General features: G+C 38.7%; 2 long non-coding RNA genes across 2 annotated transcripts; both read left to right on the forward strand.

Moving 5' to 3' along the window:
* Positions 1 to 30,573: 30,573 nt before the first annotated feature.
* Positions 30,574 to 35,804, forward strand: LOC144252076 (uncharacterized). Its single transcript, XR_013342908.1, has 4 exons — positions 30,574 to 30,636; positions 31,578 to 31,697; positions 32,000 to 32,070; positions 35,659 to 35,804. It is a non-coding gene; the product is annotated as an uncharacterized LOC144252076 (long non-coding RNA).
* A 3,386-nt stretch (positions 35,805 to 39,190) lies between these two features.
* LOC144252072 (uncharacterized) lies at positions 39,191 to 42,853 on the forward strand. The gene is made up of 4 exons (XR_013342904.1): positions 39,191 to 39,273; positions 41,311 to 41,361; positions 41,911 to 41,968; positions 42,720 to 42,853. It is a non-coding gene; the product is annotated as an uncharacterized LOC144252072 (long non-coding RNA).
* The last annotated feature ends 29,236 nt before the right edge of the window (positions 42,854 to 72,089 follow it).

A 72,089-nucleotide genomic window follows, 5' to 3' on the forward strand; every position in this document is an offset into this window, starting at 1 on the left:
TTCAGATATGTGCAAAGTCTATGGAAGGAGTCTATGGATGTCAATGGAAGCTGTGCGTGTGGAACTCTGGGCCAAATTTGGTTGTCATGGATGAATTAGTCAAAGAGGGTATTAGATCAATTTTTAAAAACATAAAGTACTCTCATTCTATAATCCTTTTCCATCTTTCCAAATTTATTGACCTAATCCAGTAATAACTATTGAATCTCCGTTATACACATCAAACCACAATTTCATGCATGCGTCACAGAGTCACTGGCCTTAAAACATTTACCTTTCCACATAAATGTTAATAATCTTGCAGCAATATTTCATCCTAGCAGGAAGAGAGTATTGTGAGATACTTTGCGACAAGGTCAATTTCACTTAGGGAAAATGCTAACATTTTAAAAGTCAGCCATCCAGTTGGGGTTATTATTGCATTTCCGTTATCTTGTTACAGGATAGTAATCTGATTTCACTATTGCCACAGTTATTTAGGTAGGCTTAAATATATTTATTCCGAGTCAAGATGTGTAAGTTAAAAAATCGGTATCATTCTCTAGGTTCTAAAGAAAGTAAGTTTAAGAAAATCTGCCTTAAAAATGTTAATCCAAATATTTTTAGCATGTCATTTTTTTTTCCCTTGTAAGATGAAAACTTCCTCAAATGGCATGCAACTTGTTAGAAAAAGACTGCTTTCTCCACTTGGGAGCTAACTCAACACTCAATGTTGAATTTCTTAAGTAACTTTAGCTACACATTGGTGTTGTAACAAGCATCTGCAAAGCCTGCCATTTACCCATCTGAAGAGAGACCTTTAGTGACTCATTCCCTTTGCCTGAAATCATTAAATGTTCTCTTCCTCACTGTGGTAGATGATTTTGAGCCATAAGGGTCTTTTGGTGAGTTCTAAAAATGAAGACTCTTGGGCCCTTCATCACTTTTAGACCTGCGGTCTGGCATGGACTGCGCTGTGAACAAGCCTTCCATGTAGCTGTGGTGGTCTTCATTCTCAGACCACTCTGATGGATGCTGGAATCCAGAAAGTAAAGGCTGAGCTAGCAATGGAGAGTGTGGAAGAATGACAAGATCAGGAATGCCATGGGCACATTGTTGGTAGTGTCACCTCGACAAATGCAGGGAAACTTTAGTGTTGAGGGGGCCCAGCAGAAGCATCTGGCTTATATAAGTGCTTGATAATTGGGAATTAAATAAAATGCTGTTCCTTGTTGGAGCTGCTGTATTGTACCAATGTTGCCACTCTGACAGTGTTGGATACAGCATTGCTATTCATGACGTTATGGACTGAATTATCCACCTCTGAATCCATAACCCTTAAACCCCAACACCTCAGAATGTAGGAAGATTTGGGTATAGGGTCTTTAAAGAGGTAATTAAGATGAGGTCAATTAGGGTCAATGGTAATCCAATATAACTCCTATTATAAAGTTTAAAAACTTAATAAACTATAAGATTTAGAAGGATATTCTTGAGAGTGAAGGGGAAACTATTAGTAATTCTACTGGGACAACAGGCATGAGTGGAGTCTGTCCTGAAACACTGGGAACTACAGTCACCCTACCTAAATAAAAGGCTCTTATATCATTGAATGTAAAGATACAACCAGTATTCTTTTTTTGCCATTTTGCCTTATAAAAGAGAAGCCACCTGAAGACCAAGTGAAACAGCTTCCTAGACTTTCTTGCTTTAAAAATATAGTGATTCATAACTATTAAACTGTATGTGGACTGTACCTTTTACACATATAATAACACATTTGGGGGGCTTCCAGTAATAGCGGCAGAGTGATGTGGTTATGCAGACATTTTTTTCCAGATAACATGAAATTTGGATGAAAATTTACTAAAGACCCCATGAAGCATGCAAGCGAGGAAGGATTCTTGAAAATCAGCAACTGGAAATGGTAAGAATTACAACTTTATATTGTTTTAATTCATGCAGGCTTTCCAGTCTTCAGGATTATTAAATATAAAAGCCCATAGAGTCTTACTGTCTTGGCTTGAGGTGGTGAAGAGTTTGAGCCTGAAAAAATGGCTGAAAAGTATCTAAAAACCAGACAGAAGTTAGTGAAGAGCGTACCTTTCTTTGAAAAGTGGCTGTGGAAAGGGCAAGTGTTATATGTTTCTAGTTTTCTTGCCAAGTGTGCTTTCCAAAACCTAAGTCCATGGCAGCAGAAAAAATGTCAGCTTCCTACATTGCTTAAGAGGATGAAGAGAACACAGCACTGGAAGAGATGCTGGAAATGTAAGAGGAAATTTCTGGAAGAGAGAAGAGAAAGAATAGACACCTATCACTGAATATAAAACTCTGATCAAACCCCCAGGCAAACCACTAACTGGATCTGCAGGGAAGACTCAGAGGGCTCAGAAGAGGGTGGGCAGAAGATGCCAAAGAGAAATTTATCTTGCAAGCACTTTGTTTCACCGAGAGAAATTGTGTGCATTTGCTGCTTTTTAAATGGAAGGCAGTTCCCTATCTATGCACAACTCAAGTGTCAGAAAATCGATGCTTTTTTGAATTGAGGTGTCACAAGACAGAAGTGGAAGTTGGAGAAGATGGAAATTTCAGAGATTTTGCAGAGGCAAGGAATCCGTAGAGAGGGTGAAGCACAAAATTTAAATGTAAACTTTGCCTAAATGCTTGAATGATCACCCGACTCCATAAGCACAGGGGAGATGCATAGAGGACCAGACTGAGAAAACAATCACGGTTTGAACTTTGAGTTCAGACAAGTTAACTGTGTAATTAGAAGTAAAAATGAAACGAGACTCCTCTGTTTGTATGAGAAATAAATATACAGCCAAGATTGAAAAAAAAAAAGGAAACAGGGCCCTATGAGGACACAGGGGATGAACTCACAAACCTGTCACCTGTCTTGGAACTACTTGTATGTCACAGAGATTAAGGGCTTTGACTCCAGAGTACACCTATAGGCTTCACCATCTATTAGCTGTTTAAATTTTAAGAAACTGCTTAAATTCTCTGGACATTGTTTTCTCCTCTCTAAAATGCCAATAACAATAGTGCTTTATGTTTCAGGTATTTGTGAGGATTAAATGAGTTTATATATGCAAGGCATTTATAAAAGGACAGCATCCTGTTGGCTAATAGGATAGTAATAATATTGTTGAGGGTGATAATATTGCAGTCGTCCTTCCAATACTTAAATGCAATTCCAAGGTGAAAGTAGATTGGCTTTCAGAGAGAGATCCTGAATTTATTAAAAACATTTTGAATTGGCCTCAATTGCCCTAAACTGCAAGGTAACAGAATAGAAATGCAAAAAGTAGCTATATAGAAAAATGTTGTATTTGTTTTTTTTGTACAATTGAAATAAATTGGTGCCCACTACTTAGGCACATGTACACATGCTTGCATGCATGCTTCACAGGCTATTGGCTCCTAACAGGTTTACTACTAGTCTTGCTTTAGTCAATCTATTTTGTAAGTAGATTCATTGTAAATCTGACTTTTCAAATATAAAAATTCTGAATGTTATTTTTAAGTCTCCATCTATTTAAAAGCTGTTTTGCTTTTAAATTGTTCCTACAATTATTGGTTTCTGATCAGGGAGTATAGTCTCTAAAACTTATGAAAATAGTTTCAATTTCATTTACATATTTTATAGTTAAATGTTTCACATCTTTAGTTTTTTTTTTCTTTTTTGATCATTTATACACTCAAACCCTTTCATCCTTGAAGGGGGATGTCTTGTCTGTGAAACATGGGGATACAAAAATGAATAAAATTTAAATTTTCTTCTTAAAAGTCTTATAAGGCAACAGAGATGCAGTCAGACAAATGACTTTTAAGTAAGTAGAAAGCAAGCAGCCTTAGATGTAGGTAGAAGGGTACTGTGATCACAAGTAATGCAGAGTGATCAATATAGCAAGAGTGTTTAAACAGCATCAGAAAGAATAGGAAGAAAGTTTCTAAACAGATGGTGAAAGGTGGTTTTAGGAGCAGGAAAGATTATATATAAACTCACAGTAGTATAAAATAATAAATTAACTTCAGGGAATTTGAATAATTTTTAATTGTTAAGTGCATTGGTGTGTAGGCTTCAGAAGATAAGTTGTGAGAAAAAGACAAAATGCACTCTGGATTTTATTTAATTCGTATGTGGTAAGAGTCTGAAAGGAGACCGTAGAATAGAAACTCAGAATAGATTTTAGGCAGACTTACACTAGGACTGGTAACTGGTAATGGGAGGGATGATGGCATGGGTGTGGACATACAGCTGTGGGAAAGGTGAGGTGTTAGGAACTGAAGGTTACTGATGTAGGGCTAAGGTTGATAATGACTATATTAATAGAGATGAAGTTTCTCTGATAAAGGACAGTTGAGGAGAGAGAAAATAAGCCTGCACACCTGTAAATGTAGACTTAGAATTTCTTTTGGGATATCTATATGCTGCAATTAGTTGGGAGGTTAGGAGACATGAATTTAGAATTCAAAATAGAATTATAGACTGGAAACTTGTGTTTGGAAAAGATAAAATTTGCCAATGCACTTATGTAGAGCAAGATAATCAGAGAGCAAGAGACAGAGGCCTAGGAGATTCAATTATTTAATAAATGAACCAAGAAGTGGAAACTGGTGAATCAAAGTATTTTATTCAAGATTCTCCTGATAAACAGGACCAATATGGTGTGTGATTTATTTCAGGGTATTTGCTCACATGATTTTAGAAGCTAGTAATTCCAAAATCATCAGGGTAGGTGTAAAGGCTGCAGACATAAAGAAGAGTCCCCTTGGGAGACATCAGCCCTTTTTCTATTAGGGATTTAAACTGATTGGATGAGGTCTACTCACATTGTGAATATAATTCTGCTTCAACCAAAGCCTACTGGTTAAAATTTTAATCTCATCTGAAAAACAGAAACTGAATGGGATTCAATGATGAGAAGAGAAAGAGTGAGAGATCAAGACAGGGAGCAAGCATGTAACAAAGAAAGAAGAAATTTTCATGAAACAATGAAAGAATATTAAGAAGGGGGGAAAAACAGGGGTGGGGTGGGGTTCAGAAGGTTTAAAGTAAAAATGTGAATTGAAAACATAATATACTGAGTGAAACAATAGGAAGTTATTCTGGTAAAATAACTGTCATTTGACTGAAGCTAAAAAGTAGAAGCTGAGAAGTCAAAAGAAAGTGAGAAATGTAGAGACATTGTGTGCTAATTACTCTCCATAGAAATTTAGCATGTGAATAGAGGAAAAGCTATGCAGAGTCATGGCCAAAGGGAGAATAGGGTGAAGGGGATCTGTTTTTTGCTATGAGATTTGAAGGGAAATAAACCTGCTAAGATTAACACCTTGGCTGATGTTAGTAAAAATGACTGTAGCACAACATGTTAACACTCTAGGTGTAATTGCAATTTAAAGAGATCCAAAGAAACAATACACTTACACTAAAGGGTGTTTATCTAATAGGGAAATCTTAATAGTGGAGATTAAGGAAGAGAGGAATATTTTGTATGCTTATTGGTCTCTCATTAATCAAAAAAACAACAAAAATAACAGAGTTATTTCCCTATCCTGCAAGGTAGATAGGGTAAAAGGTAGAGGACATAAGAGTGCAAGAAAAATTTTTAAAACTCATTTTCCCCAAATTATTTTTGTTGTTGTTCAATACTATGTTCTCTAACAAAAGATATTTTAATATTCATAAACAAATTATTTTTTTCTGTCAAAAGTAATATTTTCATTTATTTTGCATCTCCTTAAAAGAAAAAAAAACACCTTTTCAGAAGGTCAACAAAAAGTAGGGGAGGAAAATAGGAATGAAATGTATCAATGGCTCAGCAAACACATTGTTATTGATGAGATCAAGACAGTTTTTGATATCTAAGCAAATCAAAATTTTTCCCATTATTGAATCTATTCTAGTCTAAGGTAAAGAAAAAATATGTGCCATGGATGCACATGGATGCACAATGCATGCACAGATCTTTTTCTTATGGTGGCGAATTATTCTGATTTATATCCTGATAAATTATATGACTTCTGTATTATTTTGATTTCTTCACAAACCTTGTACTACAAGGGAAAGAAATATTTTGAGCCCTAGATATCCATTCCATAATTATATGCAAAATATAAAATCTTCTCTAGTATGATTTCTTAAAGAATATTATACATTTTTGGTCACTGCCACAAAATAAACTTAGAAAGGCTGGCAAAGCCCATCTAATTTGAAGCAGGGAGGTAATCTTACTTGTTCCACTTGAGTTGGACAACGGGTACTTTGCTGCATTTAATGAACCTCCATTCAGTGTAATGGGTTGGGGTCACTTTGTCTAATGTATCTCATTATTCTGAGGGTATATAGTCATTTCAGTGGCTTGTTTTCAATTTTAGAATGAGAAATTTCAATGTATTAGGGAACCTACTATCAATTGGGTTTTAATCTCTGACACAATACCAGATCGTGAGATTTTTGTTTTAAAAATTTGGACTTTGAAGAACTAAAAATAAGTTCTAATACTGATAAGCATATTAACAAAATCATTCTTTCACCTGATTTAAAGATTTAACAGGGAAAATGGGTTTTAGCATTGAAGATCTAGTCTCTCTCCTGATCTGAAACAATTAATAGCAGTTTAGTTTTGGTACAGTCAAAAGTCATAGGATACTGGCAATTTTGTGTGGTTCAAACTAAAAGTATTCTCACCTGAATGATAAAGAAATTGAGGATCATGGGGGTTAAATAATTCAGTCAAGGCCAAATAGTTAGTATGTTGAACAATTATATATCAAACATGCTTTGTTGACATTACCATTAATTTCCCAAGGAAAATTAAAATCCAAAACTCAAACTTTGAGAACATTTGAAGTTCCAAATGTCTCTGAATTCATTGGCTTGCATTACTTATATTCTTGCTTAAAAGTAGCCCCATCAGGTGTATCAAAGACAGTCAGCTGAAAGACCTCCTGAAGCCTAAATTAGAACAATTTGAGCAATAAAATAAAAAATAGCATTGTATTATATCCTGATGCATACAATAAATACCCATAAGTCTATGTAAACATAGTGACTGAATAACTAAATAGATGGGGAAAAATACATAAGTCTCCTATGTAGAATTTAAAATAATTTAAGCAGATATTCTGCTCTCAAGGAGGAATTTAACTATAAATTTCTTAAGGGAGGACAGTGCACGGTGATTTTCTTTCAATGAGAACAGAATAGAATGGGGGAAATAACTTTACAGTAAAACACCTGACAAATGCTACCTCAAGTCCCACGATCAAGGTTAACCTCAATGGTGATAAGTCATGCTGATAGTATATACCCTTGATATGATGTGATGAGAATGGCATTTTATCTCTGATCTTTCTCACAAGATCTCATAACCCCAGTCTAATCATGAGAAAGACATCAGACAAATCCCAACTGAAGGACATTCTACAAAATACCTGACTAAAGGGTACACTTCTACACTGCTGGTGGGACTGCAAAATGGTGAGGCCAATTTGGAAAGCAGTATGGAGATTCCTGGGAAAGCTGGGAATGGATCCACAATTTGACCCAGCTATCGCCCTTCTCGGACTCTTCCCTGAGGACCTTAAAAGAGCGCACTATAGGGATACGGCCACATCAATGATTATAGCGGCACAATTCACAATAGCTAGACTGTGGAACCAACCTAGATGCCCTTCAATAGATGAATGGATAAAAAAAATGTGGCATCTATACACAATGGAGTATTATGTAGCACTAAGAAATGACAAAATCATAGAATTTGCAGGGAAATGGATGGCATTAGAGCAGATTATGCTAAGTGAAGCTAGCCAAGCCCGAAAAAACAAATGCCAAATGTCTTCTCTGATATAAAGAGAGCAACTAAGAACAGAACAGGAAGGAAGAGCATGAGGAAAAGACTAACAGTAAACAAAGATGAATGGGGGGAGAGAAAGGGAGAGAGAAGGGAAAGGATGTGCAAATGGTAGGAGACCTTCAATGATACACAAAAGTATAAGAGGTTATGATGGGCAAGGGGGAGGGGAAAAAAGGGAGAGAATTGAACAACAGCAGAGGAGGCAGAGAGGGAAGGTGGGAGGGGTGGGGAGAGGGGATAGTAGGGGATAGGAAGGTTAGCAGATTTAAAAAGTCACTAATATGCCATTAGGTAAAAATGTGAGTATGTAACAGATGTGATTCTGCTATCTGTATTTGGGGTAGAAATGGGAGTTCAAAACCCAATGGAGTCAAATGTATGAAAGATGATTTATCAAGAGCTCTGTAATGTATGGAACAATCAATAAAAAAAACTGTGAAGGTCATCAAAAACAAGGTAAGTCTGAGAAACTGTCAGAGCCAAGAGGAGTCAAAGGGAACATGACAACTAGTTTAATGTGGTGCCCCGGTTGGGATCCTGAAACAGAAACAGAGCATGTTGCAGGAATCCAGAGAAATCTGTATGAAGTATGGAGTATAGTTAATAGTAATATGTATCCATAGCTAGGCTCAATGGGACACACCTGTAATCCTCACTGAGATAGAATGATCACAAGCTTGAGGCTAGCCTCAGCAATTTAGTGAAGTTCTAAGAAACTTATTGAGACTCTGTCTGAAAAAATAAATAAAATAAAAAGGGCTGGGGATGTGGCTCAGTAGTTAAGTAACCCTAAGTTTAATCCCTGGTACTATATCATCATGATAATTAAACATCCATTTTAAGCATTAGTTATGACTAATGTATCATATTAATAAAAATACTAATAACAGGGAAAACTGTGTATGAGATATATAGGAATTCTCTCACAATCTTTGTTACTTTTCTATAAATATTGTCTATTCAAAAATTTTTAAAAATTCTAAAAAAAGTTAAAAAACAGCCAATCATCAGAGCATATTAGCTCAGGGAAAAGCTTGAAATTTACCAGTCATAAAAAATACCATACAATTTTTTGAATAGGTTTCCTATTGTGGAAAGACAGTGTGCTTACACATTTTTAATAGTAATAGAAAACAATTATTTTAAGGACTCAGACAAAATGAGGAAAGGCCATTTTGAATATGACATATTTTAGCAACACATATTATTTTGTTATAGCATTTAGCTTTTGCTATACATAGTGATATAAAACTTTTTTAAAAAATCACTGACAAGATGGATAATATGTCCAGACATTAACAAAAAAGCATAAAGATTTAGTAAGCCATTGAGCCACTGAAAACATACAAGTGCTTTATCATGTCATAAAATACTGAGAATAAATAAAAACATGTGCATGGCAGGAATTCTTCAGTGAGTTGTCCCTGGTTCTACATCCACTCTACTGATGAGTCCACAGGTTGTTCACATGAGCTCTGAACACAATACTAGGACTTAAAAGAAGTTTATTTCATGCTAAAATTCCAAAGTATTGGACAACAAAAGGAGTTCAAATTGTTATCTATTAATTAAAGAATTGTAATATTTTCTTCTTAAATTCAAATTAACTATTTCCAAAGTTGAAATAATGCAAAACGTGAAATAATGCAACAGAGTTCTTGCTACAAGAATTTATAAAGATAATGATTTCTTTGCTTTCAAGTAAGGATATTCAACATTTATTTGCTCAGGGTGACCAACTTCATTGCTTTGAGTCCAGCACAGAATCAAAAGGTTTTTGTTCCAGAGTTATTTTTTCAGGACTATTGTTGAAATATTATTCAGATTTTTTAATGAATTCAGACTTAGTAAAGAAATGGAATATATTTAAAAACTGCACAAGGCACACTAAAGAACATGATATATCTTCAAAAAACTCCAAAATAATCAGAAAGGTTCATAAGATTTCCTGAAAACGCAGATGAAATCTGATTATATATAAAACTCTTTAATACATAAATGATTAATATTTATCAAATAATGCTGCTGAAGTATGCCCTGTTATTACATTGCTAATATTCTTCTGATTAGAGAAAAAAATCCAGGAGGCACTTATCTCAAATGCAATACATTCCCTTTTATATAACATCTTTAGAATGTAGTCATTTCATATCATCTATTACCTCTGTCACAATTTTCTTAAGATTTCTAACCTCTCAAACTTACTTCTCTTATTACAGACCACATGATTTATGAGTACGGATAGCTACAGAGACAGCTGTGAGATTAGCAATTGTAACCTATCCCGGATCACCTCAGAAACAGTTTCTCCTGAAATGTACTGTCACATTGAAATGGAATTACAGCACATTTTGGGGGCATTTCTGACATGTACTTTTAAACTTTCTTGCTAAGTTATAAAGAAAAAATAAAAAGAATAGAAATGGGGAAAATTGGGCTACATTTATTTGCTTTGACATTCTACAACAATAATATGGACCTCTAATCAAAGATTTACCATATAATTTCATTTTTCTAACATCTTACATACTTTATATATGTATGCATATAAGTGATTATACAAGCATTGAGAAATCAAACAAGTGAGTGACTTTAATATTCCAGTGGAAATATGTTAGAACCCATCTTTTTCTTAATGATTTTGTGTCACAAGGATGCTTTAAACCTCAGGAAAGGAAAATTTAAAGCATCACAGTACATTTTGATTTGATATTAAGTGATAAGTACCTGAGCAAGAAAATGTGAGAATGTGTTGCTTAAAAAAAATTATAGGGTGATATTCTGGGAACAGAAATGTAATAGATTTATGGCAACTTCTCATGACATTTTTCCCCAGAAGAGCTCATCACAACAGACACCAACAAAAGATGTGTAAGTTGCTTATTATTACTGGGCCTTTCTGGTGGAAAACCCAAAATAGCACAGCAAGCTCCATCAGGAATATGCTATTCTTTCTAGAAAAGAAAGAGTGATGTCCAGGTGAACAGTTCTTCACTGCAAATGGAGCATAGCTTGACTGAACAGGTTTTCCTATAAGCACTGACCACTCCCTAAGCCTTTTTCTATGTCCCACTCAAAATTTGGCCCTCAGAGACCAGTAGCAGCAGCATCACCTGGTATCTTGTTAAACACAGAAAATCTCTGGCTCAATCCCAAATAGGTTCCCTAGTTCTTCATATTCACACTGAAATCTGAGAAGGACTGACTTTTAACCAATCTTGGTTATTGTCATTGTCTGCATATTAGAATTAACTGAGGACAGTTTTAAAGTATTGATGTCCAGAACTCACACCAGGATAATTAAATCAGAAACTCTGAGTTTATAGCCAGACATCAGTACTTTTTAAAAGCATAACTATAAATTTAAGTTGTTGGAGAAACAAGATCAGGTTAATTTAATCCACTTATTCCATAATATCTAAAACACTTCTCCCTTAAGGTGGTACTCAAGAATATATATACATATTGACATATGTGTGTGTTTTTCTACTGTTTGTATTTTTAGATGAAATTATCTGGAGCAAGAGTTTTTAACCAGCCATAGGTTTCTTCATCTATTTAATACCAGTGAATTTTATTTTAATTTTTAGTTCAGAAGTTTCATGGAAACATTACTATGTGAGTATTATTTTAAATGAAACTTACAAGCAAACATATATTTGCATTATTTTCATTCTCTATATAACAAATAACAAATTCTTTCTCTGCATATAAACTATACATATGCATATATATGTATGTGTAATATATTACACACACATCTAAATATATATAGATGGTGTGTGTGTATGTTGTGTATGTGTATATACAGAAAAAGACATTAACTAAAAATTACAAGAGTACATTGACATGGATCTGCTGAAATAGTGATTATAGAGCAAATTAAAGTACAAGTAAAAGCATTTATCAAGAAAGGGGGCCAAGTTCACAGTGACAATGGATTGGGAGGTCTTAGCTGGACACCCAGCTCCTGTGAAGATCCTAGACCTGGAGGAGCCAGTCTGAACTCCTGGCAATCAGCTAGTGCATCTGTTGACACCCTATTAAAGTTTTAAAAGCCTGAACAATCACTAGAGTTGGCTGCTCTTGATGTTTCACAAAGGGTATTTAAACACTCTCCTTCTTCTCTAGTTCTACTTTTTGTTTGTGGTCTTATTGTTGATTTACTCTGGCAATTGCAGGTGAGATGTTAAGAACATTTTAGAGATGCTTCACTTATTCTTTTTGTTTTCATCCCTAAAAATTAAAGTTTGGGGTCAAGAGAATTTTCAAGAGTTGGAAGTAGGAATCTGGGAATTCAGACTCTAAATAAGACTTATTGAAAATCTTTTATTCAATTGTGATACTGCACATAAGAATCACATTTATCAAATCAAATAATGATGTTAGCTATATGTAGTATTATTCCTTTCCCCCTAGAAAAAAAATAAGCCATACTAAAATTCAGTCTGAGAAATCACTGGATAGAATTTCACTTTCTATAAATCTGCACTTTTTTAGATTTGCACTAGTTTTTAAAACACATAGTAGACCCTTTAAGATGGTAAACTATTTCACAGTTTTCTTATGATAATCAGCATGACCTCATACTCCATGAGTCAGTGGATGGCCTCCTAAAGACTGAATTTTCTAGGCTCCTCATCAGCTGGCTTATGGTTATAGTTTCAATAGATGAGAAGCATTAGCAGGAGATAGGAGGAGGCCCCTTCCTGCTCTTCGTGGGGTTTGTCTAAAGCAGTGATTACATCACCTCCCTGTATTGGTCCCAACTGCTGGGCTTAGGTGATACCCCATCCTCCCATTGTCCCTGTGTCTTAGGTATGGAGGCATCTTTCTGCCATTGCTTATCTCTGGCTTGCCTTATTGTCCCTGCTGGTTCCTTCAGCTCTTCTAACACCTATACCATTTCCTTATAAGGTGTTACATGGCATGTCCTGTGACTATCCTTCAGACACTGTGGTGTAGTGAGAAGGATTAAAGACACTGGGCTTTGAGACCTGTTTCACTCAGCCTCTAGATGCTGGAAAGAACATTACCTGTTTTTCTCACAATGTGTCTTCCAGATATTACACTTGTGTTTGTATTGTTTTTCCCTCCTTAGGTCCTCACTGTACTTATTAGACCTAAAATTATAAGTTTGTGGGCCTGGTTTCTCTCAATTTTCATTAGCATTAAAGATCATCTAGTGACAGTTGAATGAAAAGTTAATCTTGACGACTAAAAATATAATAGATCCTATGCTAAATATTTACATGTATTAACTCTTTAGACTTCACAAGAAAATATAAGACTGACACTAAATTATTCCAAATAAGCAGATGAAGAAACAGAGGTTCAGAGAGTTTGAATGAATTGCCCAATATCATATAGCCAAGCTCAGAACCTGCTGCACCAGAGCCCAAGCTTTCTACCTTATGTCTCACCTTTACCATTCCCCTCACTCAGTCTTGGGAAGGTGAGATTTCTCTGAAGTTTTCACAGTTTTCATCTTCGACTGCTCAAAAGCTTTGAGAGTACAACTGTATTAACTGCAAGATTAATTTTGAATAGCTTTCTAAGAGTCATATCATAGTTGTATCTATTGCAAACTGGATACATTTTCCTTTATTTTCCATTATAGATTGGGCTTTGAATAAACATTATCCACATGGCTATATTATGTGTTGTTTTTGCAACAAATATGTTAAAAATTAGAACACATTATGCAGAAAAACCACGATTAAATATAATAATACAGCAAAATAGCTATCAAAGTGATAATGGGAGAAAACAACTGTGATGATTAGTTTTAGGTGATAACTTGACTGAGTTAAGTGATACATCTAGAGTGCTGTTAAATATTGTTTCTGGAAGAAATGAGCATTTGAAAGGTTTGCCCTCACAAAAGTGGAAGGGCTTCATCCCATCCACTGAGGGTCTGAAAGGAAGGAGAATGCTGAGGAACAGCAAATTGTTTATCTCTCTTCTTGAACAGGGACACACATTTCTGCTGCCCTGAATCATCAGAGTTCTAGGTTCCTGGACCTTTAGATTTCTCCTTACAACAAACTGAATTATACCGCTGGTTTATTCTTATTCTCCAGCTTGTAGATGGCATCTTGTGGGTCTTTTTTTTTTCAATTGTCTTTAGTTGTAGATGGACACATATCATTATTTTATTCATTTATTTCTATGTGGTGCTGAGGATCAAACCCAGTGCTTTCCATGTGTGAGGCAAGTGCTCTCCCATGGAGGTACAACCCCAGCCTCATTCTGTGGATCTTGATCAGCTTCTATGACTACATGAATGAATTTCCATGAAAAGTCTCAATCTCTCCTACCATATGTGCATGTGTGTATGGATATGTATGTATATATGTATGCGTGTGTGTATGTATATACATATATGTGTATATAATGGGATATAAATCTATTTTTTCATTTTTGTTGGAGAACTCTAATAACCAAATCAACCCAAAATGATTAATGAGATTCAAATCTGCAGCTGATTTGTTTAATTTGGTGGTGATGGTATGAGAAGAGGACTAGATTTGCTGTAAAATCAACTATTTTCTGTTGGATCCCTGGGTCCACATTAAATGTCTATGTGTCTACTTCCAGAAACATGGTAGTGCAGACTCGTAGTTCCTATGTTGACATTTGCTTTAAACGTATCCAGCTCAATTGTAATTTTTCTGCACTCCTCCTTCCCACTTCCAGGACTGTTTCACAGTACAGTGTATCCTATCTTGAGTGACATTGGGGAGAGTAAACTATGTTAACTCTGCAGCTATTCATGTCTTGACCCCAAACATTCTCCATTGCTACCTATTTATTTTCCTTGAGAATGAATCTATTCAGAAAAAAACAAAGCTGGCTGGATTGAGGATTAGAACTGCTTCCTTACTCTTGCCACTCAGATCTGAACCAGCAGAGTGTCCCTTTGATATCACTGTAATCCATCTTATTTAAGGTGGAGCATTTGATTCCTTCAGCACCAGGCCTCCATTCCACTTTGGGAAATAATCCTCTTTCAATCTCTTACTCATTCAAATAAAAATACCATCTCATATTAATAACATCTTTCCTGAAGAAGCTCAAATCATTTTTCAGATATTTCTCTAAACCTCACAGCATTCCCATGAGGTAGGTAATGTCCATACAACAACGCTTCTCAACCAAGTCAGAATGATTATGCAAGGGTATTAGGTGCCCATGGGTATTATTGAACTGACTTTCATTTCCTCTAAAAATATATTTACTGGGGACTGGTGCAGTGAATATATTTGAAAAAAATATGTATTTGGGTTTAAGGATAAAAATTTGACTTGGAATAATGATGGTGTTGTCCATAGTATTTTAACATGGATACAGATAAATTGCTCCTGGCAAGATGCTGTATAACTCATTTAGATACTGCTAATATGAATTTCAAAGTTGGAAAGTATTTATCAGGTTGAAATATTAAAGATATAATTTATGAATTCCATGAAAAAATATCTTAATATAATCATTACATTAAAAATCATTTCTCTGAAAAATGTTGATTACTATAAGGAAAAGTAAAGAAGTTTAATTGTTTAGCTTCGAGATAAGATCCCTAAGTGATGGCCTTATGATTTGATATTTAGGCATAATACATAGTAAGCCTAAACAAAAAGATGGGATTAAAATAACATTACAAAGATTTGAGTTGGCTAAAGAAAAATTATCAATTAAATAGGACATTTTAGGACATTGTTATATAATACCCAAAAGTTAAACAAAAGTTAGCCTCCTTTCACTTGTATAGTAAAGATAATGGTAGATAATAGAAAAAAGTCTGTCTATGGATTAATGAGGTTCTTAGTACATTAACTCAATTTCCCCCATCTCCAAATAATTATTATGTTATGTCCAGATAAGGAAACCAAGGCACAGATTCCAGCACTTATCTTGGTGGTAGACTGAGATTTGAATCCATGCTGTCTAGCTATCAAATTATTCTTTAATCTTTAAACTATATAACTAAGGTGTACTATTTGTAGGAATTTTATGAAGGGTGAAGACATTATAATATTGCTGATTATTACAATAATTGTAGGAATTGCTGAGGTTCATCACAAAATCTTTCCTTCTTGGAGAAAATATGCTAGATATATATACGATGGTGTCATGTATATTATTGTTTAAAGTTGGTGATACTTTAGAAAACCTTTACAGTCCAATCACACCATCCTCACAGTTTCTACTGGTAGACAGCCATCAACCCTCTCTCAATTCCAGCAACTGATATAACTTAGAGGTATGATGGACGAATTAACATATAAAATCTCAATTGTTTTCTATACTGCAATAAAGGAGATGAAAATTTCTATGAATAGAAATTTGGAATAGAGTAGTAATACTCTAAATTTGGAATAAAAGTAGTAAAAATTTTAATTTAACAAATTTAAAATTAAAAATAGAAATATATATTGAATCACTTATTAATATTATTACCTCAATAAAATTAAAATAATAGAAATGACATTTGTTGAATATTAACTTTATACCAAATACTGTTTTAGCTCTTCAAATTTATTTATTTAATTTTTTTTTAAAGAGAGAGTGAGAGAGGAGAGAGAGAGATAGAGAGAGAGAATTTTTAATATTTATTTTTTAGTTCTCGGCGGACACAACATCTTTGTTGGTAATGTGGTGCTGCTGAGGATCGAACCCGGGCCGCACGCATGCCAGGCGAGCGCGCTACCGCTTGAGCCACATCCCCAGCCATCTTCAAATTTATTATATGATTCCAATAAAGTAGGGCCAATTATTAGGCCCATATTTCAGATAAAGTTACTGAGGCTAAAAGAAGGAATTAAAAATTTGAATTACATAGAATTAGTAAACAAGAGTCCCAGGATTCAAAATCAGTTTGCCTAATTCTTAACTTTTAACAACTATATTATTATATAAGTGCTTGTAAATTTCTGAAGTTAATGAATATTCAGTATAAAGATACTTAAAAATATCACTTCAAAAATAGGTACTTGTTTTCTAATCATAGTTAACATTTGCTTCATCCTGAAAAAACTTCCCCTCCTAACTACTCATTGATATAAAAAGACTTCAGAACTCAATTCAGGTTATCACCCTTTATAAGTGCTTCATTTAAATTTACAGCCTAATCTCACTCTTGAATGAAAATGTAAACATTTCCAACAACAGGCAAAACTATTACAATAATTTAAATATATATCATGCCCAGGGTGGTGTTCTGCCAGGAAGATATTAACATATAAACATACAGGAAATATGTTAATTATATTCAATATAAATACATTATAGAAAAACATATGCTTATGTCAATAAATGCATAAAATTATTCAATAGTATCCATACCTGTTCATGATTAAATTTGCTTTAAAAAATTTAAGTGGAAAAATACTCACTTAAGCTGATGAAGATATCTACAAAAACCCTATAGCAAACATTGTATTTAATTGCAAAATGTTTAATTGCATTCCAATTAAAGTCAGGACTAAGACAAAGTGACTTGCTCTGAATATCCTACCCAGATCAATAAGTGGTGTAACAAAAATAAGTATAAGGATTAGACAGAGAGAAAGAAAATTGTCAACAGGTAAAGTAACCATTAACCCTCAGATGCTTCTGGGCAAAGTATAAATACGGATGAGACAGTAAATCAAAATGACTAAGCATGAAAATAAATACAACTATTAAAAGTAAGTATAATTCTATGTATACACAATGAACAGATTGTACAATTTATAAAATAATATTTAAAATAGCAATAACATAAAGTATTTACAGATAAATTTGATTAAATGTTCCAAAAGACTTTTTTTGAAATCTATAAACTGCTTTTAAAATTGCTGGATGTGGTGGCACATGCCTATAATCCCAGCAGCTCTGGAGGGTGAGGCAGGAGGATTGCAAGTTCAAAGCCAGCCTCAGCAAAAGTGAGGTGCTAAGCAACTCAGTGATACCGAGTTCATAACCCACTTGAATCTAAAGTATGAAATATGATATGTCAAGAGCTATGTAATGTTTTGAACAACCTATAAAAAAAATAGGACTAGAGATGTGGCTCAGTGGGCAAGTGCCCTGAGTTCTGGTACCTAACCAACCCATTCTCTGGCCAAAAAATTTTTATATAGGTGTAGGGGTGAGAATTGGTTGGGGAAAAGGTGATCAATGGGTACTAAGTTATAGTTAAAAGAAATAAGTTCCAGTGTTCCATTGCACAGCAGTATTACTATAGATAGCTATTATGTACTTACTATACATTTCAAATGAGATAGAAGAAAGGATTTTCAATTATTTTACCAAAAAGAAATGATTAATGACAAATGAATGATAAATGTGGAAATCATTTGTTTACTCTGGATTAAACATCGTACAATGTTATGTGTATCAAAACATCATATGGTGCCCCATAAAATATATAATTTTTACATGTCCATTTAAAAAAGTAAAAGAAATAACCCCCTAAAATTTATATGGAAGAGAAAAGATCTAAATATTGCTGAGACATTGTTAAGACAAAAGCTGGGGAAGTTGTAGTAATTAACACAAAACGAATGAACTATAATCAAAAGTCCAAAAACATGGGGCTGGGGATGTGGCTCAAGCGGTAGCGCAATCGCCTGGCATGCGTGCGGCCCAGGTTCGATCCTCAGCACCACATACCAACAAATATGTTGTGTCCGCCGAGAACTAAAAAATAAATATTAAAAATTCTCTCTCTCTCTCTCTCTCCTCTCTCTCTCTCTCTTTAAAAAAAAAAGTCCAAAAACATTTTGACACATGTGGAATTAGGCTGCTGATCAGTGGGGATAGAATGAATTATTCCACAAATGATTCTTGAACAAAAGTCCACCATTATAAAAATTAAAATTGGATTTCTACCTCATACCAAACACCAAAATCAATTTCAGATTAAATGAAGACTTAAATCTGAATGGTAAAATTTAAGAAAAAGGAAGAAAACAAACAACAATAGCTTTATGACTTAAGGTAGGGCAAGAATTTTTCAATGTATACAAAATTCACAAACCAACAAAGGAAAACAGATCAGTTTAAGTACCTGAAAATTAATAACTCTGTTTATCAAAAGGTGACAGAGATGAAGTGAAAATTTATCCATAATTTGAGAAAATACATTTTAGTTTGGAAACAAAAAAACCCATAAAAGGGGCTGGGGATGTGGCTCAAGCAGTAGCGCGCTCACCTGGCATGCGTGAGGCCCGGGTTCGATCCTCAGCACCACATACAAACAAAGATGTTGTGTCCGCCAAAAACTAAAAAATAAATATTAAAATTCTCTCTCTCTCTCTCTCTCTCTCTCTCTCTCTCTCTCCATAAAATACATACATGAAATTTACAAGAAAAAGTATAAAAAAATAACAAAAATAAAGAGGGAAAAGACAGAGAGAGGCACTTCTCAAAAGAGGAAACCCTAATGATCTTAAATATTAGATGAACAGGATTGGTAATCAAGTTATGTATATCAAAATCACAGTGGATGCAAATTGGCATATCACTATGTTGGGAAAAATTTGAAGACCTTCCATAAAGATTGCAGCTAAATGTAAACTTAAAAACTGCTTGTAGAAATTTTAGTTTTCTGAAAACAAATTTGGAAAGCAATTTTGTATTTTCTTAGAAACTGTGTATTCTCAGCAAACCCACATTAAGAATGTACCTGTATCCCTGTATTCCATTGATAGCTATTAGTGATAACAATGTGTAGTACACATATATAAGCACAGAAAGCTTTAGAACATAATATTTGTTCTTACTATGTATTATAAACTCCAATATTTTCTATTGTATTCAAAGTAGTTTTTAAGAATATTGGTTTTAGCTCAGTGAACCGATTTCACAACCTACTACTGGGTTACAGATCAGAGTTCGAAAAATACTCTCCTAGAGAAACCCTGATGTATGTGTTCCAGGAGACATGTAAAAATCTCATTGCTATATTTTTAAATGACAAAAGGTAGAAATAAATGTTCATTAAAGAAGAATAAATATAGTGTCCCATATAAAATTAACCATGCCCAGGGCAACTCTTCAGGACTGGAGTTTTACACGAGCTTCTTCTACCTCCTTAAACTCTAGCAATGGTCCCTCTGACCAGAATGAACTGGTCTGGAAATGTGGAGATAGGCCAAGTAAAGGGCATATTGTTGCCCTGCATGTCTGCAGTGTCTTAATCCCACTTTACTTCTAGAAAGGTCGATCAATTCCAAGAACAGCAGTGTTGTACAGACTGAAGAATAGAGGCCATCCCACTGAAACCAGAGGTTCTGAGCCTCACCAATAGCTCCTAGGGCTACTTTGCTTTCCCCACTAAACCAGCTCGGTCTTCGGGGCAGTTCACATCCCTCTAACAGTGAAAGCTGCCAAAGCAAGTGGTTCACACGCTTGCCTTGGCATATTCTACTTCCTGTTGACAATTTACTGCTGATTCTTCCAGGTTTCAGGTACCTTTAGACTTTTTTTTTTATCTTTTAGAAATAAGATTTTTGTGGAGTATTTTTTCCCCTGGATCCTTTGAGAAGAGGCTTGACACAATAGAATTGACACCTTGGTGTCTAAAACTGTTTGAGAAATATCACCTGTTTTTTATCTTCGAATAAACTACCTGTTTTTGCTTTCATCAGTCCTTTCTCCATCCCTTTGACCAGGATGAAGACCAGTACCAGGGTAAAATTCAGCAACCCATAAAATAATGCATACAAAGTGATTGAATATGTCTGAAACAAAAGAAAACAAATTCCACTATATGAAGAAAACAAAGATGTAGATAGCTAGATATAACTATAAAGCACATGCAGTAATTGTTAGCAGTGATCCTTTTGGGGTTACAGAAAAGGTGACAGTTTATATTTCCTTCTCAATATTCTGTGCATTTTGCATGAAACAAATGTATCTCTTCTGTAGACAAGTAGATTGTTTGGGATGTATGTCATTTTACATATAGGAGTATGGAACCATAGATGTAATAGGGGATGTGGAGAAGATATTCCAAAGAAATAATTTCTAGATTGAAAAAGAATTATATATGCAGACACAAACCCACAGAATCAAAGACAAGGTTAGGAGGTAAATCTATTTGCTTTTGCATTGAGAGTCTTAAGACACAGGTTCATTTCAATGCAATGTATGCATCTAGCTGCCTTTTAGTAGTAATATACTAAACTCTTGGGCATAGAGAGAAATCAGTTGCATGCTTTTGTAAAGCATTCCAGCACTTACAGAAAGAGGTAGACAAACAAGGCATTATCACAATGAGCTATAATGGTCAAGACAGCCAACCATTGTTAGGAAAAAAGAATTTGGGCCTCTGATAGAATTGGACTTAAACCCAGATTTTTCTGCTTAATGGATGAGTGTTGGAGGAAATTTTTTATTTTGTTTATAAACTTGTTTGTCAACTCTAAAATAGAACTAGTGACAGCATTAAGTAGGAGATACGTATGTAAAATGCCTGTTCCAGGTGTTCAAAATGGGCAGTTTTTTAAATTATTAGTTTGTTAGATCGGAAAGATCAGTGAATAACAAAGATCTTTTTCCTTTACCAAGGTGGTATTTTTGTAGAATATTTGATGGATAGCAGACTTTGTGTACAGTGTGAAATAGTGCATTCTGAAGTCTCACTGCCAATGCAGCTGTCTGGAGACATAATTTTTCCTACTTTTGTCTGTTTGACATTTGACTATTCTTCTGGGAGGAAACACTTCACCAGGGATTCCATTGTTCCTAGGAATGCAGTTTCTAGTGGTATTTTTTAGTAACTCAAAGATCAAGCATGTGTACAAAACCCACCATCAATAACAGAGCTGGTACTGCACGGGAAGTCTTTAAAAATAAGATTTACAAGTTTTCAGCTCCTGAAGTGTTTCTAATCATGAGTCTAATTTTATACTTCATGATACAACTCATTTTGAAGGCATAAAAAATAAAAAAAAAACATGAAATAAAATTAGTTATGTCTCACTCCTGATTAACACTCTTGTTCCCTTAGAGGGCATGCCAAAGTCTCTGGGTAAGAAATATTCTGTTCAGTTATGTGAACCCAGAAGCTCTTAGGGATATGGATATTGCAAACTCAGGATGTAATGAGTCTTCAGTGGTATATATTCATTTACAACTTTGGTCCTTGGTAGGAGGCTGTGTGTGCACAGAAATGAGCAAACAGGATTTGTTTGTTGCCTTACTTTGTTATACATAACACTGCATATGAAATTCTGGTCTATAAAGTAAGAATAACCATTGCTACTTCATCAAAGAATTAAGAGATAAAATATATGTAGTACTTATCAGATATCTAGCACATTTTGGGTGTTCAGTAGACTTTGGTTCCCTTCCCATTTGTAATCTCTTCAGTATCTCACCATTTAGTTATTAAGTATCAGAGATCTCATTGTACGTAATAGGTTTCTCATCAAGGATAAATATCTTTTCCAATTATCTTTTGACATTCTGATCATTTCATCCAGCTTGTCCATCTTTTGAACAGTTTCATTTCACATTGTATGTTGCCTGCTAACTCAAGTATCTAGATAATCTGTGGGTCTGCATTTATCTATTTATTTTTCATCTTTATGATTGATCCAGACAATGCTGGACTTACCTGCACACAAGACTTATGCTTTTCTTTTTTAGGCAAATAGAACTTAGAAACTGCAATCCCAAGAAGAGGATCTGGTTGGGGCTGAGTTGATGATTTTGTTAAGCTTAGTCTATATCTGCTTTGTTTTCATTCCCCAGTTGTGGCTTCCTAGTCTGGCGGATCCCTCATCACTGGTTCCTGAAAGACTACAGGAGATTAAGATATGCCTTCAGATGTTTGAAGTTATCTTTAGTCTGTTACACACAGCACCAAATTATTTTAGTCTTGAAATGGAGTATGTGTGGTATGTTCGTGTCAGGCCACCTCTAGAGGGATCTTGTTTTCTAATCACTTCAAAACTGCAGATTTCTTCTACCCCAGGTCATAGTAAATGTTTCATTGGGAAATCTGACTATTTGCAGGTGCTTTGAATTCCTTTGCATTGTACCAATCCATGGGACTTTTCCTTGATCTGTTTGCCTAAGCCAGCCTCTATCCTTGACACACACCTTGAGTCTATAATGCACTTAAGAAAGACATTATTATTATTACTGTGTGTATATATGTGAATGCATGACCAACATGATTCTGTAACCTGAAATCTCAGAAAAATGAGATATTATATTCCATCTGATTCAAATGTATGATATGTCAAGGTCATTGTAATGTCATGTGTAACTAATTAAAACAAATTTTTAAAAAAGAAACAAACTATCATTTCTCAGCTCACCTAGTAATGAATCTTTTCTCTTCAAATTTTATTCCCTCTAGTCCTTGTTCCTTCTACAACTTTCCATTATCTTTAAAATATGATTTTACTGTAATGCATCCATTTCTTCCCTGGTTTGGGCTGCTTAATAGAACACAATTGGAAATGGAAATCCCAAAGATTTGGAAGGCATAATTTGTTTGTCTAGCAGCCCTTTGTAGAGACTCTCTCTAAAGCTTCATATGGTTAAGTTTATATGAGGTTCCTTTCTTCTCCCTTGGTTTGGTGCGTATATTCCTTCCTTGAAAGAAAGGAAGAAAGAAAGAAAGAAAGAAAGAAAGAAAGAAAGAGAGAGAGAGAGAGAGAGAGAGAGAGAGAGAAAGAAAGAAGAAAGAAAAGGAAAGAAAGAAAGAAAGAAAGAAAGAAAGAAAGAAAGAAAGAAAGGAAAGAAAGGAAAGAAAGAAAGAAAGAAAGAAAGAAAGAAAGAAAGAAAGAAAGAAAGAAAGAAAGACAGGTGTTTTAAGATGGCAGAATAGAGAAGGTCACTTTCCTCTCTGTTCTGTGGCATGAAACCAAGAAACTAAGCAGTTTATCAGCAAAGTGGGTGAAAGACTACAAAAAAGGGGGGGATACTGCTGGAATTTAATACTAGACACTCAAAGCAAATTGAAGAATGACGAGGTTGGATATAATAAAATAAGGAAGAAATCCCCAGCACCGCAGCTGCTTTAACTAGTGTGAACCCTCTGCAAGCATGGTCTAGGGATAAGGGAATTAAAGGAACTCACATTTTTAGGAGGACTGAGGCGTGTCTGGGTACAGAGAGTTCAGAGATCAAGGACACTGCCCAACTAAATTGAAAGGTGCACTGTACAATATCCTTGAACAAAAAGAAACTGCATCTTTGCCAACAGTGTGCAGAGGACAAAGAAAGGAACCATTTTGCAGCCATGTCTCAGGGGCTGGCAGCTGAGGGAGCTTATTTCTGGCAAACCCACACTGCAACATACAGTGTGCCTAAGTGACCAGGGAACAATTAAACATGGAGAGAGGTTCACAGTTTACACAGGGGCCAACTGGTTGTGGAAACTCACCTGGCTCTTCCCTCCCCTCCAATCCTGCTGCTTGTAGGACTGGATGGGAGAGATGAGCCTGGCCAGAAATTCAAAAATTTGTGGACATGACAGACTGAGTTTGGAGACAAAACCAGAGACCAGGAAACATTCGGTCCACAGGTGATGTAGTGGACCAAATATTGTGTCTTCCACCACCGAAGTGGAACCCAGGGGAGATCCCTGGGTGCAGTCTTTCAGTATGAAGTGACAATTGCTGGGCTCTGGCGATGTGATGATTTAAAATCTCCAGGCCAACTGGCATTCAGCAAAGAATCTGGAGCCTACCTAAGCCTAAACCCTACCCCCAGGAATTTCACCTACATGATTACTTCTCTTATACCAGCAACCCCATCATGAGGGTGGAGAAAGCATCATACCCTAAACAACCTCACCTAACACTGCTTAGAAGGGAAACTGAGAATCTTTTGAACTCCAAGGGAAACAATTCTTTAACTTTCCATCAAGATCTTTTTTCTCTGCTCCATTGTGATCTTAATAGTTCAAAGAGATTTATACGTATTCATGTTTTTCCCCTCATTTATAGCATTTTAAAAACTGTTTTTTTTTTTTCATGGATCAGTTTTTTGAGGACTAGGATATTTGATTGGTATATTTCAGTTTTGCTTTGTCCTTTTATTTTTAATTTCTAAAATTAAACTTTATGTTTTTTCTCTAACTTATCTGTTTTCCCTTGATTTTCTTCCTGTCTTGTCTTCTGCAAGCAGCCAATCTTTATTGTTCTCTCTTTCACTCTTACTTTAATTTTTTTTTATTTCTATCTTCTCTCCTCCTTCCTCATAATCATCACATACTAAATCACTTCTGTTCTCTCCTGTACACCATTCAAAATTATAAACCCCTTTTGCAAACTTCTTGTTTTTATTGTATGCAATAACTGATCATATCATTTCTGTTATTGTGACAATGTTGTAGATGGCATAGCAGGAAATATTTGGTTTAATGCTGTATATTATTTGCATTGGTTGCTGTTTTTATTTGTCTCCCCCATAAATGGTGAGGTACTAGAAATCTTCAGGGATACTATAAGTTTAGAAAATAGAAACTCTACTGCCTCAAATCCTTACTGTTAGATGAATAGACACACAACATGAAAAAGCAAGGAAACAATTATCCCCAAGTAAACCAACATAATTAAATAACAGAATTCCTTGACCCACAATGAAACAAATGTCAGAGAAGAAGTTTAGAATGTACATAGCTAAACTGATCTGTAAAGTAAAGAATGATATAGGAGTGAAATCAGAAAATACAGGAAGTGAATTTCATGACAATAAAAAGAGGTTTTGAAAAAAAATCAAGCAGAAATCCTTGAAATGAAAGAATCAATAAACCAAATTAAAAAATCAATGGGAAGCGCCACCGATAGGTTAGGTCACTTGGAAGACTAAAGTTTCAGGCAAGTGAAGTCAAAATATATAATTTTGAAAATAAAGTTGACAATGGAGAACAGATGCTTAGAGTTAAATGAGTGATATATTGTATCCAAATCTCTGAGACACTATGAAGGCAATTCTAAGGGGAAAGTTCATTTCATTGAGCTCATTCATTAAAATGAATAGAAAGTCATCACATAAATAACCATATGTCTCAAAGCCCTAGAAAAAAGAACAAACCATCACCAAAAGCAGTAGAAAAAGGAAATATTTAAAATCAGAGCTGAAATCAATGAAGTTGAAACAAAAAGAAATCCAAATCAAGTTGACAAAACCAAAAGTTAATTCTCTGAAAAAAAATAAAATAAATTGATAAACATTTGGCCAAGCTAAGGAAGAAAAAGAGAGAGAAAATACAAGTTACTAAAATTTGTAAGGAAATAGGAAATATCACAATAGACACTACTGGAATAAAGATGATAGTCAGAAAATGTTTTGAAACATTATACTCTAATAAAACAAAAAATTTTGAAGACATTGACAAATTGCTAGAGACAGATGACATATCCAAATTGAATCAGGAGGACATAGAAAAATTAAATAAATTCAATGAAATTGAAGGTGCCACGAAGAGCTTACCAATAATGAAAAGCCCAGGACCAGATGGATTCTCAGCCAAGTTGTACCAGACCTTCAAAGAACTAACACGGATACTTCTCAAATTATCCCATAAAATAGAAAAGGAGGAATCCCTTCCAAACTCATTCTATGAAGCTTATATCACCCTTACACTAAAATCAGACAAATAATCATCAAGGAAAAAAAAATAGACAAACTTGAGATCAATACCCCTCATGAACACAGATTCAAAAGTTCCTAATAAAGTTTTAGCAAACCACATACAAAAACATAATAAAAAGACAGTACACCATGATCTATTGGGGTTCATCCCGGGAATGCAAGATTGATTCAACACTTAGGAATCAATAAATATAATTCATCACATCAACAGACTTAAAGAATCATATGATTATCTCAGTAGAAGCAGAAAAAACATTTGACAAAATAAAACACCCTTTAATTTTCTTAATTTTCACGCTAGATAAACTAGGGATAGTATGCAGAAACCTTAACATTGTAATAGTTATAAATGCTAAACCCAAGGCCAGTATCATTCTAAATGGAGAAAAATTGAAAGTACTCAGTCTAAAAACTGGAACAAGACAAGAATGCCCTCTTCTACCACTTCTATTCAACATAGTGCAATTTTTTCAAAGGGCATATTGGTAACAACATTAAAGATGGTTTGAAAAGGTGAGACAATATTTGAAAACCAAGTAGGAAACTATTTGAAAAATTAAACAAATTCAATGAAATTGAAGGTGCCACGAAGAGCCTAATATCAGGAGAGCTCCTTTTATACTATGAGTAGGTATGGGAGGATTTGGGGAGCATCAGGGCCTTGCCTGTATGTCTGACACAGTCTTCCACTTTTTATATTTAAAGCCTGACATTCTGTGCGGCATGCAACATTTCCTTTGGTGGGGAGATAGTCCCATCAATGATGGATAATTCCCTGGGCTAGAGGCAGATCTAGTAGATTGTCCCCCATCAATGCTACTTACTGTCCACATCTCCTGCAAGCAGTTAGCATTTTAAGCCTAAGTTTTGTAAATTTTGTATTTTGATTTCATCTTTGTTGGTTCCATTTTGTTTTGGTGAGATATAAATAGCTCCTACCTTCTACATTTGCATGCATAAATCTTGTTGGGTGTTGTTTGGCACCAATCAAGCACTTGATGCCCCCCTCCCTTTTTTTGGTTATGTATTTCTGAATGCTTATGGTTAATTGAGTTAGGGGACTTTAAAACTATTGTCTATTAATACTTTAAGCTGTTATGTCTGTATGAGGATGTTTTAGCATCAAGATGCATTTAATGATGATGATATTCTGGAAATTCAAAGTCAAAAAACTGTTTTAAATGATTACTGCACCATTTTCTTTATTAACCCTCGTCCCTGTGTCCATTTGAGTAATATAAACTGTCTGTGTCCACATTAATGATTATAGCACTCCCACGGTGTTTGGGAGAGATAATAACAGTCTATATAGTAGCTAGAATTTATATGAAGGATAGGATCAGAATTTGTCTGAGCAGATTTTATCTTAAATATTTAAAGACTAAGCTGTAACCATTAATTTTAGTGTGAATCAAGAGAATGCATTTTAGCATGCAACTTCAAAAAATGATTGCTAAGTACCATAAGACTCTGAAGGGAAAACAAGATACTAAAATCATGATTTCTCTAGCCTCAAGAAACTTGTCTAGAAAGTATCATACAAGTGACAGTTTTTAATGATTTTTTTTGCATTGTCTTCTTAACTCTTCTATTCCCTCAAATAGATTACACACATCAACATAACCTTTAAATTAGAGTGAATGATAGTAATCACTAGAATTAACTAGCACAGCAATGCCCAAGTCCAAGAGTATATCCTAATCACCTGATCAGGGAGCTATTTAAAAATACAGATTCCTGGCTACCACTCTACACTATAAATTGTAGCTTCCAAAGTCGGAAACTTGTATCTCTATTAAACAAACAGATAAATGAAAACTTTGTGGAGAATTCTTATCAGAGGCCAGATTTGAAAATTTTGTTGCAGATCACATGTTTTCCAGGGAATAAGCAGCTACCTGAGATTCTAGGTTAAATGAGAGATGGAGGAGGAAAGAAATTCACATTTGTTGAGCATATATTGTGACTAAACACTTTTTATCATTGAAACATGATTGCAAATTGAATCATTATATTCATTTTGTAGTTGGAAAGCCTGGTTTAAAAAGGTTAAGTGACTTGGCCAAGTTATGACATTTATACACTTAATTAGTAGTTGAGCTTATATGTGACCTTAGGTTTATCTCAAAGTTGTTTTTTCTCTGGGAGCACACTGGTAAATACAAATGATCTGAGTTCAGGGTATCTTATCAAGTGTCTTTCAACCTCTCTGTTCAAAATGCACAGCCAGAAATCAACGGTTTCTATTACTATTCTAACTTGTGAAAACTTTACACTCTGTGAAGGCACCAAGCAAATGGCAGAGTGCTAACTACTAATACCAAGAAACGCTGGCTTCAGATCACCTCTAATTTGGTTGTGGTTGTGACAAATTCATTAGGAAGAATATGAAAACAAAGAAAAAATTAAAGGTAAAATGCTACCCAGGCAGCAAGAAACTCTCACCTCATCAAATTTATAATTAATTGTATGATTTTTTTTTAGTATTAAGAACATATGATTGTGCCACTACGAGGGAAAGGAAAAAAAAATCCAACTTAAAAGTAGCAGCCTACCTTCTTGTGAGTCCTGCACAAGCAGGAGAACGTCCTATGAGCTTCTTCTTGCTTTGCAATTTCTTTCATCTATTCTCAGGGATTTGGCTGTGCTCTGGACATCAGTTGCATGGCTTGGCACATGATAGCAATCCTTTTGCAAACATCTCAATAATAAACAACTCAGCTTCATCTCCTTGTGGGTACTTCTCTTTCTTGGGTCCCATAAAGTACTTGTTACTTTGAAATACTTGTTTGTTCCACTAATAGAAAATTCATGACCCTCTGCTCTGTTTCTATGCCTTCTGCATACACAATCACTCCTGATTCAGTAGTGAAGCACAGTGTAGTCCTTTGAAAGCATTTAAAATGGCAATTAACCTTAACTTGGTTAGCATTAACTAGGCACGTGACTCAACTGAAAGAAATGAGATCAGTGACAGTTGTGACTACATATCACCTGCCCAGAAGACACCATCACCTTACAACTGCTGCCTGATGGGCAGCCATTTTAAGAAATGATCCATCCTAAGGTGCATCTGGATTTCAGAACTATTTAAAGGTGAAAAATCATCCTTTGAAAATCAATTTAAAATGGTTATTAAGTATCTTAAGGACTTTTGAATGTGATTGTAAGGAAAAGCATTGCAGAGGGGTTAATTTGGAACTCTTCAGGGAAAGTTGAGGAAAATGGGTGCAGAAGAGGAAAGAGTTGCAGGTGAGGAGAATTGCTAGATCACAAGGTGAGCTGTTGGGCAGGCAATCCACAGACACAAGAGATCGTGACATTTAAAACATTCCTATGTATTAGGATCTAGGTGCTTGCAATATTTTACACTGCAGATTTGATATTTTCTCCTGCCAGTATAATAAACTGCAAAATCTTGAGGACAGAATCTAAAACCTTCCATAAATTGGCCTCAACCTGCCTTTTCCCTCTTCTCTGCTGCTCAGCCGGGCACTTTATGCTTTGCTATCACGATTCTATCTCCAAGCACTGCCCGGAGTGCCATTTTAACTGCCTATAGGTCTTTTTATTTGAATACACCAACCTCTTTCAATGCACAATTATGATAGGAATGGGCATTTCATGACCAGTAATCGCTTCCATAAGACAACTACACAAAAATCACCTGGTGCTTTGTGCTTGCCAGAACCATTTGCAAAAGCAGGTGCCATTTAGCTGTTTGTGACTGCCTGTTAGATTCGTGGTCAGCCTTAAGAAGAGCCACCCTATTACTGATTGCTTCATGCAAAAAGAGGGAGCAGAGCCATTAAAGGCTACCAGTGTGACACAGGTGTTGAATTACTTTTCTCAGTGTGTTCTATTCCATGCTTTTCCACTATGGAGCAAGAAAACTAGGTGGTTAGCGTGAGTGTGCACTGTGCATGTTTATGTGCTATTATTCATGAGGTTAAACACAATCTCAGCCAAGTCATGGTTTGTCTCACTTTAGTGAAGCATTTCTTTGAAAAATTTCAGGCACTGTAATTGCATTTTAAAGATACATAATAAATTGCTATTAGGCTCTGGTTAGGAGGTTTGCTGAGGTGTGAACTGATCATTTTGTTCCTTTCTCTTTTATCAATAGGCTGTGCTTCAAGTCCCTGTCTTCAGAAGACAAAAAAGATGCGCTGGAATATCAAAGGCTGTAGGTTTATTACTATACAATATGAATAATTTAATGCAGCAACAAAATAACATACTGATAAAAGCCAATAAGTAATATTCTATTCATAGCTGACTGGATAATCAAAGCCATTGTAGGTGCTTATTCTAATACTAATTTAAAATTTGCATTCTGGCTTTTCGCCTTCCCACACGATAACCACCTACTTGCTGAGATATACTGTATACCCTTTGGAGTCCTTTACAATTGGGTTCAAAAGTACACTTTTGCTATATGCAAGAGAAGGAAAATAATTCATTGAGAAAAAGTAATTTTGCCTTAACTATTTCATCTTTTCCTTATTCTTTCAGTTTAGTGTTTGAAATTGTACTGTGTATAGGTTTCCTGTATGCTTCCAAAATGATCATATTGACCTTAGAAAAACTATCATGGGGTCATAAAAGAGTTTTAATTAGATCATTGGGATTTTCACAAAACTGTTTTGTAACACACTGTAGATGGAAAACTGTCCTTGGCTGTAGTCTCCACTCATGTACAAATTAAATTCATTTTTTTCCTCTTTCTTTATGAGTTCTGCTTAAGATAAGAATTAGATGGCTTTCCCAATTGCTCTTAGATGTTTTGATTTTGCTTTATTAGCAGAGAAACATGATATTTACAACCTTTGGCACCAGGATCGAATTCTAGTGGGGGGAAAGTGGATCAAGCCCCTCTGTGATCTTCAAATAGGTTCTTTGAATAACTGATTTTCACTTTTCTTTTTACGTATGAGAATCATTGCCTTCTACAGAAGAAGGATAAAAACTCAAGGTCACTTTCTGGTTTTGGAGTGATTTAAATCCTTAGGTAGACATGTTCTATTTTTGTTAAGGGCTTGAATAACATTTATCACATTAATCACAGGGGACTGATTTAGGCATTAGGAAAACAAAAAAAAAGCAATTCCATATTCCTTTTCTCAGCCAGAACATGTGCTTGATCAAGAACGGAATCACTGAGCTCGAATCAGCAATCACACAAAATAAATGTGAGAAAGACTAAGAGAAGTTTTCAGAGAGGAATCTCTGAGTCCTGCTTTCCAGGTAAAGGTAGAAGGGAAATTAGAGACAGCAGTTCTCCTAAAGGTCAGGGTTTAGATGCAAATTGCTCTTTGCAGGCTCTGCAAGCCTCACCTACAGCTGGAAAATTACTAGAACCGTTTAGTAGAGCCCAGGTCTTTTTATCTGATAGGCATATATTCTTATCTGAGGCTTTAAATCTGTATGTCAGTCAGTGACGGCATCACAGAACTATGCCATCTTTTAAGTAATCAAAGCAGAGAACCTCTGAAATCAGGTGATAAAATATATAAGAAATGAGATTGATTTCATTCTGTTTCTCTTAGAGCAGCTGAATCATGTCAGATTGCACAAAAAAGAAAACCCAAATCTTCTCTGAAATGGCTCGGGTAGGGAGGTATGTATTTTCATTTAAATGTAGACATTAGCTCAAAAATATTTGAAGATAGTTAATAGAAAATAGATTTGCCTATAGAAGAACACATTTGGGTACTATTCAATAAGCTCTCCACCAGACCAGCAAAAAAAAGTAATTACAATTGCTGTTTTTCATTTTGCTGAAGAAAAGCTTCAAGTTAAATTTTATACTTAACCATAGATATTTTAGTTCTTGGAATCAGTTTTCTCTGACAATGAAATCTGAAGCTTATTTGTAAATCATCAAATGTCATGTCAAATGACAACAGAGGATAATTTCTTTTTTACCTTTAACTTTTTCAAGTAAGAAATCGCTGTTTATTTAATAAGTAGTTATTGGATATCTGCTTTTTGCAAGGCCTCAATTTAGTCCCAGAGGATAAAACTAAAGTCTAGGAATTTATGATCTAATAAGGCTCTTGATGTCTTTGTGCTATTCTCTATTTTATTTTGTATTAAAAAAATCATTAAAATAGCAGACTTTACATTTAGTAGTTATGTGTAACTAAAAGTGTCGTCTGCTGTACTATGGAAATGAAAGAGAAATGTCATTTATTTAACACCTACTGCAAGTCAGTCACTATGCCAAGTACTTTACAAGCATAATTTCATTTTTAAAAATAATTTCTTTTAAAACAATTTCAAATTTATAGGAAATTTGAACATGGTACAAGAACACTGATAAATAACATACAAATTTGGCTTATTTTGGTGCTCTTTGCAGCAAAAGACCCAAATCTATGACCACACATTGTGCTCATTTATCATGTCTGCTTAAATCTCCTCCAGTCTGAAACAGTTCTTTAGTCTTTTCTTGACTTCCAGGACTTTGACTTTTTTAAAGTTACAGGCCAGACATTTTGTAGAATGTTCATCAGTTTGGATTTGCCTGATGTTTTCTCATGATTGAATTCAAATTATGCATGTTGGGCTGAAACAATACAGAAGTAATGCCAGATACTCTCATTGCATTCTAATGGTGGTGCACCATGTCGATTTGTCCCATTGCTGACAATCCCATTCTCAATAAACTTTGTTTATTTTCTGATTACAACAGGAATATAGCTTCCATACCAAAATTCACATATTTAAAATACTGTGAATGTGCAGCAGGAAAGGTAGTTATAGCTTTTTTGTCCCTAACTGCTCTAAAAGATTGGCATAAAGCCATCCTATTTTCTGTTTGTATATCTTACTATGCAGTGGTCTTGGATATAATACATTATCTACTGTAATTTCCACGAACAACCTTATGAAGACATTTTTCTTAGCCCTCATTTGCCAATAAGGACATTTGCTCAAGGTCATCCACATGGGGAGGTAGAATACAAAAAGAGGTCTTTTGACACCAAATCTCAGGTTTTATTATGTACTGAGTTATAAGTGACATAGGTATATAAAGAATTTATTTATGTCAGATATTTAAACTAAATAAGTTTAACTAAGTTCTTTAATATCATGAATGAAACAAAATTTGTTAAATTAGCAAATCAAATTGTATAGATTCTTAATAACAGAGATTAACATTGCCTGATTTTTGTAAGTAAAGCACTTTCTCATCACCTTTACAATATTAGTAACAGCATTTTAAAAATATAGAATATTCACTGATCCCTCTGTGTGACTTTCTCTTCATATTCAACTTTCCCTATATCATTTGGTATCAGATAATTAAAATTGGTAACCAGTATGTTCTGTAGAAATCAGTACTGCCATAAATACTAAATAAAATGGATTCTATTTCTAGTTCTGTCTCTAACTACCTACAAGTTATGAGGTATTTTTCTTAATTTCTTTTTCTCTCAGTTTTTATTTATTTAATTATTTACATATTTATTTATTTATATTCAGTACTGGGCATTGAATTCAGGGCTCATGCTAAGCGAATACTCTACCACTGAACTACACCTTCAAAACATATTATATTTTACTTTAAGCCAAGTGAGGATCTCTTTAAGTTGCTCAGGATGGTCCAGAACTTGTGATTCTCCTGCCTCTGCCTCCCAAGTATTTATGATTGCAGGTTTGAAACACTGCACCTGGTTCAGGTTTCTTTTCTGTAACGTTAACTGAAAAGCTCTCTTTGATTTTCCGTATATTATTATGAAAACTAAAGCAGTGGACAAAGAAAAGAAAGACTACAGAAGTCATTAATTTGTGAGTTAAATTTTATCTTATATAAGGGAAATTTAAATTTAAAAATTACAGTGCCTTTCAAAAAGTGTCACAAAATATACCTACACCACTGTTAGATTTGCCATTTTCACTACATCAAAGAAGAGATAAAGGTCTGATTATTACTTGATTACAGTATATCCTCAGGTTAGTAAAACATTTCAGTGGGTTTTTACTCTGAAAATTACTTTAAAAACTCACTTATTTAGTTCACCATGACACAATAACAAGTGTTATTACTTAAAATATAATTGTTCTAATTGCATTTACTATTCTTTGCATTCAAAGAAAAATATTTAGCAGACTCAGTTACAATCAATAACTACTCATTATCAGTTTCTGCCAGATTCAAGTCCATGGATGTTTATGCTTTCCATTTAGGGGAATGCTGCTTATTTGAAGTAGCTTGCTATAGTGAGTAGGTAAGTCAATGGAATCTGATATCAGAAAACCTAGATTTAGGTCTTGGTTCTTTTTTTCTGTAGTTTTTTACATTTGGGCTAATCCTGTTTTCTTAGTACCTTTGTGAAGATCAAATGACTGGTTTATGTAAATGAAATATAATCCCAGATTTGAGTCAGGGATGAATTAATTTATGTTTAGTATTATTATGGGTGTTTGTTTTTTAATGTAGATTTGAAGGATCTGAGAATCTTTGGATGATTGGAGTATCATATCATATAAGGAAATCCATTTGGGAATCAGGACAATATTCTTGTAATCAAAACATAATGACTTGGAAGTCTCAAATTTTTACTTGGGGGGAAAAAAACTAGTACTGAACTGAGACAAAGACACTACCCATCCAGAATTTAGGCATCTTGTTCAAATCATGGTCTGGTTAACTGGCTGAGAGGGTGAAATAAGGCATGCATTTGGTCTTGGCCTGGATTTCAAGTGTCTGCTTCAAATCTGGAGTAACTCCTAATGTTTTGGGCTTATCTGAAATAAAGAGGCCTTTCACAATAGCACCAAAATGTGCCTTGCTTGAGAATGGAACTCTGAGTAGTTCTACATAGAAGTAAGCAGGGTTGGCAAAATTTTCTTCTTTCCCCATCTGGGAGTTTCCTGAGATGTGCTCTCCCTGCATGTTACAAATCTATTTGACCAACCAGCATCTTCCTAGCCTGTGCTCACTGTCAGAAGTCAGATTCTAATTCATGAGAGAGGTGGCAAACTAAAATTGGCTTGTCCAGGAAATTTCCAAGAAATCTGCAAGTCTTCATCACAGGATATTTAGGTATAAAGCAGAGCTCATAAATTACAGGGTTATGGTCAGATCCAGCCTGCAGATGTTTCCTGTTGGAATCACATTGTATTTTAAAATATTTTTAATCAGCTGTTCACATTTCAATTTTAAGAAATTTTGCATAAAAATCTTGTTGTTTTTCAGATCTTGTCAAACCTGAGACATCAGTGGTGATCACCTTGGTTCAATGTCCCTGTGAATGAGGAGCTGAGCTGTGGTTATAATTATATAGTGGTTAAGAATGTGGACAATGAGTTTACTTCCTGGTTCTACCTCTACTTAGCTGTGTTCCTCAGGCAAGTTAAACTTCTCTATGCCTCAATTTCCTTGACTTAAAGTGCGAATAATGATTCTACCTCTTCCTTCAGGTTGTGTTAGAAACTAAATGTGTTATGTCTGTCATGTGCACAAAAGAGTGTCTGGCCTGTAATAATTAGTATAAGTAATTTTCCTTATTTGCTTTAGTTGGCTTATGAGAATTCTACTTTGCCCTTGAACACATCTGGCCCATTTTATAAAATATTTTGTAACTTGCCTGTTTCTCTTAGATGTTTGAATTTTTTTTAAATCTTTGAACTATTATCATTTTCCTCAAATAAAATGGTAGACATAGACTCCCAGACTACAATGAATAAATAATTCAAAAATTAAAAAGAAATTATGAGAAAAAGTCATCATCCTACAAATTGTTAAAATATCCAAATTATCATTTGGAGAGCCAGATACAAGATTTTATAACTAACTTATCTGCCAAAGACAACCAGATTAAAGAACATGAGACTAACATTTCTCCAAAAATAAAAGTAGCTTATGAGTGACAAGGCAAAGTTTTGCTTACCATTTTGCTATTTTTAGATTTAATTGTGCAATGTAGATATTTGTCACTTTTTAAAAAGTTGAACAATAACATAGGAGAAAGGATGTAAAATTGATTTTCTGATAGGAGTTCAACTGCTGAAATAAAAAAATTACAAGTGATTATAGTAATGATAACACATTTATTTTCCCACATTTTGATCTCATAGATTATTTCTCACCAGAGTTAATGGGTTAAACAAAGAACTAGAGGAAGAGTCAGAAGCCCTGGGTTCAAGTTCTTACACTCCCAATAACTCAGCATGCTCTCCAACCTTCAAGGATCCCATTAATCCATCTATAAAACTAAGAAATTCTGTGTTATGTCACACAGGATTAGCATGAACATCAATCAAATGAATTAAAGGAAAACTAGCAAGATGTCTTAATGAATTAAATTGGCTAATGGTTGTTTTGGTATTTTATAGAGATCATCAAGTAAAAATAATTGAAGTAACTGTGTAAGGTGTTTTTGTATGCTTGATCCCAACCAAAAGGCCCACAAGTGATAGAAGTTTTAAAATTTTTAGATTTTAATGTTTCTTTAACTTTACTGACACCCTTTTAAATATCCAGCTCATCAGGTTAAATATATTGCATCTTATTAAAAATAATATACTAAATAAGATAAAATTCCCCAAAGCTTCTCTTCCCTACAGTCATAGCTATATATATATATATATATATATAATCTACTAACACACAAAGCTAATAGAAATGGATGCTGGACTTCAATGTGCTCCCCAAACTAGTGTTGTCAGTAAAAATCTGTGCTTTCTAGTGGTAAGATGCCAAAAGAAAAAAAAATCACCCTATTCATTATTCTGGACAGATCAGAAACCTCTCCTGGGAAGCCTGTAAAATTCTACTGCAAAGAATAAAGCTATAATATACTGTCAGCAACAATTTTCCTTGGCAGGGGATGGACAATATGATCTAACAGTCCCTTTTATTTCTAATTTCTATGATTCTGGTTTTTTTCAAGCCTTATATAGTTCTCTTAACCCAATTCTGTAGCATACTGAGCCAGAATCTCCTAGTGTTTGAGCTGCTCTCCAGGGTTATCAGGCACTTTGGAAAATACATGATCACTGTGTTCATCAGGTTAACTCTTTTTTTGACTCATGTTACGAACAAAGCTTCTTTATCTTCATGCAAAGTACAGTATTTTTATGAGATAATATACAGACAGTTTTTTTTTTCTTTCCCCTACAGGGTCAAAATCAGCATAGATTCAAAACTATTGCCCAACTGCCTTGATGATTTTTAACTCTTAATGATCATAAGGCTAGGGACACTTTTTTTTCCTGAATCCTGCCTCTGGAGTATCTTCCTACTATGCAGATCTTGCTCAAAATCTCTTCAGATACTTCAGTGTTTACTGGGCAAAGTCTAGATTCATTAAGATGATAATTCCACCATAATGTCTACATGTTTTGGAAGAAATTACATATTAAGCATCTTCTTACAATAAATGCAGTCCTATGGGCTAAGACACAACAGGTTCATAAGGTATTCCCTACTCTGTTTGGCTTACTTCTAAGAGGGACTCCAACAATCAACATGAGTAATATATAGAAAACACAGATGGTGGTGTGTGCTAAGGAGAAAGATAAAGAAGGAACAGAGGAGGAAATGTACCAAATAAAGTACATTTTTAACTAGGGCAGCTAGGGAAGGCTTTTTCTAATAATTATACTTATTTAATTTTACCCTGTGTGTTCTCTATTGAATAAGAGAACCACTATCTTGAATGCTAGGTAATGCTTCATAACTATTGGTTAATTGAATGGCATAGTATGATCTATCTATCTCATATTTTTAAGGTGCATATACATCTGAATCTACTTTCTAATTTATTAAAGGTGGCATTGGCATTGTAGACTTATTCTTGGGCATTTGATTCCTAGAGAAAGCAGAAAATATAAGACATGTGAGGGTAGAGATATTGTCTATTTTGTTCATAACAGAATCCCAAGGACATAGAAATAGGTCACAGTATGGGCTCAATAATTTTTGAATGAATCAATGAAACATGTAGGGAAATCCAGGTATGCAGTGAAAAGCAGAGGAGAGGAAAATGTCCCTTTAGCTGTTACGTGCTGTGCTGCTACTTCACAGAATCTGAGAGTGTGATAGAATATACCGTATTTTTTTCCTTATTCATTTGCTGAGGTAGAAATTTTTTTTCCATGGATAGAATGGGATAACTACTACCATAAAAATTCAGCATTTATATATTATATGCTTCCTTTTCAGAAGTGCTAGAAATTGATTGACTTCTCAGCTTAAATTAAAAAATAAAAACCAAAAAAAAAAAATCCATAAGTTCTTATTGACAATTAAAATAACATCCCTCTACCTAATTACTTGGAATGCAAAAATCCCAATGGAAGGGAGAGGGGTCAGAACTTAATACTTTTAGTGATCATTATTGCTCTTTTAAAAATTCATATCGATGAATTTCAGATAGTTTCCTCTAGGGGACGTTTTCCATGGGATGATAATGGGAGGGAATTTGGAAGGAGAAAAGTGTTTGAAAGTGCTGGGGCAGATGAGGGAGAGTGGTGGAGAATTTTTCTTGTCTATTTCATATTTTATCTAGTTCAGATTCTATTTAAATTACCTCCTGGCAAAAATTGATTATAAAATGAAAACTCCACTCCTATCTTAGGCAGAGCTTTCTGAATTACTGAAAAACACAACACCAAATGAAATCTGGAAAAACAATGGTTAGTATTCCTTGCAGTTAGAAGAATTCTAATTTGGAAGGTCTGAATTCAAGACTTTTTGTCTCTTTCTAGTTCTCTATTCCTGGATCCACCAACAGTCTCCTTGAAAAGTTATTCTCTTATCTCCTTCATGAGGATACTTCATAGGGTTTTGTTCAAATCAAGTGGGAAGGTAAGACTTTATTCCACCCCCCTAAAAAAGAAAAAAATACTTATGCAAATATTGGTTATGGTTATGGACCAAACAATAAAACATACATCCCTTGTTCAGGAAGATAAAATGAAGAACACTAAATTACAATATAATTCTGTTTGCTGCATATAGAGGATATCCACTAGAATATCTTCATTTTATAATAATTTAAAAATTGTGCATATGTAAAACAATGTTGATTTTTCCTTTTCTGTTATGGACTGAATATTTGTATCCCCCCAATATCCATAGGTTGGAATCCTAACTCTCAATGTAATGACACTGGGAGGGGTGATTTGGGGAGGTGATTAGGTCATCTCATGAATGAGATTGGTGCCTTATTAAAAACATTAGAGATTTCCCTTTCCTCTTCTATCATTGAGGGTAGAAGAAGATCCCTGTCTAAAAACCAGGAAGCAGGCCCTCATTGGAGAGCACATCTGCTAGCACCTTGATCTGGGGCTACTCAGCCTTTATAACTGAGAGAAATATTTTTGTTTAGATGTCCCAATATATGGCATACTTGTTGTAGCAACCTGAACAAACTAATTCAGCCTCTAGTAATGAAGTTAGTATCTCCAGCCTTCCTAAAATTTTTCTAGATTAGAGATACTAGATATATTTTCAAAATTATTTTAGTTGTATAGATCATATTTTTTTTAGTTGTCAATACACCTTTATTTTATTTATTTATATGTGGTGGTAAGAATCGAACCCAGGGATTCACACATGCTAGGCAAATGCTCTGCCATTGAGCTATAACCCCAGCCCCAATATAGATCATAATTTTATAAAGACTATAAAATAAAAATTCTTGGTTAACATATTCAGATATTTTTAGGTTTTTTGATTCTAAAATTCAGAAATATAGTCTTGCATATAGTAGCTTGCAATAAAAAGAAAAATTATATGCATGATGGTATGTTAATTGGTTGGTGTTGAAGTGTCTATTTTCAACTTGTATCCAAAACCATATAAACCCCCACAGCTTAGTGTCTGAATTAACATGTCTTTATTATTTTAGGAAACTCTTACCCAGAGAGATGGAACTGCAAATAACATTATTGTTTGTTTCAGGAATTTCCTGAAAGTACAGAACTAGTTATATTAGATAGCTCAAGTAGGCTGATCAAATCTACATGACTCACTTTTAAAGACTTGTCTTGCTAGGTATGTCAACCTCAAACCATTAGTTCATGAACTTGCCCAGTCTTAATCAAGATTCTCTTCAAAAGCTTCTAAGATCTCATAAATATTCTGCTTTTCCCTCCCCTCTCCGAGATGCTACTAAGATTCTGTAAATGTAGCTATCACCTATTGCAACACAGATTTACTTCTTTTACTGGTTGTTTTTCTGCCCTATATTCAGGGAGCTGCCATTTGACAAAATTCAGGATCTTTTCAAATGATTAGCAGGACTTATTTTTGCTTGAGGAATTTTTCTAATAAATTAAACATATTTCAAACTAAATTATAAGAACTAGAAATTAAATTATTATCTAAATAAAATGGGGCTTTAAATGCTTGACTTATACTTTCCCTTAAAACACTGAATCAGTCTTCATCTTTCTATAGAAAATAAATGCTTGATGCAGTTTGCACAGTGAAATTAGCTAATTACTTTAAACTACATGAACTTTGGTAATATTCACTGAACTGTACCATGTTTGCAAATGCAATTGATGTGTATTCTGGAGTCTACATACATTGTATCTGAAATGTTTTTCCTTTTTGAGAATTAAAACCCAACAAGCATGGACCAAAACAAGAATGTTTTTCTAATTTCCTTGCACAAGTTTAACTGCTCTCACTTGAAATGGGTGTTATACAGATGATAAATAGTGAACAGACTTTCATTATCTATCAATCATTCACATTTAAAAAGAATCCTTCATGTGTGTATTTTAAGTGATGTACTAAAAAATGGAAATTATGCTTTCAGATAAAAGCAGTCCTAAAAATATATTAAATGTAGGATTAAATTTAGATAATGTAGCAGTTGATTTCACTTAACAGGGAGAAGATTAGAAAGTGAATGACAGCAAAGAAGGTCTACAGTCATATCAGGTTTGTCTTTGAGGAGGAATAAGACCCATCATATCTGTGCATACAGGTCTTGAGAAGCACATCTTAATAAAAAGGTGGTCACAGACAGCAGAATACATCAGACACTAGAAAGGCAATATGTCAATCAATGGAAGGGAAACTGATGTGATACAGCAATTTGTATACGGGGTAAAAGCGGGAGTTCATAATCCACGTGAATCAACCGTGTAATATGATGTATTAAGAACTATGTAATGTTATGAACGACCAATAAAAAAATAAATAAATAAATAAAAAGGTGGTCACGAAGACTGAAACACTCTGATTCAGCTGCTTATGTCAGATATCTGATATTGAGTGTGGTGTGTGTGTTTTAAAATGTATGATAAGCCAATTTTAAGCTACTGTAAACTCTGTTGTATTTCTAAAGCTTTGAGAGTAACATGCACTAGAGAAATCTCACTCTTCCTAAGACTCCCCAGCAATGTCTATGGATAGTCCATTTTAACCAAAGAACCAGAAGAATTCCCACCTGGGATTTTCAATTCTCATGTAATCTTGATTTGACAGGTGGTCAGAATTAAGAGGACAAAGAGTCTAAAGGAGAGCAGGACACCTGGGAGCCCACGTAAGTATTTTAACAACTACCAGTAAAACTCCTAAGTATATATTGGTGGGAAAATGGTTTGAAGTCAATAAGCAGCTGGCCACCGATTTTAAATCTAGCAGCAGGTTTATTCCAAATACAGACCAAACTGATGGTAGCAAGGTGTTCATAAACATTTTCAAAATGGCCCAGAAAAAAGAGTTTAGCTCCCAACAATTCCACAAAAAAATGATAGAAAGTTATTTTAATCATCTAAATAGCGTGTCTAGTAGAAATGCTTGCTTAGACCCCAAATCACTCACTTCATTAGCTGCCAGATAGAGGTCAAAAAGAAAATCAAAACAATTATTGAAATAAAAGAAAAAATAAACTTATTGTTCCTGTCTCTCCCCAGTGCCTGAAGTCATTATTGTAGTGCTCAGAAGTTCTACCAAAATTAACTATTTCAAGTCATTAAAATGCTCTTTACGGTTGCAAAGAAAACATTTTGAGAATTCTCATTGGCTTCAGACCCATTGTGTCCACAGAAGACAACATATACTCACTATATTCAGGCTGGATGCTACCAATGACAAATTCCTAAATATGATATGTTGCAGTGTTTCAAGTTTTAGTTATGGTAAAAAGAGTACAGATTGGAAGGTACCAGAAACAATAGAGGCCAATGTAGGTTAAATATTGTGTTTTAGTGGTCATATTAGTCTCTCTGTTACTTCTCAGTATCTGCATGTTAATATCATTGTAAAGACTGACAGGATATTCTCTCCATTAGTGACATCTGAGCACAGTGTCTGCCATTGCATTGACAGATGCAAATGTTATTTGGGGGCCTGGTTCCAAGACTCATTCTAATACTGGAGCACATGGAAAGTTCAGCAAGATTGTCACATGCCAAAATGTGACCATATTTGGGTAACTATTTTTAAACAGGAAGTATTTTTGTTTACTTAATATTTAGAGAAGTTAAATATTTAAAAGTGTGCGTCTATCTACGTGTGGTTTAATAAGTTCCCCTCTTTGGAAAAACTAAATTTAAATGTAAAATGTCACATGGAGTTCCCCATATTTCAGTGGTTCTACTTTTACTGTGTGTTGAGCGAAACAAAAATATTGACTAAATTCAGAAATGTTTTGTATTTTACTTATCAGTACACTCTATGCAATAAATGATATTACATGGAGACACATCTTAGTTTTCAGAATATGTTTGTTGGAAGGGACCTGTATGTGTACTAAATCAAATATTGTTTGAAATATCTACAATTCACACGTTGAAAATAAGCTTAATGTTGTGTGTACCACCATCTCAAATATGAAACACCTAAAAACTTAAAGTGAGCAAGAAGTATGCTACTTGTGGAAACTTTGAAATAATTACTCTGACTGCAGAATTGAAACACTGGGACATAATGGGTTAAAAATAGTGAACACAGACAATCAGACACACCTGGGTTTCAAATCTCACTGGTATGTGAACATAGGAACAAGTATTTATCACCTTAGGGAAATCACATGACTCTCCCAATTTATCGAGCTAACTTCTAATGGTGCTTTAGAGAGAATTAAATGATACAATTTAAAGTATAAACATACTGCTTGCTTGGCACAGTATGGATACTCAGGATCTCCTAGCTCCTACTCTTTTTCTTTTCACTGCTTGAAAATCTTACATTCTCAATATATGGATGAAAGCTGGGACTGACTCAAGATAAAAATTAGAGAACAAAAATTCATGCCACGTAAAGATTCACAATAGAATTACTTCACATAGAAAACTGTGCTAGTATATTTACTACATTCCACAATTTGCAAATTTCTTACATCCACTCATAAGTCTGTGTCTTGAATAGGGGTGAGTGTCTCTAGAAAACCAAGGTTGAGACTCTTTGCATCTGGTAGAATGCTTCTAATTGAAAGAATGATTTCAAACATGCTGGATGCTTATTAGAGACCTGAAAAGTAAATAACTTTGTGAATATTGGATCTAATACAATAATCTGTTGGAGTCATTATAATAAGAAATTTTTTTTTTTAGTTTACAAGGTGATTATACATTGAAGATATTCCATCATGCAGTTTGCACAAAACGATCCTGCTAGTCTTAATTGCTGCTTCATCTCCCCTGCTTTTCACTGTTGTGGAAGGTATTTTTCAAGCAGCAGCATGTGGCTCAGTGGCTGACACCACAGGCAACTATGCTGGGAGTTTTGAAGTTTCCTATGTATTAGGTTGCTGCTGCTGGGCTGGGTTTTCTAGGCATTTACAAATGCTGAGAGCTTTTAACTTCTATTCTTCCCAACTTTATCTCTGGGGCTGTCCCTCCCCCCACTTTGAGAGAGTGCTCTGGGGTTTGGTATACCACAATTAATGAACAGCCTTTCAAAGGAACTATTTACTCACTTTGGTCCTGTTATATCCACTTGTAAAATTTAATGTTTTACCCTGTACAACAGTGGAAAAAAAGATCTCAAACACCAAATTCTAAAGAAGTCTGGTACTATTTTACCTGGTAAGATGGCAAAGTTCTTACATACATTCATAGGAAGAAAGTCATTTTATTGAATTTTAATTTGATTGCTTTTATAGTTGTGGCTTTGAGGAAGTCTTCATTTGGTAGCTCTACCCAATAGGCTACAAGTTCTTTGAGCCTCTCCTATTTAGACAATAGAAGAATTGCTATTTTTTAAACCCATACTTGGTGACAAGTACCATGCTGAGCTCTGTTTACACATTTACATTTTACAAAAACATCTAGAGTTAGGTACTACTTTTATATTCCCATTTCACAGATGAAGAAAGTAAGTCTTAGTGAAATTAAGTAAGCTGTCATTCTGTCAGGAGTAAGCTGAGATTTGAACTCAGGGCGATGTGAAAATTACTTCTTGATTTTAACTGCCTTAGCAGTTTTCAATAGTACACATGTAGTTTAAAGAATGTTTTAAGAGAGCAAAATGAAACTTAGTTTCTATAGTATTTGAAAGCAGTTAAGAGAAAACTGAATCCCAAGAAAGGAAATAAAATATATATAACATTAAGTTGGTCAACATATGTTTCCTTGATTTTCTCAGTTCAATAATAACAGAAGTTTATTTCTTCAAGCAGAATGCTAATTTATAGAAACAGGAAAGAAAAAATTTCTATGCATCCTTACATAAACCCCAATTTCGGGGGAATGTATTAGATTATATTTGAGTAATACATATTTAAAATAAAAACAATTCAAGTATTATTCTTTAAAGTGAAAGAATAATATTTTCCATGTGAATTTAAAAAGTTAATTGATTGATTTATTAATATAAGGAATAAACCACCCACATCTCTGATCTTTCATGCTATATTTCATCCCAGAAGGTAATGGAAATGCCAACACCATCCTAATAATTGTGGCACCAGCAGGGCTTCATGCATTACAAACGAAATTTCTTTCCGCTTTTTTCTCCTGTTCTAAATTGAACCCAGGAGGGCAGAGGTGGGACTTTGATAAGATTCTAAAGCAACTGCTGTTGGTTAAAAAAAAATGGCCAATATTTTTAATTCGACAATTTTTAGATTGACAATTTCATTTTGTGGCTTCTTCTGTGTTTCTGGGCTCTGGTTTTAATTATCACTTAGAGTAAGTGTACTGGATATATACTTATCAACTCCTCATTTCCCTTGTGGACCACACTGTGTGTTACAAAATACAATTTCCATTTTGTCTGCTGATGGCCTAAATAAGGTACACACAAAACAACAGGATGGGCTTCTTAATTTAGCAGGGTAAGATGTTCATATAACAGTGGCCCTGAGGGTTAGATTAGAGGAGAAAGAGAAATAGATTCTACCTCAGTGGAGTTGAATAATTTCTAAAAGATTTAGCACAAAAGAACTGGGCCATCCTGCACTATGAACACTTAGAAAAAACTAATGATAATGTAGTAATTTTTTTTATATTCTTTAATACAGGGATCCATGGCATACATGCAATTATATCTTACATGATATTTTAAGCATAACTATCATTGGAACAAAAATGTTAAAGAAATATTAAGGATATAATATCATAGCAAGTTTCTCTTAAGCTATTTCGAACTATAAAATATATGGCACATCTAACCTGAATTATTTTATTTAATTCCTAATATTGATATCCACAGTGTTTAGCTAAAATAAGTACCATAATAAAATATCCTAATATAAGATATATAAAAATTCTTGAATACTTAATTTCTATTTTTTAATATTAATTTTTTCCACCATGAACTATTTCTCCATCTCATTTCCTCTGAATGCATGCCCCTTTCCTGAGAACATGCAGTATATGCTGTAAGTCATAATTCTTCATCAGCAAAATTTAATGAGTGCTCATAATTAGCTAAGTCCTAGGGATCCAGAAAGTTACAAAGAATGATCAGGTTTTAGCAAGTTAATTTGACAAAGATGGTATTTTTAAATGATTTTAAAAAGTCTTGCAAAACAATTGAAGAAGCATGGTACTTTTGGGATATCATAAGGCTTCACTGAGGAAACAGAAGTTGAGGTGGAGGTTGAATGGGTAAGACACATATAGAACCCACGAATGAGAAAAAACAACATTTAACTCATACATTACCCTGTATGGCCAAGAAAAATATATCATTTTTTTAAAACTCTTTGATTCTAAGCAGGTCTTACACAATAGGAGAATATAGTGAAAAGATAGAGAATTTTATAAAGGGTGATGACAGGTAACTCAAGTATGTATTTATACTTTATTCTGGAGGAAATGAAGGCTCACTGAAGGGTTTTGAGTACAGGGAATGATATCTTTGGAAAGCCCACTTAGTATTCTGATATTATAGAGGAAATTATAGAGAATATCTGGGATACAGACTGTGCCTTAAATGTAACATTCTGGTTGCATGCACCTTGCATTTTCTTGTTCATACATATCACATTTTCTTATATCTACATTTATGATCACATCAAATATTTGTCTCTATTTCTGGAAACCAGGATGAATGAGAGTTAAGCACAGTAATTGAAGAGATATTCTAAAGATGCCACATATCATACTGCCTAAAGAGAAGTAGACCTTGATGGATAACATATTACAAGGCAAAGAATAGAGAATTCTGGAGAAGCATCAAGTGGGAGAAGGTTTGAGCTGGATCCGTATAGATGTTATGTCTTTAGTTCTCTGATATGCAGCTTAAAAAAATAGTGAACCACTGAAGTCATTTAAATTTGACTTAAATGCATACATTTTTGTTGTTTATTTATTTTCCTAATTAGACTGAAATCAATTTGCACTCTCTTAACACTGTTTGACAGTGTTAAGGTGCCCATGCTGGCTGGCAAAACCCAGTTAACCTACAATATATTGTTGATAATTCAGAGATACAATCACATTCACTCAGTAAGAAATTATTATTTTAATCTTAATTGTACCTAAGATGTTTTCTATGTATGTGCGAACACGATAAAAATTATTTTTTATGTCTACTTCCAAACAACTATTATACAAGTATTTACTAAATACACTTACTGAATGTTAGTTAAGCTTGATAGCAAATTGAGAGCAAGGCAAAAGCATAATTTAGAGTTTATTTAATATCAGCATAAACTCCAAGCTAGACCCAAATTTGCAATTTAGGTTTATGGTAATAAATACCATTTGATAAATTTAAGGAAATTGGAATATTATTTTTTATTTTTTCCTACATTAAAAAATATGTATTTAAATTGTGTTCTATGAGTTCTTATTTGAGAAGGAGCTTTAGTTGATGAAATAATTATCCTATATCAATTCCTCTGTAGAAATGAATTTCCTTGGTCTTTTGAAAATCTGATGAGGACTCTTAAACCATCTCATTCTTTTATTCATTCACTCATTCATCCCCAAATATTTATTATCATCTAATATATTGTAATTACCTAGAGAAACAGTGAGAAATGAAGGTTCCACATGACATTTACATTTTTAAGGTCATCAGCAAAGTGCCAAATTGGAATGTTGAAAAAGAAAGGAAAGGGAAGAGAAGTGCTGGCACTACCAGGAGGGGTTGGTGAGAGTTTTGTTTATTTTGCAGAGTAATTAGACTTCATTAACAAAGTTCCATTTTAATAAAGAAAACTCTGAAAGAAGTGCTGATTCACACAGGAATAAAACTTCACTGTCCTTGACTTTATGTTGAAATTTTTCTTACATATTAGAAAATACACCTTATCCCAAAATGAATACAATACTTAGTTGTGACTGAATTTTCCAGAGTAGCTATCTGTAGGTTGAAATGTCTTAGTGTTTTGCTGGGAAAGATACTTAAAAGATTGCAACACTTCAGTTTAATTAATATCTATTAAGTGCTTACTCTGTTTAAGACTCTCTTAGACACCTGCCATTTTGTTTGCCCAACAACAATGACTCCAGTTTCTCTTAGGAGTGTTTTACTCTCCTTTGGGAGTTGATCCTTCCTATTCTAAAATGTGACCCAGGCTTGGCCACCCAGTGTGGTCCATGTTCTCTGGCTGAAGAAATTGATTGAGGAATTGTTTAAGATACAAGACAAGTGTCTCACAATCATTGTCAGTACAGGTAGTGTTGGTGGAACTATGTAAATGGACACTTCTTTTGCTAGGTTTCCTACCATAAGATAGAAATTTAGGACATAAGACTGAGGTTCTAATGTTCAACTCCTGAAATTAAAAGATCTGAAATAAAGTAAGAAGAGAAGAAGGCAGATCTAAGAAAGGAACAGAATCCCTGACAATATTGTTTCAACAGTTAGCTCCCCCTTTGCCTCGAGCATTTACCTATGGGCTTTTTTTTCTTTTTTTCTTTTTAATAAGATCCAACAGATTAAAATATTTGCATGAGCTATTAGGATTAAGAGTCAGTCAATCCACTCAGTTCTACTTACTCTGCTGAGTTTTGAAAAAGAAAGAGGGTATATGACAATGTCAATGGCTGTTTTACTGATCACTCAGCTCTTCACATTTCTTTATGATGATTATCATGTGGCTACCTTTGAATAGCATAAAATGATTATGATATCAGCTAAACAAATATTTTACATGTGCCTAAGAAAACTTAGGTGATATTAGAAACATGCAAAAATGAAACAAGTCAAGTTGCTTAGTCTGAACACGCAAGTTCTGACCTTTATGTCTCTAAATTGTGTCTGAATTGTGTTGTCAAACAAAAATGCTATATAAATCATAAGGTTTTTCATTTTCCCATCAGACATTAAATACATTGAAGCCATGAATTGATTTGTGTCATTTTTTCTGTTTCAATTCTAACACTTTTGTCTAAAATGCTTATATTTAATAAATATAGTACTTATACTTTTATTTGAGTCCCATTAACCTACAAATATCCTTTTAGAGAACTAATAAAACAATGCATAATGTCTATCATTATGACCCCTTATTCAAGTCACTATCTGCTAACAATTTTTCATTCACACCTGATTTTGAAATTCTCCAAAATAATGTATTTATAAAGATGCAATGATGGTTTTAAGATAAAGCATTCTGCAATAAGTATTTTTACCTCTAAAAGACTTTTACCAAAACAGAGAAAGAAATTACATCAATAAGAATATATATGTATATACACATATATAAGCTCTTCCTTCTCATGTCTCATTCTCTCAATAAAAATATAAAATCAACACTCACACCACCCTCTGATTATAGCAAGATTGCAAGACCTCTGCAGCTTTCCTACTCAGAGCTATTTCCAATACCACACGGATCTTGTCGTGTTTGCCATCTCCTTAAAGCACCTGCTGGAACTCCTAGCCATGGCCCCTTCTTGCTTTAAAAACTAGATCTAACCCAATAATCAGGCTCAAAGTAGGAAATACAGCAGTTTGAAGAAATGCAAAAATATATCTTTTATTCTATTAAATGTCAGGCAGTGCTGAAATAGGTTCTGCCTCAGCACTTGGGTTCAGGTAAATAAAGCAATATGGTCTATTTTCCATGAAGTGGCTGCATTAGCAAACTAGCCAGAGTTACTTCTTTGATTTCTCATGTACTTTTCCCTCTTATTAAAATGTTTCCCGGTTACATGACATTTAAGGCAAAAAGTAGGTGACTTGAACATACCTTCAGGGTCTATCCTTATAAAGTTTCCCCAAAGAGGAGATACTCAATCCTGGCTTCACATTCGAATCACCCGGAGAGCTTATAAAAATGCCATTGCCTGGGCCCTAGGCCCAGAAGCTCGGTTCTAATTTATCTTGGCTGGAGGCCAAATGTTGGTGTGCTTCAAAATCTCATTAGCCACTCAGGAGGCTTAGGCAGGAGGATCACAAGTTTGAGGCCAGCCTCAGCAATTTAGAGAGGCCCCATCCCCAAATATAAATAAATAAATAAATAAATAAATAAATAAATAAAAGAACTGGAGATAAAGCTCAGATGTACAGAAACTCTGGGTTTCATCCCTAGTACCCCCAACACTTGAAATACTTTCCTTAAGGCCTTGATCATAGATGAACTTCCAATCAGGAGAGAAAGAAGAAAGGAAGGGGTAGGAAAAGGAAAGGAGAGCTGAGGAGGTGAGAGAAGGGGAGGTGGGGGAAGGGAGGCAGAGGAGGGAGGGGTCCTAGAGGCCTGAGGACCTTCAATAGGTAAGAGACTGAAACAGTGGTCAGAGGGCTGGGGAGAAGAGCAAGTGTGTACATGAGCCCCATCTTTTCCCTGACTCTCCTGGGTTTCTTCTCCAGGCACAGAGACAGTTTGATTCAGTGATCTTCAAGATTCATCTTGTTCTCTGGGCATGGCATCTAGTGCCACAAGAGAGGAGCAAAGCTCTCTGGGAGCCCAGAAAGCCCCCCAGATTCCAGGAATCAGAAGAGGTGTTGCAGCTCTGAAGAATAAGGAGGATTTGCACAGGCCCAGGAGGTGAGAAAGGTAGAAGTGGGGGGCGGGGGTCAGGGCAGCACTGGGTGAACGAATATTCCAGGCCAAAGAATTGGAGTGAGGTAAAAACACAGTAGCAGGAAAACACTGGGAGTGTTTTGGGAATCCTGAGTAGTCACTGTGTCGCGGCCAGGGACAATGGGTGTGGCCTGGTGGATTGGAATCCTGTGTCTGTCCCACAGCTGTGTGACCTGAGAGAAGTCACTGAACACAGCCTCATTTTCCTCATTGGTTCCAACACTAATTCTCCCCTCTGGGGAAGGGATGGAAGAAGAAAGAGCCTTTCTTGGCTGGGTTTCTAGAAAGATCTTACATGTGGGGAATGACAGTGATCCCCAAGTGTGAGCCAAATGACAAAAGGGGTCACTCACAGAGACTCTGGTCCCTTCCTTCATTCTATGTCAATGAGGCTTCCCAGTCAAGAGGACCGAGCCAGGAGAATCAAAACTCTGGACTAGAATGCAGACAAGCATGGTAGAGGTCCCCAAAAGGCAATGGCCAGCCACCCTCTGCCTCTCTCAGAGAGCCACAGAGGAAGGGACAGGCAGGGGAGCTTTGGATTTCCTGGCATGTACCCCAGCCACACCTTTGCCCAGTCACCCCATTTCACAGATGAGAAAAGCACCAAGTTGCCAGGAAGCAGCAGAACCAGGACTATCTGACTCCTAGACCCACATTTGCATCTGCCACTCCAGCAACTGTGTCACTTGGCTCTGAGAATGCCCCATCTGTGACTGTGTGCCTGGACAGCATCTGCTGGCTCCCTCTGCTCAAGATGGCCCTCCCTCTTCTCCCCTCCATCTGCCCTATTCTTCTCTGGAACACACTCTCTACAGCAGCCAGCCCTGAAGCCTGTGTCTGTCCTCTCCACTGGGACCCAAGCAGATGACATTGGAATAATTGAAGTGTCCTTCTTATGACCTTGAGTTCTGGCAAGGCTGATTTCCCTTCTGGTGACTGGGGCTGATGACAGCTGAGTGGAACAAGGACACACATACACAGACACACATCAATGAGCCACATCACAGCAGGCATGGACAGGATCCCCCCGTCGCCTGCCAGGGCAGCTTCCCGAACCCACAATAGAGACAGCTGGGAATACCCCTATCAAGTGACAGGGCTCCACCTCCATCCTACCTCCTCTTCCCAGCCAGGAACACACCTGCCGACTGACGGGGCACAGTCATTCCCTATAGCTTCAGACACATCTCCATGTCACCCCTGCCAACAGGTGGGACACAGCCACCTCTTCAAGACATAAACAACATGGGCAAGTTGCAGATAGAATTGCAAAGGACACTCTGGGTCCCAAGGCTGCATAGATAGATACCAGCCTCTTCAGGACTTGGGAACTGATGAGCACCAGTTTTACCAGGCCCCTATTCCAGGTCCTCACTGTGTGACAAATATAGCAGGAATGCAGGCATTGGAGCTTCCTGGATGTATCTGGGTAGTCTGGGGCCTTCCATGGCCCAGTACACACGTGCAGTTCAGGTTGCCTCTGGGGGCAAGCATATGCACACGTACACGTGTGCTCACACATGCACCCACAGGTCTCCAGCTCTCATAGGTGTCTTTTTGTTGTTGTTGTACCAGGATTTGAACCAGGGGATACTTACGTTCCAAATACAGGTCTGAACAAATACCTAAACCAGGCACTGGGATAACAGATAGAAGTCATAAAACCATTCTCTGTGGAAAAATTAAGCTAGAAGAGAACCCCAAAGAGACCCCCCCAAAAGGTGACAAGCTGGGGTTGGGGTTGTGGCTCAGCGGTAGAGCACTCGCCTAGCACGTGCGAGGTGCTGGGTCCAACACTCAGCACCACATAAAAGTAAATAAATAAAAATAAAGGTATTGTGTCCAACTACAACTAGAAACTAAAAGGTGACAAGCTGTAAGACCTATTGTGTCTGGAAGGAGCAAGGTTATGTTCTGGCCCTCTGAGTCCTTGCCAAGACCATACCTGGGAGATTTGGCCAGTGGCAGGCCTCAAGCAGTGAGGGACCACGGAGCAGGCTCTGTGAGAACAGTCTGGGCAGAAGGGACCATTTGGCTTGGAATAGAGTCAACTTGGGATTGAGCCATCTGAAGTGCTGTCACAGGGCACAGGCCATGTGTAGCCACAGGAGACAGAGCTAGTTTGAACTTGTTGATGGAAGCCACAATAAGACCACTTGGAATGACTGATCCCAGAATGCCAGTGGAAGGAAGGAGCCTCCCATCAGTAGAGGTGTGCCAGCAGAGCTCAACCGACCCCTGGGTGGAGGCTGCAGCTAGATGACCTCGAAAGGTACTTTCGACCCCGAGATTCCATGACTCTGGCATTTGAATTCAACTTATTCATGCTACAGATGAGGAAACTGAGGCCCAGAGAGATGCAGGGAATGTTTGAGGTCACACAAAGCGTTATTGGTCCTCTGAGAACTAGACTCAGGAGTCCTCATGCTCCATCTTGGATCCTCCCACTCCTTGGATGTTTGGGCCAGAACCAACCTCGTGGCCCAGAGATCCAGAAGCTCCTCTCTTCATTTGGCATCCTGGGTGGTCTGACACCCTGTGGTCTTTCCCAGCCCCTGCCTGGACTCAGCTGATGGATGAGCTCCTTGTTGAATCAGCTCTGGCTCTACAGATGGATGCTCTCAGGCTGAAAGGAGATCCACATTTGACCCAGAGCCAGATGTGTAGCAAAGAGAAGTGGGAAAATGGGAGATCCAGGGACTTGATGGGGGGCTGCAGAGCCTGAGGGCTATGGCTAGGATCCATAGACCTGGTGAACCCCTCAAAAACTTGACACATAGTAGGTGTTCCATAGATCACATGGAGACAAGGAGGAAAAAAATCTTCCTCTGGAGCAGGAACGTTGGAAATGCCAGTGAATGAAGCTAAGTGTCCTGCAGACTCTTAGCAGAAATCCCGAGGCCCGGGACGTGGGTCATTGGAAATGTCCTCATTCTGGACCCCACCACCACCCCAGCCTTTCTCCCCTGAGAAGAACTCCCCGGTCCAGCCTTTTCCCTCTGTCCTTGCTTGTGAAACCAAAATGACTTCTGTCCTATCCATCAGCGCAAGGCAACTTGCTAAAGTGCCAAGAGATTTCTGCAGAAGAGGGGCTTCTTGTCACTAAGAATGCCACAAAACAGAAGACTCCACCCACATACCAAGCCCTTCATGAGTCAGTAAAATTTCCATAGGTGATTAGGGGTTGGGAGAACAGACAGGTCTGACCCCAGGTGACCTGGGGACAAAACTAGAGTATGGATCTCCAGTCTCCCAGTACACAGGTATTTTCTCACCTGCCCTTTGCATGTTCTGGTGACAAACTACTTTCCGCTGTTTCATGGGCCCTTTGCAATTACAAATGAGGCAACCATTATTACCCTCATTTTAGGAAAAAGAACTAAAGGCAAGAGAGGCACAGCATCTTTCCAACTATCTTTCCTTAAAAATCAAGAATGTGGCGAGTTAATTGGGGGCAGGGAGTTGGTAATAGAAATGCTGACTTAGGAAAGCAGACCTGACGGAGTTCCAGGCCCATTTCAAGGCCATGAGGGACATTTGTGAAGCAGTGAGTTCAAAACATCACTATGGATAGGCTCACTGAGACCCACTTGAACAATTAGCGTGTGTGTGTGTGTGTGTGTGTGTGTGTGTGTGTGTGTGTTTGGGCTCTATGATAGGTAGGCCCAGAAAGACTAATATTTTTGTTGTTTCATTGGGAGTTCTGGGGATGGAACCCTGAGCCTCACGCATGCCAGGCAAGTGCTCTACCACTAAACCACACCCTAGCCCAGGGATCATTACTTTTAACAAGCACATCAGGAGAATCTGACATGTGGCCAGATTTAGAAATAACTGCTTAAGGTAGCCAGAGTCTTCCAGTCCAAAGGCAGGGCAAGTCCTGGGAAGAAATACCTCTGGAGGATACATATTTCCATGAATTTCAACCCTACTTCTGGTGATAACATGGGAGCAGGGGCTGTGTGGATATTGACTAGCTAACCATCCATCACCACTTCCTCTTCCCTTTCAGATCCCAGTCTGTTCATCCACTTCTGAGCGGCCAGCATGTGAGGTGCTGCACTATGGGGGCTTGATCTTGGTTAGTCTCATCATATTTGACTCACTTGCAATGGTTTTTTAAAATAGTAGCAATTGGGCCTTACTTCCAGAGATTAAATTGGTCCAGGAGAGCAGTCTGAGCACTGGTATTTTTTTAAAGCACACCAGGAAATTCTAATGGGTAGCCAGGATTGAGAGTACTGACCTCAGTCAGCCTCAATAATTGTAACTTCTTTGCCATGTGGTTGGCTTCAGTTTTGCATGTGACAATTCTGTACAGTGGGAGGCATTAACAGAAAGCTGCTGGAATGTACTGGGCAAGGTAACTTTGTTCTGAAAAAGTGACCCAAAGCAAAGCCATGACTTCTTCCTGTCTTGGGGTCTTATTGAATGAGAGTGCCATCCTGGGAACTGATTAGCCACCTTATGACTATGAGGAGACAGGCTTGAGCACAGAAGTCAAGAACAGAAGGATGGAGGGAACTGGCCTCCTGGATTCTGAATAAACCCACTATTGAAACACCCTTAGTGAGGACTTCTTCTGTGGGATAGTTAATGAGCTTATTATGTAAGCCTTTTATTTTATTTTATTTGCTTGAGGCCAAATGCTCTTTCCATTTGATGGGAGAGGAAAACAAAGCTCAGGGAGGTTAAGTTATAAAAAAAATCATAGAACTAGTTAGTAGCTTGAGTGGAGATGATGGTTAGACCCTTTTCCACAAACCAAGTGCGCACACACACACACACACACACACACACACACACTCACAATCCCTCAAACCCTAGGTGGTATAGCATAGTAGAAAAAATCATTGAGCTTTGAGGAGAGGTCTGAGGTGGAGAGGTGGGTGTATGGGGATAAAGGCCACATAGCGGTGATAATCAGGTCAAGCATCCTGTGGGTGTCCCCTGCTGGGAGGCAGGGGAGGGGCAGCTGGTGCCTGCTCTGACTCCATCAGCCATTAATTAAAACTTGACAAAAAGATTAATATACAGGGGACAATTTTAATCAGAGACTCCTGGAGCGTTAGTGCTGGCATGGCCTAAAGAGACCATGTCATCCGGCCTCCTTATTGTATAGATTGGGAAACTGAGGCAGGCACAGGGAGCAACTGGCCTATGTTTCTTCAATGAGTCTGGGGCTCAGGGGTCAAAGTGCCCAATGTGATTTCCTGGTCAAAACTCTTCCTCTGCCCTAGTTTCACATACATATGGGATAGCTTTAATTATCTTATTATACCATTCAACTTGTCACTGATTCCCAGGGCCTCAGCAAAGGCCTACACCTCAAGATTACTTTTGTACACACTCTGCTTGGCTCCAGGAGGCTGAAGGGATGAGGGTGAATTGAGGAGCCCAGGGAAGCTGAGTTTGGTCACCTCCCAGGGTTCAGGTCAGTTAGGGAGCTGAGCTGGGGGGATAGTCAGCCTGAGGACATGGCCTTGGCCTTTTTCACGAGAGGGGGTGGAAATGTCACTCATCCATTATCCCAGTCCCTCAATTTTCCAAGTGCTGTCTGAGATCTTAACTGAGATCCACACTCCCCACCAAAGAGAGGGGTTTATTCCTTTTCAAAACGTTTCTATTTTTCTTTCAATGAGACACATTCTTTGTAAGGACATCCACAGAACGCCTCAGGGCATAAGGCCAAAATCCACTTCTCTTCATCCCCTCTACCAATACCCAGCCATAGCCACTGGGGAGAGTTTCTTGTCTAACCTTCTAGACTTCTCTTTCCCCACACCTTTAGGTCTGTTGCATGTCCCCTATTGTCACATGGGGACATTGTGGCAGCCCGGGTGCCTTGCAGGAGGGAGGAGGTCCACTTTGGGATCCTCCCTTCCCTAGGCCCTCCTAGGCGACTGTCCTCTGTCTCAGTCGGCTGTCCAGTCAAAGCCCCGAGCTGGCTCACAAGGTGCCTATTGCCAATTGGAAAAGCATGTCCCTCTAGGCACATAATTGAGCAGAGGGTCCCTGTTCTTGAGGGTGGATGCTTCTTTTCTCTAGGGCAGTGTGAATTACACCGGGGACCTTGCTTCATGGCCACAATGTCTCCATCTCTGCCCTGTATGTCCACCGACACTGTCACTGCCTTGAACCAGGCTTCCTCCCAGAGACTGCAGTGGCCCCAGTCTTTCCACCAGCTTCCCTGCTTCTCATTGGTCCCTCCAAGGCCCCTGCTCCCTGTAGCCAGATGGATTGATGTCACAAGCAAAGTAGATCATGTCCCTCCTAGGCTAAGCCCCTCAATTATTTCCTCTTGCCTCCAGTCAAGGGCACACTCCTTGAGGATGACACTTAGGGATCTTTCCCTATTATTAGCACAAATGTGACTGCACTAGGAACAGGGCCTGTGTGCAGCAGGCTCCCTCACATGTGTGAATTCTGCTTCTACCACTTGCTGGCTGTGTGGCTTCTGGTAATCCAGAGAACCTGGCTGCCTCTCAACTTCCTCATCTGCAAAATGGGCATGATGATAATAACAGCATCTGCTTCGCTGCATTATACAGAATAGGAAATCAGGGAATTTGGGTCAAAGAGCTCAGAACAGTACCTATGAGATGAGGCCCTGGTAGCCCATGAGCACTTGAAGATCAGTGTCCAAAACGGCCCTCCACCCGAGACCTGAGCCCAGCTCCAGGCAAGTAGGGAAAGGGAGCTGCATGTGATAGAGACAGGGACAGAGGTCACTGTGAGACCGCTCACCCTGGACTCACTTCCAGGAGCTGAAAGGAAGATCTGACTGTGGCAGGTCACTTTCTGGAATGAGTCCTCTGAAGGGGACAGAGTTATAAGAACAGGCCCCAAGGGCCCTTTAGCTCCTGCCCTATGGCCTGGGAGAGAAGGAGGCCAGAAGACTTAGGGGATCCATGGAAGCTCCTGAGCCTCAGGTCTCTCATCCACAAAATGAAGGTCTGAATGACATCACAGAGTGACTGTGAACTTAAGGGAATAATTCACAGAACACCACCACAATGCCTGGAATATAGTAGGTGCTCAATAAACCCCTGGGGTAGGAAGAAAAGGGAAGACTGTAGACCCTCAGTCCAGAGTGAAGCATGAAATGCTCTGGGCTACCTGTAGCCTAGGGGGTAGGTGACAAGACAAAGCACTTCCCAGGTACTTTAGGAGTGCTGCTGGCTTTCTATGTGAGCCACGTGGGCAAGGTGGGGTGGAGGGAATATAGCAGTACCCCGATGCACAGGAGACACAGGGAGAGGGCAGCTGTGCTTTTCACTCGATGCTCCTCATTGTCAGTATCTGGAAAGTGGGGATCATCTTGGCAGGTGCACAGGCCTATTGTGAAGCTGAACAAAGCTATTGAGTGGGAAAGTCCACCATAGCAAATGTGGACGTTTACTGGCTCCTCATTGGCCAGAGAAGCCATTTGGAGTCATGATTCACAGTGCTGCCTTTGGAGTCTGGTTGAGGTGGGTACAATTGTGGTTTATTCTTCCTCAACCAGCACACCTACACAAGTCACTCAACACCCCTTAGTGACAGTTTTTTTTTGTCTCTAGAATAGCAATAACAATTATACCCATTTTACAGGATTTGGGAGAAAATTCCTCAATGAGACCACTTCAGTGAAACTTTTAGCCCATGTAAATAGTTACTGTGTAGCTATTGACTTTTTTTCCATTCTGTGGATGGAACCAAGGGACTTATACATGCTAGACAAGCACTGTACCACCACAGACTCACTGCCTTGCCCAGGCCAGTCTTGAACTTGTTATCCTTCTGCCTCAGTCTTCTGAGTAGCTGGGTTTTCAGGTATGCACCACTGTGCCTTGCCTAATATATAGTATTTTTTAAGATAACATTATTCTTTAAGGAGAGAGCCTGTGTCTTAAACCTATAGGCAGGTAGAGTCACATGCCTATAATCCCAGCATCTCAGGAGGCTGAGACAGGAGGATCACAAGTTGAGGCCAGTCTCATCAATTTATCAAGGCCCTGCAGTGAGACCCTATCTCAAAATAAGAAAATAAAAAGGGATGAGGATGTAGCTTAGTGGTGGAGCATCCCTGGATTAAGCCTCCACAGCTAATAAATACATAAGTAAATAAATAGATAAATAATTCCTTCTCTTGATGCTGCTAATGAAGCCAGAGAATACATCCAACTGACACTCAAGAAATATTCCATAGCCAAAAAAAGTCCTTAGCTCTCAGCAACATTATTGTATTATGGACTATGATCTCTGGAAGAAGTGTTCAGGATTGTTTATTCCAATCACCTCATTATACAGTTGGCCACACTAAGACTCAGAGGGCAGAACAGATAATCCCCAAAGCTCATGAATGCCATGGCTAGACCTAGGACCAAGGCCTCCTGACAGGAAACCAGTATCCCAAGTTCACCAAGGTAGTTCCTTACTTGGAGTTGCTTCTAAGTGGAAGGGATTCATCCCCCAGCAGAAGACAATTGCTATGGCCTCCCCAGAATCTCAACAGCTTAGAGCCTACTCCCTGTGCTCTGCTGGCCTTGTTCCAGGCCACCCCTAGCTGGTGGCCTAGGTTGGCCTCAGCCTGCCCCCCACAGCAGCCTGGGCCAGGTGCTCTGTGATTGCTTCCTGTCCTCACAGGCTCTGCTTGTTTGCTCTGTCGCTGTTTCCTCACCCCCCAGCACACCAGAGGCACTGACCAACAGCCTGGGACTCCAGGGGCCAGCACCCAGCCTGCTCTCAGAGGTTGGCCAGCCCTCCCCACACCTACCACCTGGAGCCCAGGAACCCAGCCAGACTCTGGAGACACCCCCCTCAGCACTCCCTCCAGTTTCCGCCTCCTACACTCACCCCCTCCCCAGCAACGGGTCCTGCCTCCAGCTGGGGGAGAAGCCAAAAAATCAACAGATGGCCATCCCCAGTGAAGTCCTTGCAAGCCTCAGGCTGAAGGGGACCCAGGCCCCCTTTCTCCCAGCCCACCCCCATTCTCAGCCCCAGCCCAGCGGAACTTGGGCAGTGGCTCCAGATGACAGTGCCTCATGGCAGGACTTGGAAACTGCTGAGGTGGGGATGTTTGGGGGGAGGAGTGAGGTTTCTAAGTCTGTCCCTGAAGGTCTCAGCAACTAGGATTAAAAAGTCCAAGGCAGACAGACAACAGACCTTGATTTCACACTGGCCACTCTCCACATGACATTAGAGCCAGGTCTTCACATGGTCTCTTCTGTCAAATGGGACCTGCCTACTGTGATCCTTGGCCCAGGGCTGTTGGAGGTGGACACGAGCTGTCTGCGGGTGCATAAGGCCTGTTGGGCAGGGTGGGGCAGGGAGTTGGGCCACTCACTTGTCTTAGGTCACTGTGGCCTGAGGGGTTTCAGTTCTCCAATCTGGACAGTCTCTGGCAAACTGGGACACACTCGTCATGCAAACAGTAGGTTCCACTGTGTGTCTCTGAAAACTCTCTCCCACCCCACATAACTCCTACAGTGTTTTGGGGTGTAGAAGACTCCCCCCACAAATCTTCCTAATTCTTCTTCAGGGAAACTTCCTGGCCTTATATCATTTGGAACCTTCTTCTCCATCCTCTTCCTCTCTCTGCGTCTGCGTCCACAGGTGTTCTTGCCATTCTAGGCCTTGTCCCTTCTGTCCCTCTACCACAGGACCCATCGTCTTTCCTCTGAGTTCCCTGTGTCCCTGCTGCACACCCACACACTGACCATTGCTTTTCCACTCTGTCTAGGCACATGGACTCACCCCCATCTCACACACACACACACACACACACACACACACACACACACACTCACACACACATACACACACCCTGTTCACCTGAACCTCAGCAGGAAGGATTTCAGTTTGGCCTAGGCACCTGCTGACCCACAGTAGGATCAGGCCTCAGAGATAGGTGAGAGGGGAAGTCACACACTTTTCCTCCTCAGGAGCAGAGCCTTTAAATGTAGAAGAGTTGTGAGGAGCAGGGTGTCATCTGGGAGAGGAGGGTCAGCTGCCATGAGTTCTTTGTAGCCCATGGTCTGCTTCAGGGGCCCCTGGGTGGTTTCCTTTCCCCAGAGTCCCTGCCATCGAGGCCAAGGCAGGCAAGGCCAGGAGCAGCACACCCCTGAATTCCATCCCATTGGTGCTGGACTGGGGGTGCTGGTGGCAGTGTGTGCATTGTGTCTATTTTGGGGGGCATCAGTGGTGAGGAAGCAATGGTAGGGAGCAGCCCCTTGGAGGCTGTTCCTTTTCTTCAGCTGGGGACATGCCCTGAGCTGGCTGGGGCAAGGGACACAGGCATGGAAAGGACACTGCCCTCTCCTTGGGGCCCCTGGCCGCTGGTTCTCACTGCCCCTCCTCAGCCCCAGAGAAAATCTCTGTCAGCAGGATTCCTCCTATCCTGATGCTGGGGCCATGCTGATCCAGCACAGCCAACCTCCCAGAAGCCCTCCTTGTGGTGGCCTCAAAAACACAGACTGAGGGAAGCCCAGAGAGCTGGAGTGAGGGAAATACTGGCACCTAAGAGACCCACAGTGCAGGAGAGCTGAGGGACAGCAGAGCTGGGGAGAAACTGTGCAGCTCAGAGATGGAGAGCAAGAGACAGAAGCGGGGCAGGCACCCCTGTGGATCAACAAGATGGCGCTGCAGCAGACAGACCCAGCAAGCAGGCAGGACCCTGAAGAAGAGCAAGGGCCCATGCCAGAGAGGACGGCCAAACCAAGACATAAAGAGGCAGAAAGCAAGCCTGGCTGAGAGAGAGAGGAGGAGCAGCAGAAGGAAGAGAGAGAGACAGGACTGGGGTGGTCACAGGAAAGAAGGGGCCCAGGAAGTCAGAGGCTTCAAGAGAGGCCTGGGTGGCCAGGATGGGTGGCTGCAGTGCCCCTTGGGCTCACAGACACAGGGCCGCCCAGCTTGGCCAGTCAAGGCTGTTTGCAGAAGGAAGCTCCAGCTCAGTGGTCAGGCACCCCAGGCCTGGCGGCGATGGCCCCTGCACTTCATGACATTCATGTTCCAAGCTGTGGGTGCTGAGGCCAGGCTGTGGAGGCCCCACAGCACCTCTGCTTCCACCCAAAGGGGGCCTGGGCCTGGGCTGGGGCAGGAAGGCAGCCAGACCAAGCCTGGCCACAGAGGCTGCCAGGCCTCTGCCACAGTCCGGCTGCAGCAAACTAAGGGGGGCGGGTGGGCGGGGGGTGATGAGCAACTTGTGTACATTGATACAGCAGGAGTGGAAGCCGTTTATTATAGGACATTCCACAAAGCTTATCTTAATTAACATAAACTAGATACAGCAGTCAACCAATAAGAAATCTCCACACTTAATGGCTCACTGGCGTTACTTCACAAACCACTCCCTCTGGCATTTTGCCAGGCGCCATCCAGACTTGTTTACAGACTCTAACAGGCCTCCAGAGAAGAGGGGGACGGTGGTGGCAGAGGGGCCTTGGAGCCTCTGGCCAAGCTCTGGGGAGGAAGGTGAAGGGGGAATGTTGTCCCTCACCCTGGGGTAATCTCCAGTGAGGGCCCTCCTTTCTCTGTGGGCGTTGATCTCCCCATTCACCCCAGGCAGAGCAAACTCAGGCAGGTGAAGGCCATGGAGAAGCCGAGAGTATGTGCCCTGGCTCAGGGGACAGCGCCACTCCACTCCAGCTGCCTATGGCCTTGTGAGTGTGAGCCCAGGATTACTAGATTGTCCGAGATTTTTTTTGAAGTTATAAATCTGGAATTTTATGTAGAAAACTCCTGAATTTTCAGTGATGGCTAATCATTTGTTCTTGATGTAGGCATGATGGGAGCCAAAGGAGACACTCAGAAGGTTCTAAGTGGCCCAGGTGCTTGTTTATGGCCGTCTCTGGGGCCCACCTCACCTCTGACCATCGGCACATGGATAGCTCCATCACCATCCTGAGAAGAATCCAAACCTTGCCTAACATCATGCCCTTGGAGAGCTGATGGAAAGTTCCACCAGGAGAAAGCCACCTGGCACCCGCACTGCATGTGTGGCGACACATGGTCCAAGATGCCAGGCCCCTGGATGGCTCATTTACTGGCCAGCGGTCTTGCTCTCTCTTTTCCTTTCAAAGCCCCCACCTCCTCCTATCTCTGTTCTTCAAAGCTTTGGGGACACCCTCTGCCTGAGCCTGATCCAAAGGCCTGGTCCAGCCCACACATGACAGAGCTTGCCTGGACCCACAACCACTGATAGTGCTGTCCTTCCTTCCTCTGGCACTTGAATTCCCAGGCCAGCACCCTGGGAGGGCCTCTTGCAGAAGGGAGAAATGGGAGAAAGGGGACAGTGTGTGCTGGTGTGTGCTGAGAGTGGCCTTCCTCAGGCCTCATCCACCCCACCCCTTCCCACTCTACAGCCCACACCACCAGCCAAGCATCACAAGGGTTACATGGTTACCCCCAGCTGGGATCACGGAAACATAGGACAGGAAGGGACCTGGGAGGTCATCTGTCAGGGGTAGAGGAGTGATTTTAATGACCCAATTCAGCTGCACTGGAAGACCTCTCACCCCCACCCCAGCCTGAGTGGAGGGAGAGGTGAAGTCAGCAAGGACCGCGAGGCTGGGAGTCCCTGAAGGGTACAGCCTGGCTGCATGGTCCCCTCCTTGACAGTGCCCCCTACCCCCAGTAGTGCCAAGCATTGGGAGGAGCACACAGCCCTGGGCTGAATAATTGACTAACAGGCAGGATGAATGGTAGCAGGGGAGACTGTTGAGGGACAGCATGCTGAACCAGAAGCCAATGCCGAGGACCGTAGGCGTAGCATTTTTCAAAGTCACTAACCTAAGGAGAGGCTCCCACGCTAGCAGACTCTGCTCTTCATTTTTTTAAACTTTTATTTTTAGTTGTAGATGGACACGATCCTTTTATTTTATTTATTGTTATGTGGTCCTGAAGATTGAACTCACTGCGTCACACATGCTAGGCAAGTTCTCTACCCCAGTCCGACTCTTGAGTTTCTTTGGGCTTCCTAGTCCAGCTTATGCTTCCCAGTCTTCTCAGTTCCATTCACAGCATGATCTTAAATGAGAAGACTCCCTCTGACACTTCTGTGGACAGAATGAGGAGAAAAAAAATGAGCTGGTTGCAGCAAGAAGGCTTCATGTCAGACATCAAGAAGGACTTCCAGAATGTGGGACTCACCACAGAGGCAGCCAGCCAAGTGTACTCTGCAGTCTCCTGAACTGAAGAGCTGGAAGCCAAATGGATGGGGAAGTAACATCAGAGCTAGGTGAGGAGAGGCTGGAGTGACATTTCTCTGTTGGCTCCCAAGATGGTGGGAGTAGCAATCCACCTAATTTCCAATCTACCAGTCTGGAGAGCATGGAACCCAGGAATGTTCCCAGCCCAAGGTCGATGTTACCAATTGGAGGTGGAAGCCCATGGTCACTACTGCTTCTTTTCTTCTCCCCAAACCACTCAATGAGTAGAACCCAACCGAAGCAGACGGAGCCAGGCTCAGCCTCTATCTCTACTCCAGAGAAGCCCCTGAATCAATGTGGACTTGTTGGCTCAAGGCCCCATGGTGGGTAGGGCTGGGCTGGAAGACAGAGAAGAAACCGGTGGGAGGGGGACATCACAGGAGCCACCTGTCTCCATCCCAAGGCAGGGGAAGCGAGAAAGACACAGCCATCTCTTGGGAACTCTCAATATCACTTTAAAGGGTGACCCTGCGGGGAGAAGCCAGCCCTGTGCAAGCTGTGAAGTGTGCTGCCAGAAGGTGAGAGCCATCCTGAGGTTGCCCTCCTCCCAGCCTTCCCTACCTGAGGGCCTCCACAGGAATACACCTCCCCAGTTCCCCAGGTGCCAGGAGAGCTAGGAGGTGGTTAGGGGCAAAGATCCAGGTGGTATGAGTGGGGCCTAAAGGAAGCTGCTTTGCCTCCCTGCTTGGGACAGTAGAGAGAGCCCCTCCTTCCCACACCTCCTGCCCCCCTCCCACCACGCCATTCTGCAGCCATCCGGGTCCCTTGTTCTCCAGGAGACCACCTCTTCTCTGACATCATCTGTAGTCAATTCCCCTGAGGGCCATCCCCAATTTTCATTTCCCCCCACTGATCCTCACACACAGTCCCTTCACATACCCAGAACAGCCTCTGTCCCGAGCTGGCTCCACTCACCAGATCTGTGTCGCAGCTCACAAACCCCAGGCTCTCAGCTGGGACAGGATCACAGAGTTCATCATCTCCAGTCCCCTTCCTCCTCCAGGGCCTTGTGGTGGGGATGGGAGTGGGAAGAGGAGCCAGGGCCCCACAGGGTTGGTAAGCAGAAGGCAGGTGGGATTCTGGCCCCCACTCGTCCTTGGCCAGGAACCTTGTGCAGTTTACAACCTGGATGCTCTCCACAGTGGCTCTGGATGAGCCTAGGGAGGCATGCTCAGAAAAACGGGACTGGATCCCACTTGGAGTCCCTACAAAAAGAAAATTCCAAGAAGGTTATAGTAAGTCCTGGAACAGCTCAGGAAGTGAAAAGTCACCAAAGGAAGTTGATCTTCAAGCTGCATTTGAAGCAAATGTGAAGATGGAATGGGCCTTCCATCTCTGGAATTCCTGTAGTTAGAGAATGAGGTCCAGGGTTGGGAACAGATTGGAGCAGTGGGCAGAGATATGGTTCACAAAGAAGACCAAAGGAAGACCTGGGGCCAGGCACGGTGACGCACGCCTAGCAGCTCTGGAGGCTGAGGCAGGAGGATTGTGAGTTCAAAACTAACCTCAGCATTTAGCAAGGCCCTAAGCAACTCAGTGAAACTCTGTCTCTCAATAAAATACAAAAAGGGCCCCGGGGTGTGGCTCAGGGTTTAAGTGCCCCTGGGTTCAATCTCTAGTACAAACAAAAACAAAAACCAAGGAAGACTTGGGAGGTCTGTGCAGTGTGGAACTTTAGGTTACATCGGGTGGTCAGGGCCCATGATGGATAAAGGGATAGAAAAGTCAGGTAAAAAAGGGCTGATGGCCCTGTCTTAGGTCCAGTCACTGCCCTAGGTGGTAGAGAACCGGGGTCTGTGTTCAAGTGCAGCCTCGCCCATGTGCCTGGTCTGGCAAGTGCCTCCTTCTGGCCCCAGGATCCCAAAGTTGTAAAGAATCACTAGAACAGCAAAACGCATTCCAGCTTTCCCAGGGCTGAAGGGAACCTGTTTCTATCCTCTGTCATCTACACCCAACTGATCGTTCACGCCTAGTTCAAATATCACCTCTGGGAGGCCTTCCCTGATGCCAAGCCCTGACATCTCATCAGCTCCCATGACTTCTTGGACTCCAAGGATCACCACACAGACATGGTTTCTCTCAGTTTCTCTGACACCCCTACAAAACTAAGAGCCTCTGAGCCTGGCTCTTGAGGAGCAGGCAACGTGTTTGGTGGATGAGAGAAGCCAAGTGGACACATGCTCACACCTGGGTCTCAGAAGGACAGTCCACTGGACAACTGGGTCAAGGAGTAAAGGTTCACGGATATTCTCTCAGCCAGGCCCCAGGCCATGATTGGCATCAGGGTGAGGGCTTGTCGGTGGGGGCAGGGAGGCAGGCTAGGAGGACTGGCTGTGGAGGGGGATTCCTTCCCATCCTAGGTCCTCCTCCTGCCTGTTCCCCTTCCCCCTAAGTCTGGTGTTGAGCTCTGGATAAGCTGCAGGAAGCCAAGGGAGAGGCTATCCAAGGGACATCTGACGCCTTCCTCTGATGGGCATCCTGCCCATGTTCTGTCTTGCTCAACATGCCAGAGCTGTCCCAGCTGCCCCTTCTCTGGTCACCCTGGAGGGCTCTGCCTGACCCTCTAGGGATCCCAGGCCCTGTTCTGTATGTCCACCATGCCATTCCTCCCACCAACTCGGCCTGGACACAGCATGGCCAAGCCGGGAGAAGGGAAGCAAGGGAGCCTGACTTCTGGGATTCTGGCCTCAGCTTTGCCCTTAACCTATGGGTTCCTGTCGTGGTGTGTGTGATCCTGGCTGACCCTCCGATTGTCCTCACTGAGGACTGAAAGGCAAGGTGAGAGGCTCCAGAGAAGAACAGAGGAGGACTGACTTGGGTGCGGAAGCCTGGCCCTCACCACCCTGGACAAGCCAAGTCCGGTGCCCGCCTGTCTTCCCACCCGCCTGAGCCTGCACCCGCTCGGCCCCAGGCTGGGGAAGCATCATCCTGCTTCGCTATTGCAGACCCATCATCTCAGCTCAGCTCCGGCTTCCTGCGCAGGCCCCAGTTAGCCCGATACTTTGTTCTCAAGTGCATTGGTCAGATCGCTTGGCCTGGACCTTGGGGAGGAGGGAGAGAAGAGACGAGAGAAGGGAAGGCAGGGGGGAGGGCAGGAGGGAGGGATGGAGGGAGAGGGAGGGCAGGGGCGGGGAGGGGGAAGACAGGGGAAGGGAGGGGGAGGGCAGGGGCAGGGAGGGAGCCGGAGGACAAACTCGACGCTAATTAAGTCTCATTAAAAAATGAAGACGACAATGAGGAATAAGGACAAGAAGAAAGAAAACCCCAGTGGAGGGGGAGGGAGAGGCTTGCCGAGGAAGCAGAACAGCAGCAAGAGAGAGGGAGAGGGAGAGGGAGAGAGGGAGAGAGAGAGAGAGAGAGAGAGAGAGAGAGAGCGCAGGCACACGCACGCCCCAAAAAGACACGCGCACACCCCGCTCTCCCTCCTGGCAGGCTGGCCCCACGCTTCCCCCGCTCGGCCCTGCCCTGCCCCAGCCTGACACCCTCCTACTTAGGCCCAGAGCCTGTGCTGCCCTCTGGAGCCCAGGGCGGCGGCCCTCAGGACCCAGCACACTCAGACTCCAGTCCTGGCTCAGCTCCTCCCTAGCTCTGGGCTTCGGGCTCATCTCCTCCTGGGACCTCATATATAGAACCCTCATAGATATAAACTCATAGATATGTATCTGCCCAGCCATTGTCTTAGAACTTCCTTTTGCCCTTCTCCGTTCTTAGAACTCCTGTTTCCTGCATCCCATGTTTTCTTTTTGGGATTATCCCTTAATTTAAAAAAAATATTTTTTTTGTTATACATGGACAAAAGACCTTTATTTTGTTTATTTTTTCTGTGGTGCTGACAATCGAAGCCACTAACTCCCATGTGCAAGGCAAGTTCTCTGCCTCTGAACCAGCCCCATCCCTTCATTTTAGTAATATTGTTAGTCTCTTGAGAAAAGATATTTGGGGACATAAGATTTGGAAATATATATGAAAATGATTAGTTGATGGAATTTCAGGTTGAATATAACCTGAATACATTGCTTGATATTTTTTGGCAGTTTCAGTATTATTCTGATTCTTGACTTTATATTTGTCTTATTTTTCCTCTTTTAAAAGCTTTTTATCTCTGATCTTACGTTTCACGATAATATATATTTAAAATTTTTCACTTATTGTGTTATATAGTGGTATATTGGTTTCTTTCAGTACTTTTTTTAAAAATTATTTTCTTTTTAGTTATATATGACAATAAAATGTATTTTGACTTAGTATACATATATGAAATATAACTTTCCATTCTTATGGTTGTATAGAGTATGTCCAATTCATTTTATTCTATTCCCCTCCCTTCCTTTCATTCCCCTTTGCCTAATCCAGTGAGCTTCTGTTGTTTCCCCCACCCCTATTGTGTGTTAGCACCCCCAGAGCAGAGAATATTCAGTCTTTGGTTTTTAGGGATTAGCTCATTTCACTTAGCATGATAGTCTTCAGTTCCATCCACATACCAACAAATGCCATAATTTTATACTTCTTTATGGTTGAGTAATTGCATATTTATACCACAATTTATTCATCCATTCAACTGTTAAAGGCACTTAGGTAAGTTCCAGAGCATAGCTATTGTGAATTGAGCTGCTATAACCATCACTATAGCATGATGGTTTTAAGTTCTTTGGGTATATGCCAAGGAGTGGGATTACTGGGTCAAATGGTGGTTCTATTCCAAGTTTTCTGGAATTAATAATATTGCAGTCCCACCAGCAATATATTAGTATACCTTTCTCCCCACATCCCTGCCAATATTTGTTATTACTTGTATTCTTGATAATTGCCATCCTGGCTGTCCTTCAGTTCTATGAATTATTTTAAACATTATTACTTTAATATTCTCCTCTTTGATTTTCCCTGGTCTCCCCTTCTGGAATGATTATAATTGGATATGAGCCTTAAAATTTATTTATTTTAATATTTGTCATCTGTTTTCCATTTTCTTTGGCTTTTGTTCTATTTTTCAGGAGAATCCTTCATTTTATCTTGATTTGTTTTTTCCTCCTGTTTTGCTTGTCATCATTTCAATTTCAGCGTTTTGATCTTTAAACATTTCTTAACATCCTTTTGCTTTGTGTATGTGATATTATCTCTAATTTCAGCAATGAAGATAACAATAGACTTTTTGTAAGAGCTGTATGAAAATTAAGAGCAATAATACCAGTACATCACTTAGAAAAGTCCCTGGTACATAGAAAGCACTCAGTCATGTTAGCTATTTTTCCTTTAAGTATATCAGAGATCTTTTGAAGTTTTGTTCTGTGTCTGTATTTTCTGTTGTGGGTTTTGTCATCTTTGTTTTTGTCTCTTTTATGGGATGGAACTTTTTCTCAAGTGTCTAAGGGGTTCAGTAAGTGAACAGTTTTTTAAAAGCATGACACTAAGAATGTTACCCAAAGCTCTCTAGTTGTAGTTTTGGTGTATTGCCATGGACTCTTCCCTAAAGGATGTTGAAGCCTTCACTCTTGGACAGTGTGATTGAGGTGAATCACCTTTTCTGCGGGGAGAGCCTTTGATATCATTTAAGTGCACCCTCTTTGGATTTATTCACTTTTCCAGAAAAATTATTTTCTAATTCCTTTCCTTGGGAGAAGGAGTTTAGATAATAGGTATTATTGGAACCTATGTGGATAGTAGGTGATAGGCCTCGCCCTCAAAAACCTTTTATTTATTTATTTCTTGGTGAGGTGCCTCATTCTTGTCCTATACTATACCTGACTCTGTTAAGTTGGAGCTTGTTCCTTTCAGTTTCTTCAGAGACCAAAGTCTGATGTCTTGTAGAGGAAGAATTCATAGTCCTTTAATTGCAATAAGTAGATAGGTAGGTTCCTTGGAGATCAGACTACTTTGCGTACTTTCATATAAAAGTTTTAAGTCTTGTAAATACATGATTCATCTATGGATTTTATATTTCTAACTTCTAAGCTTTTAAGGCACTTTGGAGAAAATATACTAGCTTCTTTTAGGAAGTCCCTTGGATTTCTGAGCTGCTGAGTTAGTGACTTTTTAACTTTTTTTCTGGGGCTGGGGATGGGGCTCAATTGGTAGCACACTTGCCTAGAGTGTGTGAGGCACTGGGTTTGGTTCTCAATACCACATAAATATTTTGAGACATGTCTCACAACGCTTAAACTTGCAACTCTATTTTAGCCTTTCTGATAAACTGAGCCTCTGAGCCCAGTTTAATGATTTTTTCTGAATCTGTTTTCTACCTTCCAAAAATAGGTATTTATCACTTGACATTTGTCTTTTTTAATATTCTCTCTTCATGTTGTGGTTTTTTTTAAATTAATGTTTGTTTTTGGTAAGTTTTTGGGAAGGGGCTGTTCTGGCATGTTTTAAAATCTATTACGTATTTGCCTTCATCACTGTTAATTTTCCTTTTATTTTTTACTTCCTACTTCCTAGGATTCTTTGGATTTCATATTTTTGTAACAGTTTTGTCATAAATCTTTCAAGTTCTGTGAGTTATCCCAAAGGACTTTTAAAAAATACATAAAAATAAACAAATAAATAAATATATTGTGTCTATCTACAACTAAAAAAAAAGATTCCATCTTACCCCAGTCAGAATGGCTAGCATCAAGAATATTTAAAAAATAGCTGGACACTGTGGCATTTGCCTGTAATCTCAGTGACTTGAGAGGCTAAGGCAGAAGGATCACAAATTTGAGGCCAGCCTCAGCAACTTACTGAGTCCTTGTCTCAAAATAAATAAAAAGGATAGGGGATGTAGCTCAATGGTAAAGTGCCCCTGTGTTCAATCCCCAGGACAAACACAAAAACAAACAAAAAATAAATGCTGATTCAGACCTGTTACAAGTCAGGAACCCTTATACACTGTTGATGGGAGTGTAAACTAGTACAGCCACTGTGGTAATCAGTGGGGAGGTTCCTCAAAACCTAAAAATAGGAATATCATATGATCTAACTGTACTACTCCTGGGTGTATACCTGAAGGATACCTGCATGCCTATGTTTATTGCAGCACATATCACATTAACTGTTATGTGCTATTAGCCAAGGTGCCTGTTAATGGGTGAATGAATAAATAAAATGGAGACTACATATACCATGGAGTATTATTCAACTATAGAGAAAAATGAAATCGTGATCTGTAGGCAAATGGATAGAACTGGAGAAAAACATGGTATAAGAAATAAGCTAGACTCAGACAAATATCACATGTACTGTCATGTGTGATGTAGAGGGAAAAAAGATTAAGTAGAAGGGAGACTATCATGGGGGGGAAGGATTGAAGGGACAGTGGGTGAGAATATATGAATATACATGTGTGAATATACCACAATGAAACTTTTTATTTTGTATAATTAATATGCACTGATAAAAATTTGGTTTTGGATTGGGCCAAAGGAATATGGAAAATCCTGATGAACTATTCTTGTGATAATATATACCTGTGCAGTAACCCAAAACCTCATGTCTTCCAGTTTAATTGTATCTCCTTTGATTGAATTGTATTAAATACATATGGAAAATTTTTGTAATTTGTGTCCATATTAATATTCTCCATGAAGACTCTCACCCTTGTATTCTACATCACTGCTTTGAAAAATAGGTTGTTATACAATTTAGGCCTCAAAATACGTGGCTGTCATACCTGAACTTGAGTTTTCCGAGGTTCGGTTAGTGAGGTACTTAACAGACTGCATTTAGCATAGAGAACTATAATCACTATTGAGCTACCTTATGTTGCTTTCATTGTTATTCTTGGAAGGTGACCATCTAAACTGTAGAAAAGAGGAACGGTGCTGGTTTTATGAAGTGGTTTTATGTCCTGCTATTTTGCTAAATTATTGTATTTAAATTTTTCTAATTTCCTGAGTATTCTAAGTATATATTCTATTTCTAAAAATTAATACATTCCCCTTTTGTTAAATTATTATTTTCCTATTCAATAGTTCAAACATACTGTTGTATAAGCATTTTTATTAGTATGTTAATGGAGTTTGGTTTATCTTTAGGTCTCCTCCCTTAAGTTAAGTGATACCAGTTCT

This window comes from Urocitellus parryii, unplaced genomic scaffold (assembly GCF_045843805.1).
Source record: "Urocitellus parryii isolate mUroPar1 unplaced genomic scaffold, mUroPar1.hap1 Scaffold_37, whole genome shotgun sequence".
Taxonomy (NCBI): domain Eukaryota; kingdom Metazoa; phylum Chordata; class Mammalia; order Rodentia; family Sciuridae; genus Urocitellus; species Urocitellus parryii.